We start from the raw sequence: 72,089 nt of genomic DNA on the forward strand, positions 1-72,089 counted from the left end.
GTGCACAACAGGCTGACCTGCAGTCCACCTAATCCAGAGGATAAATTCCAAAGAAGTTGGCCTGCAAAGGCAATAGCCTTGAAGAACGGCTATGTCAAGATGGTTTTTACCACTGAGGAGTTTCTTCCGCATCCTATGTGGCCTGAGTTGCAGCAGCTGTTGTGCCTAGGAAGATGATTCAAACCACTCTGAGCAATCTGGTTGTCAAAGGTGCAGACTTGATCATTCAGGAAACAAAACAAATACTCAGAATGCCCCAGAAGAGCTTGTCTTGCTCTGAGGAGTTCAAAGAATTGAGGGATCTGCCACTGAGTAGAGCCAGAAGCCTGTAGCATTTAGTCAAGACCATGACTACAGGGATTATGGGAAGCCCCAAACCTGCCATGCAGTCTGTATCGGCATCGGCCCTCTTAAAACAACAGAAGCAGGGTGGCACCTGTGGCTCAGTGAATAAGGCACTGGCCCCATATACCGAGGGTGGCTGGTTCAAACCCAGCCCTGGCCAAACTTCAACCAAAAAATAGCCAGGCGTTGTGGTGGGCACCTGTAGTCCTAGCTACTCGGGAGGCTGAGGCAAGAGAATTGCTTAAGCCCAGGAGTTGGAGGTTGCTGTGAGCTGTGTGAGGCCATGGCACTCTACCGAGGGCAATAAAGTGAGACTCTGTCTCTACAAAAAAAAAAAAAAAAAGCAGCAGATGTTGGAGATGAGAGAAAGTAAATCAGAAGATTTTTGGAGACAATTTCTCCAAGGCTCAATTGAAGTCAAGAGCCTGGCTCTGCCATCCTCATCTTAATAGCCCAATGCCCAATCTGCATAGATGGGGACTGAATTCCCCAGGCTGGAAGGAAGCCTGACCAGGTGGATGCCCAAGATTGGGTGTGGCATCTCAAAAGGAGATGACGTTCTCTTTTCTGATGAATCACAACCACCAAAACCAAAACTGAGTGCTTTAGCAGAAACAAAAAAACTTGGCTGCTATCAACAAATTAAGAGCAAAGTCCAGGTTCTTACAGAAACACACCAAAACAGCCTCTAAATGATACAAAAGGATTCCCAGGATACCCTGGGAGTGATGAAATTTGTAGAAAAGAACACCATGTTTTCTTCCCAAGCTGAGGATGAATTGGAGCCTGCCATGAAGAAAAGGAGAGAGCAGTTTGCCTGACTGGAATCTGAGTAATTTCAGGAAATTCTAAAAGTAAAGTCAAAGTGCACAGGTGTCCTGAAAGAGGCTGAGGCTGAGCTGCATAAATGCTATTTTGAGGCACTGGTGAAAAAAGAACAAATGGAAGAAAAGATGAGAAACATCAGAGAAGTGAAGTGTCTGGTCGTGACATGCAAGATGGGCACCTACACCCATCTCCATGTGCTGGAGACCTGTGTCAATGAGCAGCACGACCTCCACTCCAGATTGCCTTTGTTTCTGACTGACACCAGCAAAAACCCATGCTGGTTAAGCCTATAAGCCTTGTCTGCTTATTTCTGCAGTTGTGTGGGCTTGACACCAAATTTAACATTGATGTTTAAGTGGAAAACCAGAATATTGTCTTCCCTGTTCTCACTACAGGATTGTGGCAACATTACAGCTTTCACAGAAATTTTTGGCCCCAAACGGGAAGGTAAACTGAGAGGTGTGTTTCTGTACCTCTTGGTTATACACTCCTTTACCTCAATGAAATTCTAGTGTTACATGGAGATAAAAATATACATTGTATAGTGACATTAACAATAGCATCATTGTGATTTTACCAGATACTCTAAATTATCAGAGGTATAACCTTTATAGTTTAGACAAGGGAAGATTTTGATTATGTACAATAGAAAAATAAATGATTGACAGTTTATTTCAGATAACACTTTTTTGTATTATAAATTTATAAAGCTTGAAAACCACGTTTCTTTGTATCAATAGTGTCATGGACGTGTATTGTGTGCTCCATAAGTATTTGTTGAATACACGAATAAACAGTTGAATAGATAAATTAGTGCTGATGATGAATTTTCTTAGAAAAATTTTTCTTAGAAAAGTTTCTTAGAAAAATAAGTTTTGAACTTGTTGAAAGTAGGTTTCTCTAATTGCCTAGATACAACAATATGAAGGCTTTTAGTTTTTAAAAAATATCTGAGATTTAGAAAATTATATTTATAATTATGGCCATAAATAGAATGATTATGTGGATTTATCTACTATCCTATCATTTAAGAGCAGTTGACAATAAATTTGATTTTCATAACAGGTTATGAAGCTCATGTGTTGGAGCCAAAATTCTGGGGTTTGAATGTGTGGTCTCTACTGACCATATGTATGTGGTGGGCAAATTACTTGGTGTTCTGAGCCTAGTCTCCTCCTTTATAAAACCATACAGGATGATAACATCTCTAAAACAGTAGCTACATCACCGAGCTCTTGTAAGGATTCACATTAATTATATACATGTATAGTGCTATAAGTACTGCATAGTAATTACATAGTAAGTTGTGAAAATAGAGATGAAAAACATTATTATTATTATTGTTCTTTTTTAAAACAGAGTCTCACTTTGTAACACTTGGTAGAATGCTATGGTGTCACAGCTCACAGCAACCTCAAACTATTGGGCTTATGCGATTCTCTTGCCTCAGCTTCCCAAGTAGCTGGGACTACAGGCCCCGACCACAATGCCTGGCTATTTTTAGTGATGGTGTCTCTCTCTCACTCAGGCTAGTCTTGTATTCATGAGTTCAGGCAGTTCACTGCATCTGCTTCCCAGAGTACTGGGATTACAGGTGTGAGCCACTGCTTCTGGCCTTGAATTTAACATTATTAATATTATTACAAAAAGAATTTCCCTCATATAAGTATGTTAGAAAAATAATGCAAATAAGTCTTAGTGCCTGTAAATAACCATATTTATTAAAAAGGAGAGTGACGAACACCTGCTATATTTCTATCAAATAATGCAAGTATGATTGTCCTTTCTCTTTTTCAGAAAGCTTGATCTAAATGTAATTCTTTGTTAGGATGTTATGTAGTAAGTTTTCTTCGTCTCTTAATGTTACTGTTTATACTTCAATCCCTCTTGTAGAAAATGATTGATTTTACATTATGTATTAAAAACCCTAAAAACTCTATAAGTAGGAGAAATAAATGACAAATGCAGATATTTTATTAAACAGCAATAGTTTTAGATTTTGCATTTGTATATTTCCTATTTGCTAAAAGGAATCATTTGGGGTTTTTAGGCCTACAAAGAGAACATCTAAGAAAAAGAACAAGGTATTACTAAAAAATCATGAAACATGTCATTATTTGAAAATATAAAGTAAAAAACAGAGTCTTTTGCTATAAAGACATTTCCTTTAAAAACTAATTAAGGAACCATAGCCATAAGTAAAGGTATCTTCCTTTTAGCACACATCAGTACTTTACAAAATATCTGTGGTTTTGCTCATATAAAAAATAGATCATTTTTTTTTCATTCCTGAGATGCTTTATGAAGAAGAATATTTTCCAGCTCCATCCATGTAAACATAAAAGAGGTAAAGTGGTACAAATAATCAACACATTGAATCCCGAAATGGCATAAATGTGTTTATGATCTATGTACAAATGAATTAATAAAAAAAAAAAGAAAGAAAAGAAAAGAAAAGAAAAGAAAATGGATAACTACCACTTCTGTACATTTAGACTATGCTGTAAACATTTGGGGGACATTTTGAAGCACTGTTCTTTATTTTACAGGTGAAAAAACAAATACACACTATGGATGACCATGATGACTTAACCTGGTCATCTGAGGGAGCCTCAGAGGATTATGAGTTGCCTTCCGTTTATTATAAGAATTTGACATTTCTTACTAAACAACATGGAAAGCACTATAAAGGTAGGACCATTGCATGAATGTAAGGCCTTTTTATGTGTCCTACAGTAGCATATGCATTGCTTAGCACTGCACCATTGAGCACAGATGTGTTATGGTGACATTAATCTCAGAAATGTGCTATATGTTCATATACAATGAGAACTACAGTATGTTGTGAACTCTCAGTCAAAGAGCTCTGACAATCCCACTGTACTTCGCTCAGTGTGAATGGCACCCCCGGTGTGTTGCTGACCCTACTTCTCTCTTACGCTTTCCCAAGATCAGGTTGCCATTATCTCCCACTTGGAATGCTACGGTAACCTTGGAACTGCTTTCCTCACAACCCCATCTCCTGAGGCCGTGCTCTACTCTGCAACCATAATATATATCATCAAGCCTCTGTGAGTTGACCACCCAAGGGACTATAACGAACTGGTCAACACATGGAGATGGCCAACATAAGGAACTAGGCCTACTGTACAGATACACATGTGTGGTGCATGTGTGGTCAACTTGAGGTCAAATTGAGGTGGTCAGTGCAGGGAAGTGGTCAACTATGGAGGGTCTACTGTACTTTTAAAAATGAGGATCCCATCGTGTTAAAAATCCTTGTTGAAAATACATCTACCACTTCTCATAAGATTAGGGATCTCAACTCTAGCATTATCCTGCTAGAGTTGTGTCTGGCTGTTCTTTCTCTGTGTGTTTCGGCCACTATCTTAGGTGTTTGTTCCTGCTTTCAGTGGCTTCAGAGAGGTGTAATTAGTATATGATCAACTGTGCACATTTCTAATGTACAATATCATAAGTTTTCAAATATACAAGTGAAACCATGGGCATAATAAGAGAGTTAACATATTCATCACCCACAGCACTCTCCTCCTGGGGTTTTGCATTCCCTTATTTTAGAACCTGCTAAATTACTTTCCATAGTATTCATAGTATTTGTATCATTTTCCATTCCTGACAGCAGTCCATGACAGTTCCATTCTCTCTGCATCTTCACAGTCAGTATATCATTGTTTTTAATTTTAGACATTCTGATGTGTATGCATTGTGCATACTATTTTGGTTTCAATACACAGCATCTTAATGACTCATAATGTTGAGCATCCTCCCATGTGCATATTTGCCATCTGTACATCTTCAATGAGCTGTCTTTGCAAATTTCTTGCCATTTAGAAAATTAGACTGTTCTTCTCTTTGTTGAGTTTTAAGTGTTCTTTATATATTCTGGATACAGTTTCTTTACTAGCTTTGTTTTTTGCAAGGAATCTTTCCTGGTTTGCATTCCAAGGAATGTTTCCAAACATTCCAAAAACTGTTTCCCAGTTTTCATTTTTTAATAGTATTCCAATGAATTCTGTTTTATCTGTTTGTTTAATTATGGCATCTCCACATCCCTCTCTCTCCAGACACCACTCTCTCTCCGCAGCCCCCTGCTTCCTCAGTAGTCACTGTCCATGACGCCATCCAGAGGTCTACACAATGCCTGGGGCTCTCTGTGAATTCACCAAACACTCTGAGCTCTGCAGGGGGTAGAATTTCAGGCAGCCAGGCTCTGGGCAAAGGGTTAACTGTGCATTCAGAGTTTTAGGGAAAATATTTGATTGCTTTTATGACCAGTAGGATGGCACCTAAGCTCATAGGTGGGACCTCCCTGGAAAAGGAAAACAGGGAGGAAGTACATTAAGGGAAAAGGATCAGGTGGTATGATTCAGGTTGGTCAAATGATACAATTTCTGGAGTGGGTTCATGGGTGGGAAGGGCCTACGTATTATGAGGTGATGCAGTTGAATGGTTCTGGGCGAGTGATTTTGAACAGTCTCTGCCTTGAGCCTCCAAGGTAGCCACTGCTGCTGCCACAAATAGTGGGAGCCCAGAGAGCTGCTGGGTTTGTGCCTGATCAACTTTCTAGCAGGAGAATGATCTTGCAGGTGGTCGCTACCAAAGTGAAAGGTTTTCTTCCAGAGGAGATAATGGACACTGGTATAACTTCAGTTGGTGACCATAGTATTGATGCTGGGGAAGACCCAATTCCCATAGAGACAGAAGTGGAAGAAATTGTCAACATAAATTTTACTGGTGGCTCTACAGCCATGCCTATTTCCACAGAACCAATCACAGTGGACAGTAAGCACACTAACCAAGTTACAGCAAATGCCATAATTCTAAGGCAGATTGTAACACCACAGTGAAACCAGCTTTTCCAAGTGGCGTTCAGAAATTTGGTGCTCAGACTCCTATGACTATATTAGTCCATCATATTATGTTAAACAAAGTATCACAGACAGCTGATGTTAAACTGGTAGTCAGAAACTTAAACCAGATGAACAGAAGTTAATTTTAACCACTTTGGTTAAGTCTCGTTCTAGCACTACCCCATAGAAAACTACCACAGACTCAGAAAGTTACAACTGAGGCCCAATCATGAGATACTAAGTTACCACTGTAGCAAATTAAAATAATTATGGGAAGAAGGCCAGAGGTGAAACCTGTCATTGGAGTCTCAGCACTGACCCCAGGAAGTTAACAGATGACATGTAACACATGTCCTTGGTGTTATAGACCAAACAGTAAAAAACACTACAGATTGCTAAGAAGCCTCAAATACCAACCCCTAGTTTGGTAATCAAGAAGCTGATCTTTGCAAAACCAAGTAATAGGAAAGCAGTTACAGGACAGACAACTCAAGTATCACCTCCAGTCATTGCAGGTAGGGTTCTTTCACAGTCTATTCCCAGAACTCCATCAAAGACCACAACAATATCTGAAAGTGGTTTTATTGGATCACCTTTAAATTACACAACACAGACACTAAAGAAAATAGACATATCTCCTTTGAAATCACCAAATAAGGCAGTGGAATCAACTGTGCAGACCATCACTGTTAGGGTAGTAAGCACATCAAAGTTTAAAGCAATTACACCTCTGGAAACTGCTCTCAATGTCCGGAAGATTCAGTTACCTAGAAGCAAATTTCATTTATGTCTGACTTGTTACTGCCACACAACCAGTTGCTCACCCCAGCCAGAATCCCAATACAAACACTCGACCTTTTCAGCAAGAAAAGCCATTGGTTGTGAATACAACCACATCGCAGATGTCCGTTCCAATTATCTTGGCTTAGGTTGTCAAACAAGTTGCTCCCAAACCAATCAATCCAACTTCACAAATCATAACTACTAGCCAGCCACAGGACCGGCTCATCATGCCTGCAGCAACACTGCCACAGATTCAGCCCAACGTCACCAACGGACCACTAGGCCTTGTCCTGGCAGTGTCTTGGCCCCAACTCTGGGAACAGGGATTGTGGGCTATGCTGTGCTTCCAGCTCAGTACTTTACTCAGCTACAGCAGTCTTCATACGTGTCTGTAGCAAGCTATTCTAACTTCCTTGGAATATTTGGTATCCAGATCCAGTCGAGGCTTCCATTCAAAGGCATAATCCCATCTGTGTCTTCCATTGGGCCTAGAAAGCCCTGTAAGTGTAAAATATCACTGTGTTTGACATTATATTCTGATTGCTTTGCAAATAGTGAATTTTACAACATCCACAATTGTACTAGTTATTATAACAATTGTACTAGTTATAACAATTTTCTATTATTATAACATTTTCATGAAAATGAAAGGCAAAAAGCAATAAAAGCATGCCTTGACAGAAATCCAGAAGTCTTCAAGCCTAAGATAGGGAAAGGAAAGGAGGGAGAATCAGATTGACATCATAGCAAAGGATGTAATTGCAAATGATCAGGCTGTCTTAAAAACTATTGTGAATGCTGTGAGGCAAAAATAATGTGTTCCTCAATATACAAATATAATGGGTGTAAAATTTTGAGAAAGCCCAGAAAGAAAGACATTTATGCACTTGGCAGAGGCAGCTGAAGTAAGAGTACAGCAACAAACGGCAACAAAGACTAAGTTGTCTTCTCCAATTTCAGACTTGTTTACTAGGCCAAACCAACTTTGAATAGTGGATGAGGAAAATTGTTGTTTACAGTCGTGACTAAGGAAGTAGCTGAAGCCATGTGTGACTACCTTCTTGCCCAGACAGAGCAGGCAGACAAGAAGGGAAAATAAAAATCAGCAGCTGAAAGAGTAATAGGAACACATTTATAAGAGGGACTTTGCTTGACAAATGCAATTAGTGTAACCTGGATATTTGTATGCTCAATGAATCCCCAACAATAAAAAAAGAAAAGGATTTGGATGAGGTTTGATGAGCATCGTTAACTTAGCAGGAAAAGCAAAATGTGAACCCTGTGCCGTGAATTGCCAGCTCTTGCACAAAAGACTGATAAATGGAACAGTACAGAAAATTTAAGGTGCAAGGACACTTGATTTTTTTGAAAATTGTTTAACAATTACTGTGTTTTAATTCACTTCTTGTTTTAAGAGACTTCGAGTTATAACATTGAAAGGGAAGAGATTTAAAATGAGGAAATTAGTACATTTTAAATCTTAGTTAAATCTGCTTATGGCCTAAATTTAAGTTTTCTTTCTTGTATTATATAGATTATTCATTGGCTTAGGTTTTTAAACCGTTAGATGGTCTATCCTTCTGATTCTATTGACAAAGAATATTTATAAATTACTATAATTTACAATGTGTGGTGTCACATGATTTTTTTCGGTAGAGAAAGTCAAAGTACCAGTGGTTGTTAACCAGTCATCCTTTGAGTATAGATTTAGAGCGTATTGAGACAGAATGTCTAACATAAAAAATTCTTAAGAAATAATGTAAATGTTTTGGCACAGTAACTGAGATAATGCCGGAAAGACTATGTTAACCACTGTGATAAAAATGTGTCAAATGGTTTATGAAGCGAGTGTATGATACCCCATGATCATATCAATGTATACAGTTATGATTTAATAAAAAAAAAGAAATATTCAGATGGCCTTTTGTGTTTAGAAAAGCACCATATTTTAAAGAAAAATCAAGTTTTCAGGTGGATTCTGGAATAATAATATCTTGTTGTTAATTTGGGAATGTCAGAAGGGAACCCTCAGGCACACTCTTAAAATTAAGAGGAGGAGAGGGATAGGGTGAGTGGAGGGAAGATAGTATAAATGTCTAAACACATAACTAAGAAAATGTGGTGAAGGCTGTATTAACCAGTTTGATGAAAGTATTTCAGATTGTGTACAGAACCAGCACAGTTCTATGTAACCCATAGTTACATTAATGTACACAGCTATGATTCAATAAGAAAAAAAAAGAAAAAATAAACATATAAAATATTAAGGGGGGCAGCACCTGTGCCTCACTGAGTAAGGTGCTGGCCCCATATACCGTGGGTGGCAGGTTCAATCCTGGCTCTGGCCAAACAGCAACAGAAAAATAGCTGGGCATTGTAATGGGCACCTGTAGTCCCAGCTACTCTGAAGGCTGAAGCAATAGGATCACCTAAGCCCAAGAGCTGAAGATTGCTGTGAGCTGTGACACCACTGCACTCTACTGAGGGTGAAAAGTGAGACTATTTCTCTAAAAAAAAAAAAGAAATTAAAAAAGACAGTAAATGGTAAATGATACTTAGAGAATTAACAATGTGTTTCTATGATAAGGAATGGCCAAGAAAAACTCCCATTTTCTCTCAAAGAGTTGGCATGTATTTGAAATAATAAATTGTCAAAGTGATTACTGGGTGCTATACAAATAAGAGGTGTGTATAAGAAGAAGTAAACTTATCATGTAGTGATTATATAGAACCTCACATAATTATCAAGTATAAAATTTGGCCTAGGTGAAGAAATAAAGAATAAGGAAGCTGTAAGAAATGAATTTGGAGAAGGCTTTTTCATCTATACAAATATTTCTCTTTGTAAACTTTTGAACTAAGAAGTTTCAAATCAATACATGACTCTTACTTGATTTACTGAAATGGGCTTCCCAACAAAGCCTTCAAAATTATAATGGGAAAAATTCTTTTTATAACAGTAGTCAGGCATGTTGTCCATTGCTCTATTGGTTTGTTTTTATAATGGAAGTTTAATGTAGCATGACTTACTCAGTTATTTGGGTAAGAGGAAGGTATGAGTATAATTACTAAAATAATCTAAATCACTTTCAGTAGTTCTAAAACTCTGAATTTAGGAGTGTGTTGTAATGGGACTCTTGGTTTATAACAATAAAAAAGACCATGTTGGAATTCAGTAATTTTGTTAGGTACCTTAATCCTCAGTAATTATTCATGTATGATTATTGCAGTTCCTAAAGGGACTCTATAGTGTTTCTGTATGTAGTGAGAATATACGTTCATATGAACAGGCCTGATATAGGCAATATAAATGAAATGATCCAAAAGAGGATTCCATTATTCAATAAAAAGAATCCTTCCTTTTGAAATTTGGATTTATAAAATTATAGGTCATTAACTTTAAGTATAGATAGTGCACACATTCTTAGCACCTCAATCTAGTATGTTTAATTAAAATTTTTATAAATGTAAATTAGCGTAAGATGATAAAATAATGTCTAGACAACTTGTTTTCAACAAATTGGAATATATTTTTGGTCTAGGCCTAAATTTTGTTCATTTTGCAAATATTCTGTATTAATTCCAATTGCACACTTGTGATGTGTATTTCTATACAATATGAAGAAAATGTGAAATTTTGTTTACAATTGTAGATTATATGTGGTGGCATTGTTTAAGAGTGTTTGCTTATAGAAATTTTGAGGTGGAATCAAATGCTACCAGTTTTTCTGATTTTCAAGAAGCTTTGTAAAATACTAAGCCATTTCCTTCCTCTGTAGTACTTAATAAACATTTTGTATTTAGGCATTTGCATCAAATTGCTGAACAAAAGAAATAGCCATATTAATTCAACAGTTTTAAAAAATACTTGAAGAGGGTTGGGCATATAATTTTTAGCTCTAATTCTATCACAAAGTAGACAGATTAAATTTATATTTGTTAGAGCTATTCAAAGAATACCCTTTTCTACACTGTAGAAACAGGACAGCCAATTAATAATACAAAAAAATTAACATTTATACTGTCTTAAAAGAAATCAATATCTTTTTCTTTTTTTAATGTTGAGGATTCATTGAGAGTACATGAAACCAGGTTACACTGATTGCATTTGTTAGGCAAAATCCCTCTTGCAATCCTATCTTGTCCCTAAAAGGTGTGGAACACACCAAGGCTCCACCTCCCCCTCCTCCCCGCTTCTACTATTCTTTTCCCCACACCTCCCTCCTTTCTCTCTCTGCTCTCCACTTTCCCTACCCCTACCATGTCCTTAATTGTCATGAATTGTCCTTAAATTAAAATTGAGTACATAGGACTCAATTTTAATTTCTTAGTGCAAAGTGGGCAGGGCATTACAAAGGTGGCAAGAATATAAAGTGAGCTCCCAGTTTCAAAATGTGTCAGAGACAGAGAGCAAATACCCTCGCTGCTCCCATGTTCCTCACTGTTAGGGAGGCATGAAAGACTGAAGTCTCTGATCATGCAGAGGCGTGTTTCATCTAACACAGAGGAAAGGAAGCATAGGGTCAGGCACAAATGTATACAATGCAGTGTCATATAAACTATTTTACTTTATTGAACAGTAGTATCATATACTTCACAATAAGGAAGCTAGAATGGAGAGAAGAGGGTTAGTTATGAAGATATATTGGAAAGTATAGCCTGATAAAAAGTCCATCAGAAACTCGATGATTTGTGATGCCTTTTCATCTTGGAGTATGTTAGACGGAGGGACTGGTGGTGAGATTCTAAAGGGGAAGCTCGGGTAAGGAAATGTGGACGCAAATCACTGCAGACCAGAGCTTCTCAAACTTTCTGATATCTCCTGGATACCTGGTTAAAAATGCACTTTGTGATTCAGTAGGTCTAGGTATCTTCATTTCTAACACACACAAGTGACGCTGAGGTTGCTGGTCCTTGGATCCCCATGAGTAGCAAGGGTATACACTTGCCTAAAGAGAAATCTGGAAAAAAACCCTGGAAGAACAGTTTCACCATAGCAGGACCAAGAAAAGGCATTATTTTGCTCTTATTTCTGAGCATGAGTTTAGCTGGAGGAGAAGGAGCAAAGAAACAAAGAAATCAAGTTATAAATGTGAGATCGTTTTGCTAAATGAAGAGGGAAGAAATGGCAGAAATAATCCATGAAAACAATGGAGACCACAGGGTTACATAATATTTTTTGAAGGGAAGAGACATTCTGGGTAGGGAAAGAGAGTGGAAAGAAGAAAGTTAACTAGGTAATTTTGTAATTAATGATGAGGAAAGTTGAGAGTACTGACCAAGATGGATTTAGGAAACTGGCAGTCACACAAGGTAGATTGTTGCTGCCCCAGAGATCACTAGAAGCAGGAGAGTGCTGGAATTGGGGTAAAGCAGAGAGATGCATGTCTCCTCTTCACAAATGCCAGGCATCAGAGATGCATGTTGCATTGATATTACATTATCAAATAAGACTCATTTGCATACAAGCAGTGGCTGCTTTTTTAAGACAAATTTTTTGTTCTATAAAATGGCTATTTTCCAAAGATCTTAAAAGATTAATATGATATACCAAAGGAAACTAATTTTATAAAAATGTAATTATCTTCCATGTCTTGGCAATTATGAATTGAGCTGCAATGAACAATCTGGTGCAAATATCTTTATTGCCAAATGACTTTTGGTCCTTTTGATATACACCTAGAAGAGGAATTGCAGGATCAAAAGTCAGGTGTACATTTAGATCCCAGAGTGTTCTCCAAACTTCCTTCCAAAAGGAATGTACTAGCTTGCATTCCCAGGAGCAGTGCAAATTTGTTCCCTTTTCTCCACAACCACGCCAACATCTAGAGTTTGGGGATTTTGTGATGTTAGATGGTATCTCAGAGTAGTTTTTGTTTGCATTTCTCAGATGATTAAAGATGGTGAGCATTTTTGCATGTGTCTGTAAACCATCTGCCTATCTTCTTCAGAGAAGCTTCTGTTCATGTCTCTTGCCCACAATTAAATGGAATCACTTGTTTTTTTTTTTTTCTTAGTCATATGTTTGAGTTCTCTGTGGATTCAGGTTATTAGACCTTTGTCAGAAATATAACTTGCAAAAATCCTCTTCCATTTTGACGCTGTCTATTTGCTTTATTTACTGTTTTCTTGGCAGTGCAGAAACTTTTTAATTTGATCAGATCTCAGTAATGTATTTTTGATGTTGTTTCAATTGCCCAGGGTGTCCTCCTCATCAAATATTCTTTCAGGCCAATTTTTTCAAGCATTTCCCTGCACTCTCTCTATGAATTTTTTTATATTTTCATGTCTTAAGTTTAAGTCCTTTAACCAGTGAGAGTCAATTTTTGTTAGAGGAGAAAGGTGTTGGTCCAGTTTGAGTCTTTTACAGGTTGCCAGCCAGTATACCAGGGAATACTATGCAGCATTAAAAAAAAGAAGTGGAGACATTACCTCTTTTATGTTTACATGGATGGAGCTGTAATATACTCTTCTTAGTAAAGTATCTCAGGAATGGTAAAAAAATCTAATGTACTCAGTGCTACTGTGAAACCAATTTATAATCACTCACACTTGTATATGAAAAATGAAACACAACTTCAGCCTAGAATGAAGGAGGGAAGGGGAGGGAGAATTGAAAGGGGGGAGATGGGTTGATAGAGGGAGGGTTAGTAGGGGGAGTATGTTACACTGAGGGACTGGTGGTGAGATTCTAAAGGGGAAGCTCAGGTAAGGAAATGTGGAAGCAAATCACTATGGAGCATATTTCAAGTACAAGTTGGATCTATCAGATGTAGAACACAAATGTCTTAATGCTGCAATTGGGGAAATGAGGTGAAAACTATGTTGATTAGTAGGATGTGAGCACTCCAATTTGTACAAATAATCTACAATGGAATCCCATTTGGCATAAATGTACTTATGATCTATGTACAAATGACTTAATTAAATATATATGTGTGTATGTATATGTATGTATTCATGTTTTTTCTCAAAACTTTCTCATTTTTAGCAAATATTGCTTTTATTTTGAAATGTAAAAGGTTATTAATTTCATATAATTCTGTGACATCTCAATTTTTTTCTTTTTGGATAAATGTTTTGATATTTGAAATGTATTGTTCATAATTTCTTTGATGTATTTTATATGTCCTTGGGTGAGTGGGTAATGAAACTCTTAGATGGCAAAAGTAGATGGTAGAAGAACTGTAGGTGTATCTGCAGCTTACATGGATATGGAACAAAGAAAATGTTTATATTAACTATTATTCTACAAGTGTACATCCATGCTGCTCTATTAAAAATACTTTCTCTAAGAGAAATATATTATAGATTCAACCCTACTGTCATTAGAAGTGTGTCCTTTATAAATAACAAAACAAAGATCAGATGATTACTTACGTGTATAAAAGATGCTTTTGTGTCGCATTACAGCTATGCTAAAGGCTTCTGCCATCAGTCTTGTCATTTGTTCTCTCAGGGGTATGATTTGCTCCTCCGATTAAAGACACAATTCACATTGCCATATGTTCACTGCCGTGTTTGAGTGGTTTTCCTCTGAAATACTTTAGAAATCTTAAGTGGATGTTGTATTAAATGTATGTTCCCTTACTTTTCTTCGTTTATTTCTGTCATATTGCTGTCCACAATAAAAAAATAAAAAGGAAAACAACTTCAGAGCTAAAATAATCATGTACAAAGTCAAACTTGAGGATTAAGCTCAATATTAACTCTCCATAACTGCACGTTTGGCTTTGTCATATTTACATTTATATTGTCTTTTACATTAATTGTCTGTGTTTTTTGTTTTCTTAGGGTTTTCTGAGAAACATTGCCAGTTGAAGGTAACCACATTTTTTTTCATCTGGAATTATTCACTATGTGTCATACGAAATATACATTACTTATGAAACCCTTTATTTTAAAGTGCACTCAGCATACCATTAAGATGGAACTTTCCCACGGCAAGAAAGCAGTAAGACAGAAAAATGTGCAACTGTCTAGATCAGGTAATTTTTTTTGGGGGGGGAAAGTGGATACATGTTCTTGCTATGTGTAGTGACTATAGCTCACCGTAACTTCAAAATCCTGGGGACAAGGGATCTTTCTTCCTTCTTTAATTTTCAACTTAAAAGTCCTGTTTGTTTTTAGGGAGTGGACAGAGATGAACTATGAAACTACACAATTTTCTAGTGTTTCAAATAATTTATGAAATTCTGACTTTACATAGTGGAATGAATGCTTTATACTAACAAGTTGGTCTTCTTTAAACTTTAGTTATTTTATCCTTTGTTACACTGATGATATTAAGGCAGTTAAATGTCTGACTAGCAGAACCTATGTGCATGTGTGTCATCATTAATTATTAAAAACAAGGAAAATAATAAATTATCCTTCCATGGCTATTTGAAAGACATAGTCTTTTAAAATGGCAGTACTAAATGTTTTGGCTTTAGGGTCCTCTCAAACTATTACAAATAATTGAGTGGAAGTATCCAACACCTAGAATTAGCTGTATGTTATTACCTTGCACTCATACTCTGAAAATGTTTTACTTTATAGGTGACATAGGTGTACAATCATAATTTGTTTCCATGTCCTAAAATTTCGTATGATATATACACTGTGTACAAAATAAGATGATGAAGTTTGTGAACTCATCCTAGAAAAAGCGCTGCATACCTCATTGCTGAATATCACCACAGTCACCTTTGAAGTACTTCCCTTGGAAAGTTGTGCATCAATACCAGTGCCTCATCCATGTTCCAAAGCAATTTTGGAACTTTTTTTCTGGAATAGCCATCAGCATTGACATTGTATTATCTTTGATGTCCTAAATGTTATCAAAATATCTTCCTTTAAAATGTTCCTTCATCTTTGGGTAAAGAAAAAGGTCATTGGGAGCCAGATTATATGAGTAGGGAGGATGTCATAATACAGTTATTTGTTTACAGACTAAAAACTCCCCCAGATGGTGCTGTGTGACTTGGTGCATTGTCACACAGCAAGAGCCATTGTCCCCTTGATGCAAGAGCCAGGATTTGGCAAAAAGTTCAGGTCATTTTTATCTAACTTTTCCATGTAGCCTTTTCAGCACTTTCAAATAGTAAACTTTGTTAACTGTGCAGTTGTTGAAAATTCCTAATGAGCAATCCCTCTGATATAAAGAAGGTTAGCAATATCATTTTAACATTTTGTTAGAACTAAAGGAATGTTTTGATTGTGGAGAAGACTAACTTTCATTGTGCACTTTGTTTTTGGTTTTGTTTTTTTTATAGGTGTACGTTACATTTTATTTTATTATTTTTGGGGGGGGTACAATGTATTGATTTTTTAATACAATTTGGATATGTTGTATTTTCATTTCCATTCAATTCAATGCATTATGCACACAAAACCTATCACCATCTACTGGTTTCAACATTATGCCACTTCAAGGAAAGTATAACATAACTTCTCTTTTAAATCTATTTACACTCCCCTTTTTCTTTTTTTCTTTTTTTTTTTTTATTAAACCATAGCTGTGTACATTAGTATGACCATGAGGCACCCTACACTTGGCACAAAAACAGAGAAGTAGATGTCTGGAACAGAATAGAGAACCAAGAGATGAACCCAGCTACTTACCGGTATTTAATCTTTGACAAGCCAATTAAAAACATTCAGTGGGGAAAAGATTCCCTATTTAACAAATGGTGCTGGGTGAACTGGCTGGCAACCTGTAGAAGACTGAAACTGGACCCACACCTCTCACCATTAACCAAGATAGACTCTCACTGGATTAAAGATTTAAACCTAAGACATGAAACTATAAAAATACTAGAAAAGAGTGTAGGGAAAACCCTTGAAGAAATTGGGTTGGGCGAGTTTTTTATGAGAAAGACCCCCCGGGCAATTGAAGCTGCTTCAAAAATACACTATTGGGACTTGATCAAACTAAAAAGCTTCTGCACAGCCAAGAACACAGTAAGTAAAGCAAGCAAACAGCCTTCAGAATGGGAGAAGATATTTGCAGGTTATGTCTCCGACAAAGGTTTAATAACCAGAATCCACAGAGAACTCAAACGCATTAGCAAGAAAAGAACAAGGGATCCCATCGCAGGCTGGGCAAGGGACTTGAAGAGAAACTTCTCTGAAGAAGACAGGAGCATGGCCTTCAGACATATGAAAAAATGCTCATCATCTTTAATCATCAGAGAAATGCAAATCAAAACTACTTTGAGATATCATCTAACTCCATTGAGACTAGCCTATATCACAAAATCATTGTGCACTTTGATGCTTTTCTTCAGTTCATGCTGGTATGCCTATGTTTCATCACCAGTGATAACATGGCTCAAAACTTCATCTTGCTTCTCTGTAAGGTCTTGTCAAAATTCGACTCTCCTTTCCATTTTTTTACTGGTGATCTACTTTGGGAATCATTTTGTTCAAGTTTTTTCTTGTCAAGATTTTCCATTATGATTTTCCTGATTTTTTTATTAGATCATAACTGTGTACATTACTGCATTTGTGTGGTACAGTGTGCTGATTTTATATATAATTTAGAATGTTTACATCAAACTGGTTAACATAGCATTCAACTCCCACCCCTGCACTCCCCTGTTTGACTTGGGTATTTTAAAAAAATTTTCCCGTGTGATTCCAGTAATCCGTATAACCCAACTATTGATATGACAGACGTATGTGTGTATATTGACCTTTCAAACACACTTTATACTACATTTATCTACTATGCTACATTCTTCTTACATAATTAAAAGTTTCCTAACTAAAAGAAAGAAAAAAATCATAGCATTCACCTCACTTATTTATTTTCTTTTTCTTTCAGTTTTTTGCTGGGACCGGGTTTGAATCCACCCCCTCTGGTCTATGGGGCTGGCTCCCCACTCCTTTGAGCCATAGGCACCACCCACTTATTTAATTGTTGTGTTTAGACATTTATATTCTACTATTAATAAAATATTAAATTTAATATTAATAGCAGAATATACATCTCTACAAATTTTAATACTAGTATTAATATTTAATAGTATTGATATTTAATTAATCCTTAATATTTAATAGTATTAATGCTTAACTAATAGTACATTATAAATGTCTCTACAATACTTAAGAGTAGTGTTAATACTTAATAGTAGAGTATAAATGTCTAAACACAACAATTAAATAAGTGAATTGAATTCTGTGTTAACAAGTTTGATTTAAACATTCCAAATTGTATATAAAATCAGCACATTATACCCCATAAATGGAGTAATGTATGCAGTTATGATCTAATAAAATAAATTAAGAAAAAGACTTTCCTACCTGTTTCTCTATTAATGTTTACTTGATATGCTATGCTTCTCACAGTCAGCTAATAGTTTTGATGCAAAATTCAATGAATTTTTGTAAGGTTTTCATGACTTTCATTATTACTGGGCACCCTTACCTCTCTTCTTCAATGCTGCTTTTTATCCCTTCAGAAAACTATTTAATCTATTTGCAAACTGCTGATTTTTTTGTGGCATTATCTGCAAACTAACATGTCCCTGACTTCCCTTTCATGCTTGCTAAGTTTAACAAGATTAACATTTATTCATCGCTCTAATTCAGGTTCTGAAATTCTCATAACAGCACACAATCATGCAGCAATGATAATGAACTCCATTCTGGAAGACAGTCAACACAAACACAACTATGAGACACTGATACACCAAAGTTATGAAACCATAATGAGGGGCTTGTACAGTACTACCAACGTAAGCACACGGTTGTGAGCTTGTGAACTTAATTGTCAAGGCTTCCTATGTCATTCTGTGACTTTCTTTTATTTGCTCAGTATCGTATTTGTGAGATCAATCCATACTGACACAAGTATATTTGGTTTAATTTATTTTGATTTTTATAATATTCCATCACATAAATGCTGCAACATCAAACTCTTCGAAAGCTTTTTTATATATATTCATATATATATATATTGTATACATATATATATGAATGATAGTCCTAATGGCTTTTGTATTATATATGTGTATCCACAGATATTTATTATATTGTTTATTAATATTGAAAAAATTAAAATACAAAACCAAGATTTATATGTTTATTTATTTTATAAAAACATCCATCCTGTATGGGACACTGATATTTGATATCCAAAATATTTCCATAAACATTCAGTTATTTCAGGCCCACATTGCCTTTATTTTCCAATATTTCCTTGTAATTCATTTTCTGCCATTCACTTGTGTTTTTCTGAAATTCATCTTCCATATAGAGTTTAGAGTGATTTACTTCAGTGAAAATGAGATAATTAATATCTCTTTGAAATATTAACATCCAAGCACCATGAAATTTCATAGAAGTATTTCTGCTATCCCTTCTTGTCTGCATTTTTTTCTGGCATTCCTGAGATTCTAGAATGCCTGGCTCACCAATCCCTCTACTGCAGACAAATACGTATGCATATGTTTCTTCAGGAATTTTTTCCTCTCTCTCCTTCTGCTTTCTGTCCTGCTCTCATTCTTTCTGGCCCCTATGCCCTTTAATTTGGCTCATCTTACATTGTAAATATCAGCTTAGACATGATCTCTGAAAAACTAATTTTTGACAGTTTTATTTATATTCCTTCCAGCCACAGCGTCAATACTTATTGAGTAAAACATATAAAGACTGTTCCAGAAGTTTTGAAATATTGTGCTTATAGTCCAGGGGCAAAGGGTAGAGACATGGCAAGAAATGACTTACAGTTTAGGTAGGAACATTGCAGTGGAGATGACACTAGAGTACTAAGGCAGCCCTGAGGGAGGAGATGCCTACTTATCTGGAGAAACAGCAGGAATCAAATGAAGGCTTCAGGTAGCAGTCTAAGGCCTTAAAAGATAAAAATAAAATTGTTATAATATCACAGTAAATCTTTTCACATGTAACAAATAGGATGTACACTTATGAAAATACAAAAAGTAACAGAAATTTGTGAATTATTGATAAAACAACATGCACAGCATGCTTTTGAAAGGTACTATTATGAAATAGAGAACAATCCACAATGTTATTTCATATGTGTGTATTGTATATATAAATTCTGTTTTTCTTCTGACATTATGTGTGTATACATTAGGTGGATAAATCTGTGATATGTCTGTATTTGTTGAATCTAGTAACATCTAGTGCCCTCTGGGTTGTTTTGCAAAGTTTTGGATAATTAGAAGTATTTTTTTTTTTTTTTTACAGAAGTAAATATTTGGCTAAAGATTAAGCTTAACTTAAATTTACACAGGAATTACTTTTTTACCCCTTTTTATCAAACAATGTCAATTTTGTTGAACTGTGGTCCACTTAACTAAATGTATGGTCTATGAGTAGAGCCAGCCTTGCAAATGTCATCAGATGAAGAGAAAGAAAGTCATGAAGGAAATAAAAATAAACAGTCACAGGTATGAAAATATTTAATTTTATATGTCTGATTTAATATTGCTTTCTTTTGCAATGGTATTTTGAATGGTATTTGCAATGTAGAATAGTCCAAATAAAATTATATTTTGGACTAACATCTTAGACTCAATAGGTCACAATTTAATATTTTCTTTAAAGTATATTCTTAACTAGTTAAAATATTTAAAAATCCTGAAAACTCAGATAGCCTTTGTCTTTGGAGTAGAGGTAAAGAATTTCTGGGCTTGGGATGGAGCAAGTTAGGGAACCAGAAAGATCATTCAGCTGAGTTCTCCTAGAATGACTGGGGAAAAAGAGAGAACCCAGCTATACCTGGCATGAAGACCTTACCCAGAGTCATAGCTAAGGGAGCACAGTGAGGAGGTGGTGAGATGGATATAGCGTATGATCTGGAGGGGTAGAAATCTGATGAATTAGGTAAGTAATTGAGACTGGCTGGGATCAGCTGGCCACCCACAGAGGTTTGTGACAGAAGGAAGCCTTTCTTGAACTTTCAGTTGTTGGGGCAAGCTGTGTGTTGAGTGGAAAGCTTGGAAGAGAAAGCAAACTCAAACAGTATACACCAACCAGATTCAAGTGCTGGTTGGATAGGATGTGCCATGCATTTGTGGCTCGTGAGGCAGCTATAATGAAAAGGGCTTGGTGGTCAGGAGGCTGCTATTGTGGGAAGTCCTGACAAGGTCTTAGCAGGAGCCTAAAGAACGGCTGTCTTAATTTCTCCTGCCAGGATCAGAACTCATCTATTGGGGCAGGCTGAGGGACTCCTGCAACCTACAGGAACTAGAGTCAGGGGGCACTGTGAAACCTGTCCCTGAAGGATTCTAGTGAGCTTTAAGGTCCCAACTCAGCAGCATCTGAATGCTGAGAAAACAATCAGGCGATTGCCCAAGGCAATAATTTTGGAATTAGGACGATAGAGGTTGCTGACTGTGCTCTCTGTCTCCTAAAGAACCCACAGCACCACCTGATGCCCCAGAAACATACTGTCATCATGCAACATACTGTCATCAAGAGCAAGGACTTCTCTTTAAAACAAACGAGGTAGTGATAAGTAAAAAGGAGCATAAGGAGGTAAACAAGAAGAAAGAACACATGAGGAGGAACCAATAGAAAAATTCAGGCAACCTGAAAAATAAGAGCAGAGGATCCCCCGCAATGAACCATGAGGCACCTAGTGCAGAAGACCCCATCTACAAAGAATTAGTTGACTTCTCTCAGAGCTGGACAGATCCTCTAAACAGAAATTAAACAAAGATATAAGAGATTGAAATGAGACCCTAGAAAAACTGTGCTTGATAGATGTATATAGACCACTCCATCCCCAAAATAAGAATATACATTATTGTCATCATACCATAGAACATTCTCCAAAATCATCACATACTGTGACAGAAAATGACACTCAACAAAATCAAAAGAATTGAAATTTTACCGTGCATCTTCTCAGAGTACAAGGCACTAAAAGTCAAACTCAACTTCAACAAAAACATTCAACCTCACAAAAAGGCATGGAAGTTCAGCAACCTTATGCTGAATGACAGTTGGGTGCTGGAAGAAATACAAAAGGAAATTATTAACTTCCTTGAGTATAACAACAATGAAGATAAAAGATAAAAAAAAAACTGTGGGATACAGCAAAAGCAGAAAAAAATACCACTTTAGAAGCCTATATTCAAAAAACAGAAAAAAAAATGGAGACTTTACCTTTTTCATGTTTACATGGATGGAGCTGGAACATATTCTTCTTAGCAAAGTATCTTGAGAATGGAAGAAAAGTATCCAATATACTCAGCCCTACTATGAAACTAATTTATAGCTTTCATATGAAAGCTATAACTCAGTTATAATTTAAGAATATGGGGAAGGGGAGAGGGAGGGGGAGGATGGGCGGACGGAGAGTGATTGGTGGTCTCCTGTTGTGCATCTTACAAGGGTACATGTGAAACTTAGTAAATGTACAATATAAATGCCTTAACACAATAACTAAGAAAATGCCAGAAAGGGTATGTGAACCAGTGTGATGAAGGTGTGTCAAACAGTCTATGAAACCAGTATACGGTGCCCAATGATTGCATTAATGTACACTGCTATGATTTAATAAAAAAAAAATTAATGTTCAAATAATGTACCTTGGTCAAAATTAAATCCAATTTATGTGAGAATTGGTCACTAAATTGCCCTCTAAAGAGACACAGGTTGGTTGACTAAATAGAAAAACTCAGGCCAGACATCTGCTGCATTCAAGAGTCTCATCTTTTGTTAAAAGATAAACATAGACTAAAGGTGAAGGAATGGTCACCTATAATTCAGGCAAATGGAAATCAGAAAGAAGTAGGTGTGGCATTTATATTCACAGATACAATAGGCTTTAAACCAAAGTAAGAAAAGATAATGATGGTCACTTCTTATTTCTTAAGGGCTACACTCCACATGATGAGATTTCAATTATCAACATTTATGCACCCAACCAGAATGCAACTCAATTTATAAGAGAAATTTTAGCTGACATGAACAATTTGATTTCCCCCTGCACCATAATAGAAGGAGACTTTAACACTCCTCTGGCAGTGTTGGATAGATCCTCACACAAAAAAGAAACTAAGCAAAGAAATTTTAGAACTAAACTTAACCATTCAACATTTACATATTATAGACGTCTACAGAACAATTCATCCTAATTAAACTGAATACACATTCTTCTCATCAGCCGATGGATCATCCTCCAAAATTGATTACATCTTGTGTCACAAGTTTAACATCAGCAAATTTTAAAAAATATAATTCATTCCTCATATTTTCTCAGACCATAATGGAATAAAAGTTGAACTCGGTAAAAACAGGAATCTTCACATGCATACAAAAACATTGAAACTAAATAACTTCATGCTGAATGATAGCTGGGTCATAGATGAGATTAAGGAAATTACCAAATTTTTGGAACAAAACAATAATGAAGTCGCAAACTATCAGAACCTCTAGGATACCACAAAGGCAGTCCTAAGAGGAAAATTTATAGTATTGCAAGCCTTCTTCAAGAGAATGGAAAGAGAGGACGTCAATAACTTCATGGGACAATTCAAGCAACTGGAAAAGGAAGAAATTTCCAACCCTAAATCCAGCAGAAGAAAAAAAAAAGATAATTAAAATTAGAACAGAACTAAACGAAATTGAAAACCAAAGAATCATACAACAGATCATCCAATCAAAGAGTTGTTTTTTGAAAAGGGCAATAAAAATAGATAAACCTTTGGCTAACCTAACAAGAAGTAGAAGAGTAGAATCCCCTATTCATCAATCGGAAAAGATAAAGGCCAAATAACAACAGACTCCTCAGAAACCCAACAAATCCTTAATGAAGAGTACATAAAACACTACTCTCAGAAGTATGAAAATCTGAAGGAAATAGATCAACACTTGGAAACATGCCACCCTCCTAGACTTAGCCAGAAAGAAGTGGAAATGTTGAACAAGACAATAACAAGCTCTGAAATAGTATCAAGTATAAGAAATCTCCCCCAAAAGAAAAGCCCAGGACCAGATGGCTTCACATCAGAATTCTACCAAACCTTTAAGGAGGAACTAGTACCTATATTACTTAATCTTTTCCAAAACATACTAAAAGAAGGAATACTTCCCAATATATTCTATGAAGTGAATATCACGCTTATATCTAAACCAGAAAAAGACCCAACAAGAAAAGAAAATTAGAGACCAATATCTCTAATGAATATTGATGCAAAAATATTCAATAAGATCCTAGCAAACAGAATCCAATAACGCATTAAACACACTATACACCACAACCAGGTGTGTTTCATCCCAGGGTCCCAAGGATGGTCCAGTATACATAAATTCATAAATATAATACATCACATAGACAAATTAAAAATCAAAAACCATATGATTCTCTCAATTGATGCAGAAACAGCTTTAGACAATACCCAGCATCCTCTCTTGATCAGAACACTTAATAAAATAGGTATAGAATTCACTGAATTCTTGAGACATTTTTTGGGTTACTGCTTGGAATTCTAATTTGATCAATTGATGCTTACTACTGGCTGCTTGAAGAATTTTTTTCATCTTGACTTCAGACAGGTTCATTACAATGTGTCTTGGAGAGGCTCTGTTAGCATTGAAATTACCCAGGGTTTGATATGCATCTGAAAGGGGTGTGTGGGGGTCTTTAGTGAAATTGGGAAATTTTCCTTTATGATAGTCTTCTGAACGGCTTCCATTCCTTTGGGGCAATCTTCTTCCCCTTTAGAAATCCCTAGTACAACCTTTCTGGAAGGAAGTATGGAGAAACCTCAAAGCACTCAACCTAGACCTCCCATTCGATCCTGCAATCCCATTACTGGGCATCTACCCAGAAGGAAAAAAATCCTTTTATCATAAGGACACTTGTACTAGACTGTTTATGGCAGCTCAATTTACCATTGCCAAAATGTGGAAACAGCCTAAATGCCCACCAACCCAGGAATGGATTAACAAGCTGTGGTATATGTATACCATGGAATACTATTCAGCTATTAAAAAAAATGGAGACTTTACATCCTTCGTATTAACCTGGATGGAAGTGGAAGACATTATTCTTAGTAAAGCATCACAAGAATGGAGAAGCATGAATCCTATGTACTCAATCTTGATATGAGGACAATTAATGACAATTAAGTTTATGGGGGGGGAAGCAGAAAGAGGGATGGAGGGAGGAGGGTGGGGCCTTGGTGTGTGTCACACTTTATGGGGGCAAGACATGATTGCAAGAGGGACTTTGCCTAACAATTGCAATCAGTGTAACTGACTTATTTTACCCTCAATGAATCCCCAACAATATAAAAAAAAAAAAAAAAAAAAAAAAGAAATCCCTATTCATATATTTGAATACTTTATGGAGTATTGTAGTTCTCTAGGCACATGTTATGCTTTCTCTCTCTTCTTTTCTGCTCATCTCTGGGTTAAGTCAAAACTTTATCCTGTAGCTCTGAACTTCTTTTTTCTCCATAGTCTACCCTATTTTTGATACTTTTCACTGCAGCTTTACATTCCCTGATTGTTTCCTTCATTTCCTTAATCTCCACCATATCCATTCTAAGTTCTACATATCAATCATCAGATTTTTGGTCCTTTCTTTCCATGTTCTTGCCCATTCCTTTTAGTGTCTTTATCATCCATATTTTAAATTCCCTTTCTATCAACTCCATTAATTCTTTTATTTTCTCCATACATATAAATGTGTTTATTTGCTTTCCAAGTTTGCCTGCACAAAATTTAAAAACAATGGCATTGATTAAAATAAGCACTAGAAACAAAAATGTCATCAAGAACGAGCAAAGAGAGCAACTCCGGATGCTGAGGCAGGAGGATCACTTAAGTCTACGAGTTTGAGATTGCAGTGAGCTATGTATGATTGGTACGTGGGCACTAGTGTGAGACCCTGTCCTAGGGAAAAAACCTCCAAAAAACAAGTAATAGCAAATGCGTATGTGAAGAAGAAAGTTTATCACATTTTTGGCTGCAGGAACATTGGTTATCGCTAAATAATGGTGTGGTGTATAGCATTTTTCTTATAGCTTTAGATTTCACAATTTCTAGAAGGACCTTATCTCACCATCTATAGTTACCATAAAAAAGATGATGAAAACGAGGCAGCCTTAAGACATCCTCTGGCAGAAGCTGTTTTCCTCAGCTTTGGGTGGTGGCTGCTGCTGGCCTTTGGCTTCCAGTGCGCGGAGGGCGAGGCAGCGTGGACAGCGGCTCCGGCATCTAGCGCCCGGCCGTCAGCAGCCGCGCCTCTGCTCTCTGCGCTCCGAGCCCTCCGCTTCCCGCCTCAGTGTCCGGCCGCCGCCGCCGCGGCCCAGATGCAGGCCATCAAGTGTGTGGTGGTCGGAGACGGAGCTGTGGGTAAAACTTGCCTACTGATCAGTTACACAACCAATGCATTTCCTGGAGAATATATCCCTACTGTCTTTGACAATTATTCTGCCAATGTTATGGTAGATGGAAAACCGGTGAATCTGGGCTTATGGGATACAGCTGGACAAGAAGATTATGACAGATTACGCCCTCTATCCTATCCACAAACAGATGTATTCTTAATTTGTTTTTCCCTTGTGAGTCCTGCATCATTTGAAAATGTCCGTGCAAAGTGGTATCCCGAAGTGCGACATCATTGTCCCAACACTCCCATCATCCTTGTGGGAACTAAACTTGAACTTAGGGATGATAAAGACACGATTGAGAAGCTGAAAGAGAAGAAGCTGACTCCTATCACCTATCCACAGGGTTTAGCTATGGCTAAAGAGATTGGTGCTGTAAAATACCTGGAGTGCTCGGCTCTCACACAGCGAGGCCTCAAGACAGTGTTTGATGAAGCTATCCGAGCAGTTCTCTGCCCACCACCGGTCAAGAAGAGGAAGAGAAAATGCCTGCTGTTGTAAACGTCTGAGCCCCTTGTTCTTGGTCCTGTCCCTTGGAACCTTTGTACGCTTTGCTCAAAAAACGGTGGAGCCTTTGCACTCAATGCCAAGTTTTTGTTACAGATTAATTTTTCCATAAAACCATTTTGAACCAAAAAAAAAAAAAAAGAACGAGCAAAGATAAAAACATTCATAAAAGAAATCAGATAATTGCTGCCAGAAAATATTGAGATATAATAATAAGAATGCAAAAAAAAAGTAACATTGATATTGTTACATAAGAGTATGTATATCATAGAATGCTTTGACTTTGAGGTTCAGTATGGGGTCATCAGTTAACTTCTTTTTCTTTTTTCTTTTTTCCAAAGTCTCAAAAAATAGACAACTATTCTTGCTAATACGTTTGAGTTCCCTGTGGATTCTGGTTATTAAACATTGGTCGAAGGTTTAACCTGCAATTATTTTCTCCCGTTTTGAGGGCTATCTGCTTGCTATACTTAACTATGTTCTTGGCTGTGCAGAAGGTTTTCAGTTTGATCAGGTTCCAGTAGTGTATTTTTGATACTGCTTCAATTGCCTGGGGAGTCCTCCTCATTAAATATTCACCAAGGCCGATTCCTTCAAGAGTTTTCCCTGCTCTTTCTTCTAGTATTTTTATAGTTTCATGTCTTAAGTTTAAAGATTTTACTCAGTGAGAGTCTATCTTAGTTAATGGTGAAAGATGTGGGTCCAATTTCAGTCTACTACAGATCGCCAGCCAGTTTCTCAGGGTGGGCAAAGGAATTGAAGAGAAACTTCTCTAAAGAAGACAGGCTCAGGGACTACAGACACATGAAAAAATGCTCATCATCCTTAATTATCAGAGAAATGCAAATCAAAACTACTTTGAGATATCACCTAACCCCAGTAAGAGTAGCCCACATAACAAAATCCCCAAACCAGAGATGTTGGCATGGATGTGGAGAAAAGTACACACTTCTGCACTGCTAATGCACACTAATATGTTCCTTTTGGAAGGATGTTTGGAAAGTACTTAGAGACCTAAAAATAGAGATGCCATTCAATCCTATAATTCCTTTACTAGGTAAATACCAGAAGACCAAAAGTCACAATATAAAAAAGACATCTATACCAGAATATTTATTTCAGCCCAATTCATAATTGCCAAGCTATGGAAGAAGCCCAAGTGCCCATCGACCCACGAATGGACTAGCAAATTGTGGTACATGTATACCATGGAATATTATGCAGCCTTAAAGAAAGATGGAGACTTTATCTCTTCCATGCTCACATGGATACAGCTGGAACATATTCTTCTTAGCAAAGTATCTCAAGAATGGAAGAAAAAGTATCCAATGTGCTCAGCCCTACTGTGAAGGTAATTTAGAGTTTTCATATGAAGGCTATAACCCAACTATAGCACAAGAATATGGGGAATGGGCCATAGGAGAGTAAGAGAGAGGGGAATTCAGGGTGAGGGAGGTTATTGGGTGGGGCCACACCTACGGTACATATTATAATGGGTACAGGCAAAACCTACTAAATGCAGAATACAAATGTCTACATACAATAACTAAGAAAATGCCATGAAGGCTACGTTGAACAGTTTGATGAAAATATTTTAGATTGTATATGAAACCAGCACATTGTAACCCTTGATTGCACAAATGTACACAGCTATGATTTAACAATGAAAAAAAGAAAGAAAATAAGTATAGAAGTAACATTTCATAACTGATAGAGTCCATCTGCTGCAAAACCACAGCCAGTATCATAGTTAATGGTGTAAAATTGAAATCATTTCCACTCAGATCAGGAACCAGGCAAGGGTGCCTACTGTCTCCACTGCTTTTTAACATTGTAATGGAAGTTTTAGACACCGCATTCAGGCTAGAGAAGACAATCAAGGGATCCCAATAGGACCAGAGGAGATCAAATTGTCACTCTTCACAGACGATATGATTATATATCTGGAAAATCCAAGAAGTGATCAAGGCATATAGTAAGGTCTCAGGATACAAAATTAACACTCATAAATCTGTAGCCTTTATATATACCAACAATAGTCACAGGGAAAAACAATCAAGGACTTCATTCCCTTTATAGTAGTCCCAAAGAAGATGAAATATCTGGGAGTGTATACAACTAAGGACGTGAAATATCTCTATAAAGAAAACTATGAAACTCTGAGAAAAGAAATAGCTGAAGATGTTAACAAATCGAAAAATGTGTCATGCTCATGGCTGGGAAGAATCAATGTTGCTAAAATGTCTATACTACCTAAAGCAAGCTACAGATTTAACGCAATCTCTATTAAAGCACCTCTGTCATATTTTAAAGACCTGGAAAAATTAGTACTTTGTTTTATATGGAAACAGAAAAAAAACTCAAATAGCCAAGACATTACTCAGAAATAAAAACAAATTGGGAGGTATCACGCTTCCAGACTTCAAACTATACTATAAATTGATAGTGATCAAAGCAGCATGGTACTGGTACAAAAATAGAAAGGTAGATGTGTACTCAGCCCTACTATGAAACTAAATTATAAATTTCACATGAAGGCTATAACCCAACTAAAGCACAAGACTATGAGGAAAGGGCCAAGGAAGGGGAAGGGAGTGGGGTGATTATGGTGGAGGCAGGGTACTGGGTGGGGCCACACCTACGGTGCATCTTAGAATGGATACAGGCGAAACTTACTAAAGGTAGAATACAAATGTCTACATACAATAACCATGAAAATGCCATGAAGGCTATGTTGAACAGTTAGATGAGAATATTTCAGATTGTATATGAAACCAGCATATTGTACCCCTTGATTGCACTAATGTACACAGTTATGATTTAACAATAAAAAATAAATAAATAAATAAATAAATGAAAGGTTAAAAAAAAGAGGTAAACCCAGACATTTGTTGTCATTTAATTTTCGATAAGCATATTAAAAATATAAATTTTGGGAAAGATTCCTTACTCAATAAATGGTGCTGGATGAATTGGCTGGCAACCTGTAGAAGACTGAAACTGGATCCACACCTTTCTCCTTTAACAAAAATTGACTCTTACTGGTTAAAAGACTCATAATTAAGACATAAAATTATTAATATTCTTAGAGAAAGTGCAAGGGAAATGCTTGAAAAAATTGGCCTGGGAGAATACTTCATGAGGAAGACACCCCAGGCAATTGAAGCACCATCAAAAATACATTACTGGGATCTGATCAAATCAAATGCTTCTGCACTGCCAAGAACACACTAAGTAAAGCAAATAAACAGCCTTCAGAATGGGAGAGGATTTTTGCAAGTTATACTACTGACAAAGGTCTATGAACCAGAATCCACAGAGAATTCAAACTTCTTACTAAGCAAAAAACAAGTGATCCCATTTCATTGTGGGCAAGAGACATGAACAGAAGCTTCTCTGAAGAAGACAGATGCATGGCCTACAGACACATGAAAAAAATGCTCATCATCTTTAATCATCAGGGAAATGCAAATCAAAACTACTCTGACATACCACCTAACTCCAGTAAGAGTAGCCCACATCAAAAAATCCCAAAACAACAGATGTTGGCATGGATGTGGAGAAAAGGGAAGACTTCTGCACTGCTGGTGGGAATGCAAACTATTATGTTCCTTTTGGAAGGAAGTTTGGAGAACACTCAGGGATCTAAATGTAGACCTACCGTTTGATCCTGCAATTCTTCTTCTAGGTGTATATCCAAAGGACCAAAAATCATTTGGCAATAAAGATATTTGCACCAGATTGTTCATTGCAACTCAATTCATAATTGCCAACTCATGGAAGAAGCCCAGGTGCTCATGGACCCATGAATGGATTAATATATTGTGGTATATGTACACCATGGAGTACTATGCAGCAATAAAAAAAATGGAGACTTTACCTGTTTTATGTCTACATGGATGGAACTGGAAAATATTTTTCTTAGTAAAGTATCTCAGGAATGAAAATAAAAGTATCCAGTATACTCAGTACTACTGTGAAACCAATTTATAATCACTCACACTTGCATATGAAAAATGAAACACAACTTTAGCCTAGGATGAAGGAGTGAAGGAGAGGGAGAGGAGAAGGGAGGCAGTGGGAGGGATAGTAGGGGATAGAAGGAGGACCACACCTATGGAGCACATTGCAAGTACAAGTTGGATCTATCATGTATAGACCACAAATGTCCTTATAATATAATTGGGTAAATGAGGTGAAAGCTATGTTGATTAATATGATGTGTAAGCACTCCCAATTTGTATAAGTAATCAACACATTGAAAATGGCATTAATGTCTTTATGATCTATGTACAAAAGACTTAATAAAAAAATCATACATTATGATCAAAAAAGATTCATCTTATATTAATTTTTTGAGTGGTGAGAAGTATGGATCCTATTTTATTCTTCTGCATATGGCTATACAAATACAATATTACTGGCACCTTTTATTGAAAGGGAGAGATACCCCAACATATGTCGTTGCCTGCTTTGTCAAAGATCAGGTGGCTATATGTGGATGGTTTTGTATATGGGTATTTTGTCTTGTTTAATCAGCCTGTGTCTCCATTTTTGTGTCAAAACCATGTTGTCTTGGTTACTATATACTTGTAGTATAGTTTGAAGTTGGTAATGTGATGCCTCCAAATTTGTAAAAGAAGTCATTTTATCAAAAAATACCCGTACTCAAGTGTTCGTTGCAACACAATTCACAATTACAAAGATGGGGAATCAACCAAAATGCGCATCAATTCATGAGCAGATTAATAAAACATGGTTCATGTATTCCATAGAATACTAAGCCTCAAAGAATGACTTAATGTCTTTTGCAACAATCTGGATATAACTAGGGACCATTAGAACTAGGGACGATTATCCTCAGTGAAGTATCTAAAGAATGAAAACACGAATACCACATGTACTTACTACTAAATTGTAATTAAATTGATGGGCACACATGTGAAGTAAACCTCAATAGAAATGAAGCAGGGGGTGTCAGGGGGAGGGGAAGCAGAAACCTATCTAACAGGTACAGTGAACACTGGGTGAAAGACATACTTCTATCGATGACTGAAACATTACAAAAGCAATCTATGTAACCAAACTATTTGAACCCCCGTCATACTTTTAGATAAATAAATAAGTATATAAATAAATAAATGAAAGGATAGAAGATGGCATCTTTTGTTTGTCTTTTTATTTCTCAATTTCTGACAGTGAAATGGGGTGAAAATTCATTCAATACCAACAGGAAAAGGGAATGACAAAGTTAAGAATGGCCCTTTTTGAAATTTTGAAAAATTCTGTTTTATAGACTAAAGTAGTAACAATTATCCTTTCTATTAAACTTTTCATCAAGGTTAAAAAACAAAGGAAGAAGTGTGAAGGTAATGAGATAGAAGTATCTAAATACCTCTGTGATTTTGCAAATGATGAGAGTGATGATGATGGATTAACGCAAAAAAGAAAGGCTGGAGAAACCTACAATCAGCAGTTTTCTAGGAAGGAGAATGAAAAGTGGGACAGGTGAGCCTGTAGCGGTGTTTCATAGTAGATAATTATTACTGTACAAGAAAACTAATTTTAATTTGGACTAACATTCACAATTAACAAGTTGTATACTTAACCTAAGGATTTTCAGCCTTTGGCTGGTATTAGAACAATGCAAATTTACAAACAATGGGATATCATTGTTTTCAGTCATGCTGATATTTTTGTTTAACAAAAGCAGTGCTGAGAAATGTGTAGAAAATTTATTGTCATGCACTATTTGTTGATAAACTGGTAAACCCATGTTGACAGGTAATTTAGCAATGGGCATCAAATTTCAAATATGTCATTCATTGAATCTAAGAGGTCCAGTTCTGCAGCTAGATCCTACAGGAAAATATGACCCATGTAAACACACAAACGTGTTAAGAACTTTCGTTATCTATGATATATACATAAAATAAACCAATATGTATGTATCTAATATATATATAACCTATGTTAAGATACATAGTATTATGTATGTTAAGGACTTTTATATAACTATGTTATCTATACATGTGTATTACAGAAGTTTATTATAACATTGTCATATCAAAAGTTGGAGATAGTGTAAATGCGTGTCAGTAAGGAAATACTTAAACACCACACCCATAAAGTAATGTTGTATACAATGGTTTTCTAAAATGAGGTGAATCTGTAGTATACTAATCATTTCCCAATGAAAGTATGCTTAAAGTATTTAGTTTAGTGATACATATAACCAAATTTTTGTAGAATTGCTTAAATATCTGATGAGTTGCAAAAGGCAGCTACATGTTGTATTGGCATTCTAGCTTATAACCAAGAAGGTTGGAGGTTATTATATTTTTGGTTATGTTCTCAATACCTGGGTGCTCAACTATTGGAACCTCAAATTAGTCTGAATATCAGCAAATGATTGCACATGGGCACTCATTTTCCATATATACATTAATCTAATAAAATTAGTCTTGGCCAAATTTTCCTTTAAAAAGCCAGAGAGTAAATATGCTTTAGACTTTGTGCTTCATATGGATTTTGTTATAGTCCAAAATCTGTCATAGAAAATGAAGGAACAGGCATGCCTGTGATCCAATAAAACTTTGCTGACAAAAGCGGGCAGTGGGCTGAGCTTGGCTCACATGTGCGAATTTACTGACTCTTGTGGTAAAACCCAGTACTACTAATGCAGCAAGTCTTCTTTTAAAAGATTATGCATTTCAATATGAACCACATCACATTATTCAACATGTTACATTATTTATACAGTAAGATTGTTTTTGCAATTTTTCCCCTTTTATTTCCATTATGGAATTCAAAATTTTAACATAAATATTTACTTTGTATAGTGAATGAGTATAAAATTTCCTAAATTTGGATGATTTTTATCACACAATACATACTTCCCTTGAAATTTTAGTCATTCTTTGGTCTTTATTTATATACATGGGCAAAATGATAATCAGGTCTTTTCTTTTCCAGTTTCTTTTTTTTTTAATTTCATGTTAATGTGAGGGTATAAACAATTAGATTACATTATTTTCATTAGTTAGGTAGAGTCAGTCTTGTAGTTGTGTCCCAGACTCAAGAAGTGTTCCATGTACCCTTACATTCTGCCTATTAAGTGGGAGCACACCAATCTCCCTCCAACCTTCTCTTGCCCCTTCCCTTGTTCCCCTTCCTCTCAACTTGAACTTAAATGAGATTTTGTCTTATCTGGACATGTATTAGATTGTCTACTGGCTTTATATTACTATTGCGTATGTTGGATATTTGTGTTTCTATTTTCTGATGCTTTACTGAAGAATGCATTTCACCTCCATCCAGGTTAATATCAAAGATGTAAACTCTCTGTTTTTAAAATGACTGAGAAGTATGGTGTATACATACCACAGTTTCTTGATCCATTTCTGAGTTGATGGGCATTCAGGTCGTTTCAAAATCTTGGCAAATGTAAACTGAGCTGCAGTAAACAATCTAGTGAAAATGTCTTTATTAAAAAATATTTTTTTCTTCTGAGTAGTTATATGTCTATTAATGTGATTAGAGGATCAAATAAAAGTTCCGATTTGAGTTCTCTGAAGATTCTCCATACTTTTTTCCAAAAAGGTTGCATTAGTTTGCAGTTCCTGCTGGGTGTAAAAGTGTTCCCCATTACCAACATCAGCAACTTTGGGACTTTGTGATGTGGGCTATTCTCACTGGAGTTGGATGATATCTAGGGCAGTTTTGATTTGCATTTCTCTATTGATCAGGGAAGATGAGTATTTTTTCATATGTTTGTTAGCCACACATCTGCTTCCTCAGAGAAGGTTCTGTTCATGTCACTTGACAAGTAGTAGTTGGAATTTTTTTGCTCTATTGATGTTGATTTAATTTGAGTTCTCTGTAGATTCTAATTATCAAACCTTCATCAGATCCATAACATGTGTAAAACAATTCTGAAGGTTGTCTATTTGCTTGACCTGTTGTGTCCTTAGCTGGACAGAAGTTTTTTCAGCTTAATTAAGTCCCATTTGTTCATTTTACTTGTTGCTGTGATTGCTACCGAGGTCATTGTCATAAAATCTTTCCCAAGTCCAACATCATCAAGAACTTTTCCCACACTTTCTTCTAAGATTTTTATCATTTCATGTCTTATATTTAAAACTTTTATCCATCTTATCACCCATTATTTTAAGGGGTGAAACGTATTGGTCGAGTTTCAGTATACTACAAGAAATCATGTCTAGAAATTTGGCAATTTGGAGGAAATGGACCAATAGCTGCAATCGTGCCATCTTCCTAGACTTAACCAGGAAGAAATAGATCTCCTGAAAAGGCAGATATCAAATGTTGAGAGTGCAGAAACAATAACAAACCTTCTAACACCACCAACAACAACAAAAGCCCAGGAACAGATGACTTCACAACAGAATTCTATCACACCTTCACAGATGAGCTTCTATCTATACTGCAGAACCTATTTCAAAACATTGACAAGGCTGGAGCCTTCCCAAACACATTCTATAAAGCAAATATCACTTTTGTTTTGATTCCAAAACCAGGAAGGGACTTAAACAAGGAGAGCTTCAGACCAATTTAACTAACGAATATAGATGGAAAAATACTCCATAAAATCTTAGCTAATAGATTACAGCTACTCATTTCAAAAAAAGTATGCATCACAATCAAGTAGATTGCATCCAAGGGATGCAGGTTGTTTTAACATATGTAAATCCATAAATGTAATACATCCTATCCATAAAAACAAAGTCTAAATGATGCTCTCAATAGAGGCACAAAAAGCATTTGTTAAAATTCAGAATTCTTTACTAACAAGAACATTTAAGAATATAGGCATATTTGGTATATTTCTTAAGATGATTGAAGACATCTGACCACAGCTAACATCATACAGAATGGTGTAATATTGAATGCTTTTCCAAAGAGAATTGGAACTGGACAAGGATGCACTCTCTCACCACTATTATTCAACATAGTTCTAGAAATTCTAGCCAATACAATCAGGTAATAGAAAGAAATAAATGACATCCCAGTGGGAGCAGAGGAGGTCCAACTCTCCCTGTTTCCTGCTGATATACTCTTATATTTAGAAAACCTAGAGACTCAACCAAACACTCCTGGAAGTTATCAGGAAATACAGAAAGTCTCAGGGTATAAAATCAATTTCCAAAGATCAGTAGCCTTGTATATGCCAGTAACAACTAAGCTGTTCAGCTTCTCTTGATTTGAGAAGCAAATCAAGGACATAATTCCCTTCAGAGTATCTTCAAAGAAATTAAATACTTAAGAATATACCTAACAAAAGAGGTGAACTATCTTTTCACAAAGGATTATGAAACCCTAGGAAAAGAAATTGCAGAAGATACTAACAAATTGCAGAACATACCATGCTCTTTGCTGGGAAGAATCAACATTGCCAAAATGCCTATTCTACACAAAGTAATCTACAAATTTGAGGCAATGGGGATTAAAATACTGACATCATATTTTGAAGAACTGGAAAAAATAGTACTTCATTTGTTATGGAACCAGAAAACAAGCAATATAGCTAAGGCTATTCTTAGTAATAAAAACAAAGTCAGAGGCATCACCCTACCAGACTTTGGGCTGTATTACAAATCTGCCATAAACAAAACACCATGGCATTGGCACACAAATAGAGACGTAGACATATGGAACCGAATTTAAAACTAAGAGATCAAACCAATCCCCTCTTCCCATCTGATCTTTGATAAACCAAACAAAAATATACAGTGTGGAAAATAATTAATTTTCAAAAAATGGTGCTGGGAGAACTACATAACCACATGAAAAGACTGAAACTTGCCCCACACATTTCACCCCTTATAAAAATTGGCTCAAGATAGATAAAAGACTTCAATCAAGACACAAAATGATAAAAATCTTGATGATGTTGAGCTAGGGAAAAATTTTATGAAAAAGACTTCAGGGCCCATCATAACAACAACAAAAATTAACAAATGGACTTAATTAAGCTGAAAAGCTTCTGCATCACTAAGGACACAACAAGGAAAGCAAGAAGATAATCTTCAGAATGGTAAAAGATATTTGCCAGGGCATGAATCTGACAAAGGAATGATAACTAGAATCTACAGAGAACTCAAGTTAATCAAAAGAAAAAGAGTAAACAATCCCATCTACCTCTGGGCAAGAGATACAAACAGAACCTTCTCTGACAAAGACAGACAAATGGCTAACAAACATTTGAAAAATACTCATCTTCCCTGATCATCAGAGAAATGTAAATCATAACTACCCTGAGATACCACCTAACCCCAATGAGAATAGCACACATTACAAAGAATGAAATCTGCAGATGCTGGTGTGGATATGGAGAGAAGGGAACACTTTTACACTGCTGGTGGTACTGAAAACCAATACAACCTTGTTGGAAGGAAGTAAGGAGAATCCTCTAAGAACCCAAACTAGCCCTCCCATTTGGTCCTGCATTTCCACAATGAGGCATCTAGCCACATAGAAAAAAAAAAAACGTACTAAACATTTGCAGCTCAATTTACAATTGCCAAACTGTGGAAACAACCTAAATGCCCATCAACCAAGGAATGGATTAACAAGCTATAGTTTATGTATATCATGAAATACCATTGTGTCATTAAAAAAGATGGAGATTTTACATCTTTTTTACTAACCTGTATGGAGGTGGAACACATTCCTCTTCATAAAGCATCAGAAGAGTGGAGAAGAAAGAACGCAGTGTACTCAATTCTAATATGAAGGCTGTAAGTGGTCTAATAGAAGGTGGGGGGTAGGGAAATGAGGGATGGGTAGAGGGGTGGAGGCAGTAGGGTAAGGGGTCACAGTGTATGGCACACCTCTTGGGGGTGGGACACAATTACAAGAGGGAGTTTACCTAACAGCTGCAATCGGTGTAACCTAATTCTTTGTACCCTTAATAAATTTCAAACAATAAAAATAAATAAAATAAATACATAAGTGAACAAATAATAAAATTGAAGATAGAACAAGGTTCTTTTATAGGATTGCTCAATGCTAACCCCGTGAAAAGCAAAGATGGCTCAGAGAAGGTGTCCTTAGCTATGGATCATCCCCAGAATCTCTTAATTATGGGTGAAGCTTTTGATCTTGAAACCTATAAAGCAAAGAAAAAGAATGGAGTACCTCATGCACAGATGGTTAATTTGTGAAACTCTGAATACTTGAGTGTCACATTCACGCTCAGTACTGGAAACTCAGTGCAGAACAGGCTGACCTGCAGTCCACCTTATCCAGAGGATAAATTCCAAAGAATTTGGCCTGCAAAGGCAACAGCTTTGAAGAACGGCTATGTCAAGATGGTTTTTACCACTGAGGAGTTTCTTCCGCATCCTATGTGGCCTGAGTTGCAGCAGCTGTTGTGCCTAGGAAGATGATTCAAACCACTCTGAGCAATCTGGTTGTCAAAGGTGCAGACTTGATCATTCAGGAAACAAAACAAATACTCAGAATGCCCCAGAAGAGCTTGTCTTGCTCTGAGGATTTCAAGTAATTGAGGGATCTGCCACTGAGTAGAGCCAGAAGCCTGTAGCATTTAGTCAAGGCCATGACTACAGGGATCATGGGAAGCCCCAAACCTGCCATGCAGTCTGTATCGGCATCGGCCCTCTTAAAACAACAGAAGCAGCAAATGTTGTAGATGAGGGAAAGGAAATCAGAAGCTTTTTGGAGACAATTTCTCCAAGGCTCAAATGAAGTCAAGAGCCTGGCTCTGCCATCCTCATCTTAATAGCCCAATGCCCAATCTGCATGGATGGGGACTGACTTCCCCAGGATGGAAGGCAGCCTGACCAGGTGGATGCCCAAGATTGGGTGTGGCATCTCAAAAGGAGATGACGTTCTCTTTTCTGATGAGTCACAACAACCAAAACCAAAACTGAGTGCTTTAGCAGAAACAAAACACTTGGCTGCTATCACCAAATTAAGAGCAAAGGCCAGCTTCTTACAGAAACACACCAAAATATCCTCAAAATGATACAAAAGTATTCCCAGGATACCCTGGGAGTGATGAAATTTGTAGAAAAGAACACCATGTTTTCTTCCCAAGCTGAGGATGAATTGGAGCCTGCCATGAAGAAAAGGAGAGAGCAGTTTGCCTGACTGGTATCCTAGTAATTTCAGGAAATTCTAAAAGTAAAGTCAAAGTGCACAGGTGTCCTGAAAGAGGCTGAGGCTGAGCTGCATAAATGCTATTTTGAGGCACTGGTGAAAAAAGAACAAATGGAAGAAAAGATGAGAAACATCAGAGAAGTGAAGTGTCTGGTCGTGACATGCAAGATGGGCACCTACACCCATCTCCATGTGCTGGAGACCTGTGTCAGTGAGCAGCACGACCTCCACTGGCTCCATGGCATGAAAAAGTTTTTCAAGTGTCCCTGTGGGGACAGACTCCCACACAAGCACTGCAGTAATCGTGGCCTCTAAAAAAAGGGAGGGAATGCTAAAAGAAAACTCTGGTCCAAATATCAGAGGAGAAATTTTGTTACCAAGAGGAGAACACGCCAAATTTCTAAATAGCCTCAAATAACCCTAATGTCATTTGCCTCAATCCTTTTTTCTTCATGTGGCTCTGGAAAGGCAGAGGAAGGACTCCAGATTGCCTTTGTTTCTGACTGACACCAGCAAAAACCCATGCACAGATGGTTCAGTCGTGTCGGCTTGACACCAAATTTAACATTGATGTTTAAGTGGAAAACCAGAATATTGTCTTCCCTGTTCTCACTACAGTATTGTGGCAACATTACAGCTTTCACAGAAATTTTTGGCCCCAAACTGGAAGGTAAACTGAGAGGTCTGTTTCTGTACCTCTTGGTTATACACTCCTTTACCTCAATGAAGTTCTAGTGTTACATGGAGATAAAAATATAGATTGTATAATGACATTAACAATAGCATCGTTGTGATTTTATGAGATACTCTAAATTATCAGAGGTTTAGCCTTTATAGTTTAGACAAGGGAAGATTTTGATTATTTACAATAGAAAAACAAAAGATTACTGCTTTCACGGAAATTTTTGGCCCCAAACTGGAAGGTAAACCGAGAGGTGTGTTTCTGTACCTCTTGGTTATACACTCCTTTATCTCAGTGAAGTTCTAGTGTTACATGGAGATAAAAATATACATAGTATAATGACATTAACAATAGCATCATTGTGATTTTATGAGATACTCTAAATTATCAAAGGTATAACCTTTATAGCCTAGAAAAGGGAAGATTTTGATTATGTACAATAGAAAAATAAATGATTGACAGTTCATCGCAGATAACACTTTTTTGTATTATAAATTTATAAAGCTTGAAAACCACGTTTCCTTGTACCAATAGTGTCATGGACATGTATTGTGTGCTCAATAAGTATTTGTTGAATACACGAATAAACAGTTGAATAGATAAATTAATGCTGATGAGGAAATTTCTTTAGAAAAATAAGTTTTGAACTTGTTGAAAGTAGGTTTCTCTAATTGCCTAGATACAACGATATGAAGGCTTTTAGTTTTTAAAAAATCTCTGAGATTTAGAAAATTTTATTTATAATTATGTCCATAAATAGAATGATTATATGGATTTATCTATTATCTTATCATTTAAGAGCAGTTGACAATAAATTTGATTTTCACAACAGGTTATGAAGCTCATGTGTTGGAGCCAGAATTCTGGGGTTTGAATGTGTGGTCTCTACTGATCATCTGTATGTGCTTGGGCAAATTACTTGGTGTTCTGAGCCTAGTCTCCTCCTTTATAAAACCATACAGGATGATAACATCTCTAAAAGGGTAGCTATATCACAGAGCTCTGTAAGGATTCACATTAATTAAATACATATACAGTGCTTTAAATACTACATAGTAATTAATAGTAAGTTGTGAAAATAGAGATGAAAAACATTATTGTTGTTGTTCTTTTTTTAAGACAGAGTCTCACTTTGTAACACTTGGTAGAATGCTATGGTGTCACAGCTCACAGCAACCTCAAACTATTGGGCTTACGCAATTCTCTTGCCTCAGCTTCCCAAGTAGCTGGGACTACAGGCCCCGACCACAATGCCTGGCTATTTTCAGTGACAGTGTCTCACTCTCGCTCAGGCTAGTCTTGTACTCATGAGTTCAGGCAGTTCACTGCCTCTGCTTTCCAGAGTGCTGGGATTACAGGTGTGAGCCACTGCTTCTGGCCTTGAATTTAACATTATTAACATTATTACAAACATTTAACATTATTAAAAAAATAATTTCCCTCATATAAGTATGTTAGAAAGATAATGCAAATAAGTATTAGTGCCTGTAAATGACCATATTAATTAAAAAGGAGAGTGACAAACACCTGGTATATTTCTATCAAATAATGCAAGAAGTATGATTAGCCTTTCTCTTTTTCAGAACACTTGATCTAAATGTAATTCTTTGTTAGGATGTTATGTAGTATGTTTTGTTCGTCTCTTAATGTTACTGTTTATGCTTCAATCACTCTTGTAGAAAATGATTGATTTTACATTATGTATTAAAAACCCTAAAAACTCTATAAGTAGGAGAAATAAATGACAAATGCAGATATTTTATTAAACAACAGTTGTTTTAGATATTTTGCATTTTGTATATTTCCTATTTGCTAAAAGGAATTATTTGTGTTTTTTAGGCCTACAAAGAGAACATCTAAGAACAAGAACAAGGTATTACTAAAAAATCATCAAACATGTCATTATTTGAAAATATAAAGTTAAAGTAAAAACAGAGTCTTTTGCTATAAAGACATTTCCTTTAAAAACTGATTAAGGAACCATAGCCATAGGTAAAAGTGTCATCCTTTTAGCACACATCAGTACTTTACAAAATATTTGTGGTTTTGCTCATATAAAAAATAAATAATTTTTTTCATTCCTGAGATACTTTACTAAGAAGAATATTTTCCAGCTCCATCCATGTAAACATAAAAGAGGTAAAGTTGTACAAATAATCAACACATTGAATCCCAAAATGGCATAAATGTGTTTATGATCTATGTACAAATGAATTAATAAAAAAAAAGAAAGAAAGAAAAGAAAAGAAATGGATAACTACCACTTCTGTACATTTAGACTATGCTGTAAACATTTGGGGGACATTTTGAAGCACTGTTCTTTATTTTATAGGTGAAAAAACAAATATGCACTATGGATGACCATGATGACTTAACCTGGTCATCTGAGGGAGCCTCAGAGGATTATGAATTGCCTTCTGTTAATTATAAGAATTTGACATTTCTTGCTAAACAACATGGAAAGCACTATAAAGGTAGGACCATTGCATGAATGTAAGGCCTTTTTATGTGTCCTACAGTAGCATATGCATTGCTTAGCACTGCACCATTGAGCACAGATGTGTTATGGTGACATTAATCTCAGAAATGTGCTTTATGTTCATGTAGAATGAGAACTACATTATGTTATGAACTCAGTCAAAGAGCTCTGACAATCCCACTGTACTTCTCTCAGTGTGAATGACACCCACGTGTGTTGCTGACCCTACTTCTCTCTTACGCTTTCCCAAGATCAGGTTGCCATTATCTCCCACTTGGAATGCTATGGTAACCTTAGAACTGCTTTCCTCACAACCCCATTTCCTGAGGCCATGCTCTACTCTGCAACGATAATATATCATCAAGCCTCTGTGAGTTGACCACCCAAGGGACTATAACAAACTGGTCAACACATGGAGATGGCCAACATAAGGAACTGGGGCTACTGTACAGATAGGTATGTGTGGTGCATGTGTGGTCAACTTGAGGTCAAATTGAGGTGGTCAGTGTAGGGAGGTGGTCAACTGTGGAGGGTCTACTGTACTTTTAAAAGTGAGGATCCCATCGTGTTAAAAATCCTTGTTGAAAATACATCTACCACTTCTCATTATTATAAGATTAGAGATCTCAACTCTAGCATTATCTTACTAGAGTTGTGTCTGGCTGTTCTTTCTCTGTGTGTCTCGACCACTCTCTTAGGTGTTTGTTCCTGATTTCAGTGGCTTCAGAGAGGCGTTATTAGTATATGAAGAAATGTGCAATATCGTAAGTTTTAAAATATACAAGTGAACCCATGGCCATAATAAGAGAGTTAACATATTCATTACCCACAGCACTCTCCTCCTGGCGTTTTACATTCCCTTATTTTAAAACCTGCTAAATTACTTTCCATGGTATTCATAGTATTTGTACCATTTTCCATTCCTGACAGCAGTCCATGACAGTTCCATTCTCTCTGCATCCTCACACTCAGTATATCATTGTTTTTAATTTTAGACATTCTGATGTGTATGCATTGTGCATACTATTTTGGTTTCAATACACAGCATCTAATGACTCATAATGTTGAGCATCCTTCCATGTGCATATTTGCCATCTGTACATCTTCAATGAGCTGTCTTTGCAAAATTTCTTGCCATTTAAAAAATTAGACTGTTCTTCTCTTTGTTGAGTTTTAAGAGTTCTTTATACATTCTGGATACAGTTTCTTTACTAGCTTTGTTTTTTGCAAGGAATCTTTCTTGGTTTGCATTCCAAGGAATGTTTCCAAACGTTCCAAAAAATGTTTCCCAGTGTTCATTTTTTAATAGTATTCCAATGAATTCTGGTTTATCTGTTTGTTTAATAATGGCTTTTGTTTTGTCCTATTTAAGAATGGTCTACTTAGTGCAAGGTCACAAATAATTTCTCCTATACATCTAAAAGTTTTACAGTTTTTGTTGTTACATTTAAGCTTATAATCCTTCTTGAGTTCCTCTTTGTTCATGGTTTGAGGTATGGATTTCAGTTCAATTTGGGGATGTGGAAATCCAGTTTGTTCATATGCCAAAAAAGCCATTTTTGCTCTGCTGCATTGACATTGCACCTTTGTTGAAGACACGTTGTCTGTACACATGCTGGTATGTTTCTGGATGTTCTATTGTGTTACACTAATCTATAGTTGCTCCTCAAATATACAGCTATGTCCTGATAAAACCATCATAATTAAAAATCCATTTAATGCCCCCAATAAGTCCATCAAAAAGTTGAAAAATTCTAAGTCAAGCCATCTTAAGTTTGGCTGCCATTTTACAAGTTGAGCATCCCTATTCCAAAACGCTGAAATATGAAAGGCTCCTAAATCTGAATTTTTTTTTATTTTTTTATTTATTCCTTTTTTTGAGAGTCTCACTATGTTGTGCTCAGTAGAGTGCCATATCGTTACAACTCACAGCAACCTCAAACTCTTGTGCTTAAGCAATTCTCAGGTGCCTGAGCCTCCCAAGTAGCTGGGACTCCAAGCACCTGCCACAATGCCTGGCTATTTTTTGTTGCTGTTGTCACTGTTATTTACTTGGCCTGGGCCAGGTTGGAACCTGCCACCCTCGGTGTATGTGGCTAGCGCCATAACCACTGTGCTATTGGCACCAAGCTGTACATGTGAAACTTTTGGAGTGTCAACATAATACTACAAGTGGAAGATTCCATACCTGACCTCATGTACACAAACTTTGTTCATGCACAAAGTTATTCAAAAGCCTGTAGAAAATTATTCTCAGACTATTGTAAGATGTATATAAAACCTAGGTGTAATTTCGTGTTTAGATGTAGGTTTCATCCCCAAGATGATCTCATTTTATGTATACGTATGTTTCAAGATCTGAAACACTTTTGCTCTCAAGTATTTTGGATAAGGGACACTCAAGCTGTGCCTGTTTCATGTTGTTCTAGTTACTAAGGGTTCATACAATTCCTAAAAGCACCCCTTCAATTTGGTTATATTTTTCAGTGTTATTTTGGTGCATAAATGTTACAATAGCTTGTCAATTAAAAACAAGTTACTGGGTGGCGCTTGTGGCTCAGTGGGCAGGGCGCCAGCCCCATATACCGATGATGGCGTGTTCAAACCTGGCCCCGGCCAAACTGCAAATAAAAAATAGCCAGGAGTTGTGGCAGGTGCCTGTAGTCCCAGCTACTCAGGAGGCTGAGGCAAGACACTCACCTAAGGTCTGGAGTTGAAGGTTGCTGTGAGCTGTGACATCACAGTACTCTACCAAGGGCAACAATGTGAGACTCTGTCTCTACAAAAATGAACAAATGAACAAAAAGAAGTAAACAAACAAACAAAAAACAACTTACTGGCCTACTAGGAATTAGGTTGTGCTTATGATGCTTCTATAGGTTAATTTGGAGAAAATTGACTTCTTAACAATAATGAATTGTTTCATTCCTGAATAAAGTGCATTACTTTATTTGTGAAGGTCATATTTAATTTTCTCAGCTAACATTTTGTGCTATGGAGTATATATGTCCTCCCTATTTTATTGCATTTATCTGTATTTTATGTTGTTATAAATGACATTTTAAACATTTTTGCTTTTATATTTTAATGCTAATTGTATTTGGACATACAGGTGATTTCTCTATGTTGATTTTGTATTCATCAACTTACTCAACTCATTTATGACTTGTAGTACCTCCTTTGATAGATTCATTGACATTTTCTAAATGGACTGTATGCTGTCAAAGCTTTGCTTTCTCAAACTACTTTCTTCATGGATGTGGAGAAAAGGGAACACTTCTGCACTGCTGGTGGGAATGCAAGCTAATACATTCTTTTTGGAAAGAAGTTTGGAGAACACTTAGGGAACCAAAAGTAGACTTGCTATATGATCCTCCAATTCCTCTCCTATATCCAGATGACCAAAAATCATTATACAACAAAGATATTTGCACCAGAATGTTTATTGCAACCAATGCATAATTGCCCAATCATGGATGAAGCCCAACCGCCCATAAATGGATTAATAAACTGTGGTATATGTATGCATGGAATGTTATGCAGCCTTAAAAAAACATGGAGTCTTTAGCTCTTTTATGTTTACATGGATGGAGCTGGAACATATTCTTCTTAGTAAAGTGTCTCAAGAATGGAAGAAAAAGTATCCAATGTACTCAGTACTTTTGAGAAACCAATATGCAATCACCCCCACTTTCATATGAAAGATAAAACACAACTATCACCCAGAATGAAGGAGGAAAGAGGAGAGTGAGGGGAGGGGAAGGGTCAGGTAATTTGGGGTTTTTCAAGGGTACATGTCACATCTATTAAGAGTAGAGTATAAATATGTCTTAACACAATAAGTAAGTGAGGTGAAGGCTATAGTAAACAGTTTGATGTAAGCATTCCAAATTATATATAAAATCAGCACATTGTACCCCAGAAATGCATTAATGTAAACAGTTATGATTAAATAAAAAATTATTGAGAAATAAAAAAAGATAGTAAATATTTTAAACCTGTTGAAAAACAAACTCTGATGTAGCTCGTTAATTCTGTCATTATTGTATGAGAGTTGTCATAGAGCAGTCAATACAGACATTAATGAACATCTGCGTTATCATAAAACAAAGCTAGCTCACAGGTTGGAGTTCACTCACCCTAGTATGTGATCATGGTTATAAATAAAGATCACGTTTTACTTCTTCCTTCCAATTAGGATGCCTTTGATTCCTGTTTCTGGCTCACAGTACTGGTCAGAATCTTCAGTGCAATGCTGAATGACAGCACTGAAAGCAGCATTCCTGTGTTGTTCCTGGTCTTACAGAGAAAGCATTCAGTTCTCCCCATGACATCTGTTAGCTGAAAGTTTATCACAGGTGCTCCTTGTCATGCTGAAGAAGTTCCTTTATATTCTTAGTTTGCTGAGTGTTTTTAAATTAAGAATGAGTATTAAATTTTTTATCATGCCTCCATCTACTGAGATGGTCCTATAATTCACTTTTGATTTGTAATATGGTGAATAACAGGGATTTTTGAATGTTAAATTAACCCTGTGTTCCTGGGATAAACCTCATTTGTTTATAAGGTGTTATCCTTTTAATATATCTTTGAATTTTATTTGTTAACATTTAGTTTAGATTTTTTTAAAGACTTCATTTCTTTTAGAGCCATCTTATTTTATTTATTATTTCAGATTAATATGAGGGTAGATTCCTAGTAATGGGATTGTGGGATCGTCTGGAAGGTCTGATTTGAGTTCTTTGAGGATTCTCCATACTTGTTTCCAAAGAGGCTGCATTAGTTTTCACTCCCACCAAAAGTGTAAAAGCATTGATAATGAACTCCATTCTGAAAGACAGTAAACATAAACAGAGTTATGAGACACTGATACACCAAGGTTATGAAACCTTAATGAGGGGCTTGTACAGTACTACCAATGTAAGCACACAGTTGTGAGTTTGTAAACTTAATTGTCAGGCTTCATATGTCATTCTGTGACTTTCTTTTATTTGCTCAGTATTTGTGAGATCAATCCATATTGACACAAGTATATTTGGTTTAATTTATTTTGATTTTTATAATATTCCATCACATAAATGCTGCAACATCAAACTCTTCGAAAGCTGTTATGATAGTCCTAATGGCTTTTGTATTACATAGGCATATCCACAGATATTTATTCTGTTTTTTATTAATATTGAAAAAATTAAAATACCAAACCAGGGTTTATATGTTTATTTATTTGATAAAAACATCCATCCTATATGGGGCACTGATATTTGATATCCAAAATATTTCCAAGAAACATTCACTTATTTCAGGCCCACATTGCCTTTATTTTCCAATATTTCCTTGTAATTCATCTTCTGCCATTCACTTGTGTTTTACTGAAATTCATCTTCCATATAGAATTTAGAGTGATTTACTTCGGTGAAAATGGGATAATTAATATCTCTTTGAAATATTAATATCCAAGCACATGAAATTTCATAGAAGTATTTCTGCTATCTTTTCCCTGTCTGCATTTTTTTCTGGCATCCCTGAGCTTCTAGAATGGCTCACCAATCCCTCTACTGTAGACAAATACATATACATATGTTTTTTCAGGAATTTTTCTCTCTCGCTTTCTGCTTCCTCTCCTGCTCTCATCCTTTCCTGGCCCCTACGCCCTTTAATTTGGCTCATCTAAGTATCAACTCAGACATGATCTCTGGAAAACTCATTTTTGACAGTTTTATTTATTTTCCTTCCAGCTACAGCATCAATAATTATTGAGTAAAACAGATAAAGACTGTTCCAGAAGTTTTGAAATATTTTGCTTACAGTCCAGGGGCAAAGGGTAGAGACATGGCAAGGAACGACTTACAGTTGAGGTAGGAAAATTGCAGTAGAGATGACACTAGAGTACTAAGGCAGCCCTGAGGAAGGAGATGCCTATTTATCTGGCGAAACAGCAGGAATCAATGAAGGACGTGTGCACTGAGGAGGTCTCCATCTCAAACTCCTCCTCTAGTCTGTCCTGAAGGGAGGTGGGACAGGAGTTTACCAACTAACAAGGCTTCATGTAGCAGTCTAAGGCCTTAAAAGATGAAAATAAAATTGTTAGAATAGCATGCTGTTGAACGGTACTATTATGAAGTAGAGAACAATCCACAATGTTATTTTATCTTATATGTGTATTGTATATTTAAATTCTGTTTTTCTTCTGTATCTTTACTTTCTCTGACTGACTTCTTCAGTTCCTTGAGCAGTGATGTATCTTTTCAAATTTCATCATGTGTTTTGTTCTTTTCCTGAGTCAATTTTTGTATTTCCTTTTGGTGGTTTTCCACTTTGTCTTCAATTCCCTTCATCATTTTTGCCATCCATAATCCAAATTACCTTTCCGTATATTCCCTAACTTCTTCTTAGATGGGATTTTCTTTGGCAGCTGCCTCAGGATCATTTGGTGGTGGAGACCTGTTGTGACTTTTCATGTTGACAAAATTTTCTTGTTTGTTCCTTCTCATGTGTGTTTTCTTCTTCTTCACTTCCTTCCCCTTCTTTATCTTCTTGCTTCCTTCTTCTCCTAAATTGTCTTTGTCTTTGTGCTTGGATGTCAGAGTGTCTTCCTCGGCCACTGCAGTCCACTGCTATCTCACCATGTCCCCAGAATCAGGCTCCTGGTGACTGGAGGTCTGTTCTTCTCAATCTCCCCAAGAGCAGCTGATGAGGAAATGCCTCTAGGCTACCAACTTTAACATCATCAGCAAAACTTGTTCTCAAGAAGGAAAAATTGCCACTGAGGAGAATGCTCACTACTGTACATTTTGTAACTGATATTATACTTTCAAATGTCATCAATAGTCATGTTCTGTTGGTAACAAATCCAACTAGACATTACCTTAAACAAGAAATTGTTATATTATTTATAATGTACATAGTCAGACTTTCATATCTTAACTGGAAAAAAAAAAAGAAACCATGAAAAACATTTCTATTTCTGACCATGAAAGATAATCCTACCTTCAAAGTGGGTGGGGCCTACATGAAGTTCACACCTAGAACCTCTCCCACCAGAAACTCTGGAGAAGGTGGGAGGACACAGAGGAGCTGTCAGTGTGAGGGTGCTGCTGGAGACTCACCCAGGGAGCTCATGGGTGATGTGCATATGGGCTGGAGTGTGTGTAGGTGTGGGCCGCAACACAGCCTGAGCTGCAGATGGGTCATGCTCTGTGGTGGGGAAGGAAGGCCAAGGATAGGAACAGAAAAGAAATAAAAGACAGAGCCTTGGCTTTCAGTCCATGGCAACCTATTCAAGGTGAAATTGTCATTTTACAAATATGTTGATATGAAAATGCACTTTCTTATTCAAACGTTTGCTCATTTTGAAGCTCATTTTGAAGCTGAGATGGTACACACTTATTTCACATGAAAAAATATAGTATCCCATTTTTAGAATTTTTCTGAAATATGGTAAACTGAATAAACTATATTATTTTTACTTAATGTGTATTTCTTAATAACTGGCATTAAATCATACCTTCATTTGGCTTCTTCTCTGAGCGTGCTCTCTTTGTGGCCACTTTTGGATTTTTGGTCCACTTTCTGGAGGTTCCAGACTTTGTTGTGCCTAGGAGAGAAAGAGTTTTCATAATATATCCCAGTGTCAGGACCCTGGGAAATGTATTACAATAAAGACAGTAATGGACAACTTGCTGGATGAAGACCATAGAGGAACTAGAATAGTTTATCCATAGAAAAGAATTTGCATCCACTTCTCTAGCATCTTCTTAGCTGAGAATCAGAATTCTGCTTTTGGATCAATGTGCAGTGTACGTTTCACTGAAAACCCAACAGACTAGTTCATTAGGCATATGCATCTCCTTAGACCTGACAGTGCAGAACAGCAGCAGAGCAGATGTACCAAGAACATGGGGGCTGGTGCCTAATGGTCTGAGTCCTAATTCTGTTTGGCCTCTGCATGGACTTAGACCCTTCTATTCCTAAGTTCCCTGTTCTGAGATGTGGACATCATAATGTGTGTAAAAATGATCAAAATCATGTAAGGCCTTAAGAAGACAGGTGCTTCATAAAGGGCCTACAGTATTTAGTCATAAAATATGTGAAAACAATAAGCAAGACACTCGAGAGTGTTTGAATACAGGGCAGGAGCTTGGTGGCTTCAGGGCAGGGAAGGTTGTAAGTATACTTTATTGTTTCCGTGGGAGTGATGCTTTATAGCTCTGTTTGTTATATTTTGTGATACCAACACTAGCCCTGAGGGATAAATTAAGCAGGGCTGACAATCCATACTGTGCATTTTAGAGAACTTAATTTGGAGACTTTTAGTGACTTTCCCAGAGACACAAAACTGATAAGTGATGGATCTTGGATAATAATGTAGTTGATTTTCTGGAGATGAAGATCCCTGAACCAAGAGCTCTTATCATGTCCCTTCTCAAGTATCCTGACTCAAGGCGGATGACCCAGAAGAGAGGGTTGAGTCTATAGAAGGGGTCACAACATAACTTTGCCTTCTGCCTCTAGGATTCTATCATCACCTCAAAGGTGACCATTTCCTTCCAGCAAAGCTCCTCTGAAAGGTAACACCAAATGTGCAACCCTTCTACCCTGAGACTCTTCACAATGTCAGTGCTTTGGCATGAGCTTTCCCATCACCAGTTGACCACACAATGTGGTCCATGGTCAGTTTGGCTCCCAAGCTGGCACAGAATCCTGGATGTTTCAAACGAACTACAACGTGGTGTCTATGCCAAGAATTACATCCCCTTCTATTGACCCAGCCTGGGGGAGAAGTTCCTGGGAATTACATGGAAGGTGGCTACCTGGCCTGGGGCCTCAGAGGCTCAGTGAATTAAGTATGAGGTCCCCACTGTCTCCCTGATGAGCAACTGTCTGAGAAACCCTGGCTGAGAGTGGCAGCACCAGCCCAGAGTGTGTAAATTGCTGCTCACATCCTTCCTCTCCAAACTCATTCTGGATGAACTCCCCATGCCTCCCAAGATCTCACAGGGTAAGGGCAGAGATCCATCTCCTCTAAGAGGGACCTGTCCACAGATAGAACTGGGGAACCCACCCCACGACCTTCTTTGGACAACACAGATCCTCCTTATCTTTTACACTAACAGTCCATCCCACTAACTCTCAGGACTGTCCCTTCTCACCACTCTTACTGGCAGCACTTGAACCAGCAATGAACCCATCCTCATCAATCCCATGGATATCCCACCATGAAATCTCATTTTCCTTCCTTTCAAATACCTCTAGCTTTAGACGTCACTATAATTTGTTTTTGGGTGGCCTTTCTTTCCCTTCCCTGTAGTGTCTCTTGCTGTATTTGGTGTCAGGGTTCTCCAAATCTAGTGGAGGTTGTGTGGGTGTGTTCTTTCTGTAGCTATTCTCTGGAAGATTGTACAACATTGCATTGGGAAACAGCACATTTTCCTAAATAGAAACAATTATGACAACCAACTTGATAAAGGTGTCAACTGTATAAACTTAGAAATAAAACAGAACTGTAAAATACATTCATAAATCAGTAGACAAAGTAGAGTGAGCGAATTGAAAATAAATAGGGAGAAGATCCTGAGCAGAAGCTAATGGACACTTTTGAAAAAATAATGATCAGATTGGTATGTGCATGCCGGCCCAGCAGGAATTCAAATTTCCCATGCTGAAGGAGTCTACGAATAAATGAAGGGAAGATATGTGAGACTACTCTGAAATATAAAGTTCCCAACTTAGGGTCACAGTTGAAATGTTAGGCAAGATATACATCAGCACATCATTGTGGTGACAAATAATCACAGAACTTTGAGAGTGAACACAGGCCACCCAATGGGATCCAACTGCCTCTATGTAGACAAGTGAATTTTTACATTTACAAGAGTGTCATTTGAATGAAAAACATTTTTATTTGTCAAAAACTCAATCTTATACTCAGACATAATTATTCTGTTTATGAATCCACATTAAGTGAGAATAATGACCAGCCTCCCAAACATATTTGGGAGTGAATGTTTCAAGGTGAAAAGGGACAAACCTAACATGTTGAGAATAAAAAGAAGTTTTGTCGTGGTTTAAAATACCATTCCCACCCAAGTATAGAGCTATTGAGTTACCAGGCATTCCCTGATCTAATAATTAAAAACTGTTCCTGTAAATTAATAAATAATACTTGAAATTCATTTTGCTCTCTAAGGTACTCAAATGTGAAATGATATAAATCCTTTTTTATCACTTGTATATTTCCTTTGTTCTGCATTCAAGTATGTACATGTACTTAGTTAACAAGGTCTATGTGTTATCAGGTCACAGAGCAGTTTCTCTGTCATTGTGTAAGGAAAGGCTTACTAATGACTCAGCAATGTTTTTTAAGTGATTGTTATATATTCAGCATTTTGTTGGTGGATGGCAGGTAATTAATAATTTTCTTAATGGAGTGTTTCAAATGACTTCACACTCTAGGATTAAACATGTGTTCTGGCTCATATGTGAACAGTATCACCCATTCTTATGATTTGGTCATGAATATTGTTATCAAATCCACAAGAAGGATTCATGTTGCTCACTGCACAGAAAGCCAATAACTGAGCTAACAAGGATTGCCAGGAAGGAAAGGATTTAATGGAAGAGAAGAATCCACTGGGAGGTGGAGGCACAGATTGCCTTAAATTTGCCTCCCTGACCGACAGGGTCAGGGGTTGTCATGGAGGGAAAATGAATGACACATGAGAGGAATGAACATCATTACGTGTTGGGTGGAATGTGCGGCACGCAAGCGCAGTGGTAAATCATGCCAGTACATATAATCCATGAGGGGAATATGGTGGATATTCCCTCCCCAGGACGGGAAGCATAGGATTATAATGAGCTAGTGGTTAATACTGGTCATTTTTTCAGTCTCGGGCACAGGATTACTGGATCCTTGGGCACGATCTTTGGAAATGAGGTGGTGTAAGGCTCCGTAGTTATCTGATGCCTGCAAGGAGTTTGCACCATTCCTCCAGTAAAGAAACTCCAAAGGGAACACATCAGGGCAACAGAAAGTTGCAAAGTTCTTAGCAAATCTTACTGGCCTGGGTATTTGAACCATAAGAGAACTACCAAAAAGTTGTTTAAAAGTTTGATTGTTTATTTATCCAGTTACAATATTGGACATAGAAAGGGAATAGAAAAGCCCCCAATCCAAGGAAAAAAGTGAAATTATTAGAATAAAAGTGAAATGATTACCTTATTTAAAACACAGTTGATGCCTGGCAAGACGTGAGACATTCCAGGACAAATCCCCATCTCTGCGGGTTCTTCCCAAAACTGTGAAGCTAATAAATAAACTATTTAGGAGGGACAGCAGCTGCATTAATATAGAGGGGGCTGTATTACTCTAGGAATTATGTAGTTGAGGGGTGTGGGAAAGAACAGGTGATGTTCTAAACAGAGGATTTTTTTTCCTTTGAGACAAAGTCTGACTCTTTTGCCCTTGGTAGAGTGCTGTGCTGTCAGAGCTCACAGCAACCTCCCACTCTTGGCCTGAAGATTATCTGTCACCTTAGGCTCCCGAGTAGCTGGGATTACAGGTGCCTGCCACAATGCCCAGCTATTTTTAGAGATGGAGTCTCCCTCTAGCTCAGGCTGGTCTCTCACTCCTGATCTCAGGCATTCCTCCCCGCCTCAGCCTCCCATAGTGCTAGGATTACAGGTGTGAGCCACTGTGCCTGGCCTCCTAAATGGAGGAGTCCTTTTAATGGTTCTCAAATGGATAGAAAATGTGTATATATGTCTCAATGTCTTACATATATATATATATACTTGTGTGTATACATGCATACACGTGTACACAGATTGTGCCTGTGTATATGTATGTATATAGTCTTATGTATTTGTATATATTATATATATGTTTAAGAAAGAGATACATCTTTGAATGTCAAAATGGGGTAGAATATGAAAAAGAATTGGGGAATATATTAAAAAATGTGAAACCATCTGGTTAAAGGAATAACATTTGAAAAGCAAGAGCAGTTCAGACTCCCATTTGTAGACAACTGTTAGGCTGAGCAGGGGACTTTCCTTCCTGCTGTCTATTGAGTGCCCATATTAAAGGGACAATTAATAAGTGAACGTAGGCAAAACCTTTAGGAAGCTTTGCAGCAGTGTCAGTGCTATATGACTGCTCATTTAATACATCTGGAAGATATGCAGATTCCAACTGTTGCTACTTCCAGAGGCAGGACCTGGTAGGCTGCAGAAGAGGGAAGGATGGAACCCAGGTTTTAATGTACACCCTTTTGTATCTTTTGTCATTGTTACAAGTGTGTTATTCTTGTGCTCTCCCTATGAAATTTTCTTTTTAAAAAGCCTCCTCCCCCAAGATAGGTGTAAGTGACCCTTTTATTTTGTTCATGGTTCTCAGGTACAGGGACTCAGACAGGAGGCAGTAGAGATGGCCCTCTCCTGCCTACTGATGTGTCCGGAGTCTGCAGAGGAGACTCACTGCCTGGGGTTGAATCAACAGCCAGGGTTGGGATTATCTGGAGGTGACCTCACTCACAGGTCTACACTGGAGTGTGGGTTTGCCTGAAGGACCTACAGGATTCTCATGCGGCCTGAGCTTCCTGACAGCGGAGAAGGCCAAGGGCCTTCAGAGCTCTGATTTGGTGCCCAAGGGCTGCATGGTGAGTGACCTTAGTGAGTCGGGAAGAGGTTCTTGGCCTTTGCAAACATGATCTTGAAGGATACACAGTGTCACCATCTGCCTGGGTTTAAGTCGCAGCCTGGACATTTCCTATGGAGCAATGGAGGTTCCTGTGACTCACTTACTTCTCTGTGAAATGAGGATATAATAGCAGCTACTTTGTGGGGCTTCTATAAAGACTAAGGCTGTTAACGGTTTGAATCAGGTAACAAGGCCTGGCACAGAGTGGGCACTCAGGGCAGGCTGGCTATCATCATCAACAATATTGTACAGGTGAGGAGGGTAAGGTAAAAAGAGGTGACATCACTGATTAATTTCACTTGGCTACATCAGTGGGGAGCCAGGCCATTGAGGAGCCCTGGTCTGACAGAGTCTTAATGACAAGCCTGTCACTCCTGGAAATTCCAGGACTATCTTCCACCACACAGGACTCTGCCTCTGAGGGCCAGAGTCCTTTCCCAAGGTCAAAGGAACTTCCTGTTATGGTGAGGACGTTTTCCATTTGTCCAGTCCAGTAGGGTAGCTACAGGGAGATACTGAGCACTTGAAATATGGCACATTCCACAGAAAAACCACATTTTTAATTCTGCCCTACCTTGCTCTCTGCTTGGCTGCTTAGATTTTGTTGAGACCACAGCACTCCCCTCCACCTCAGGGCCTTTCCATTAGTTTTTCCATCTGCCCATAACACACTTTCCAATTTCACTATCCCCACACAAGTCCTAAATCTTGGGTCCCAATTTTCTGTCCATGAAGAAGGCATCCTCTATCCTGTTTGGAAACTTTGGGTAACAGCGTTGGGCTCGGCCAGTGACACAGTGCCCTTATCAGCTGCCCACACTCCCAGGAGGTTCCCCATGGCGTCCCACGCATGATGCACAAAGGTGAGAATAATGGAATTGTGAGAAGAGCAATGTAATTGCTAGGCATTGCAGCACGGAGTGAGCCCTGTACTGTATTTTGGGGAACGGTAAGGTTTGCGTGGACCAGATACTGTCATCATTTCCCCCATCTGGATCCATCCTCCCATAGAAAGGAAGGCTTTGAGTTTTATGGGTAGAATATCAAAGTCTGCCTCCTCATGGAAAGATGCCCATGGCTGCCATCACTGTAATACACTTCCCAGGATCATCTTCAGAACGTAAAAGTGCTTCCTCAGGGGACAAGAAAATCAACTCCTAGGCCCATGCATGAGAAAAATTCACCTCCGGCCACACTACAGATAACATCCTGCACATCAATCAGGAGAAGGTGCAGTGAAAATTCAAGTATGACTGTACTCAAGTGTAACAATTCAGCATCCCATATTTAAGACAAAATTTTACAGTAGCCACACCATAGTGTTGAGATATTTCAAGTGTGCAAATTGAAAATTAATAAGGCAAGCACTAGTGCTGCAACTACAGATGTAAAGATATTTTGAGAGCTTAGACTAGAGTGTGGTTCAATTTTAATGGTAAAGAACATCTCAATCAAACATTTAGACATTTAGCAGCTTGTTAAACATTAGCTAAAATGGATCTCCTCCTGAGGCAGTATTGCCAGACTTAAAAAGTTGATAGATATGATGCAGAACAGGTCTGAATTAACAGAAATACCAAAGAGCTTGTACCAAAGTTCTCATGTGCCTTCTCCTCAGTTTCCTTTTTAAAATAGCATTTCATGTAAGGGTGCTTCATCTGTTACAATAACTGAGCCTGTATCAACATATAATTGTGAACCCAAGGGCAGAATTTTCATTATAGCTTACCCTGTGTTACACAGTCTATGAATTTGGATGATTTCATGTCATTCATAAATATTACAAAATAGCGTCCCACCCTAAGCATCACCTGTGCTGCTACTGTCAGTCCCTGATACCTCTGGCAATCAGTAATCTTTGCCCTTTCTCTGCAATGTTTCTCTTCCTGAAGGTTAGATGGGTAAAGTCATATCATGGGAAGCTACTTAAGATGACTTGTTTCACTGAGAAATACACACTTAAGGTTTTAAAAAACAACTTTTAGCAGCTAAATATTTCAATTGTTTTGATCACTCAATACACTGTTGGATCAGTGTATCAAAGACTGTTGGGACATGAACCTTGTGAAGGATATCTTGCTTGCTTCCAAGTTGAGCAATTATAAAGCTCCTAATCTTTTTGCACAGTTTTCTTTGGTGTCTAATTTTTCAGGTTAGTTGGGAAAGTTCTTAGGAGTAAGATCTCTTGCTTGTATGGTAAGACTATGTGTTTGTAAGAATTTATGCAATTCAGCAGTGAAACCATCTGAAACTTGTGTGGGAGGTGTTAAAAGTTGTCAATTACTGATTTCATTTCTGAAATATAGATTCAGATTATCTATTTCCGTAGGTGAGTTGTGTAATCAAAATTAGAAAATGGCAGATGGCGGGGAGCGCACCCGGCACTGCAGGCGCAGCCGGTGGGGACAACCGAGGCTGCTGCTCGAGAGTCGTGTTTCCGGGGTTCTGAAGAACCCATCAGGAACCGAAGATGCCGAAACCAATCAATGTCCGGGTTACCACCATGGATGAAGAGCTGGAGTTTGCAATCCAGCCAAATACAACTGGAAAACAACTTTTTGATCAGGTAGTTAAGACTATCGGCGTCTGGGAAGTGTGGTACTTTGGCCTCCAGTATGTGGATAATAAAGGATTTCCTACCTGGCTGAAACGCGATAAGAAGGTGTCTGCCCAGGAGCTCAGGAAGGAGAATCCCCTCCAGTTCAAGTTTCAGGCCAAGTTTTACCCTGAAGACGTGGCTGAGGAGCTTATCCAGGACATCACCCAGAAACTCTTCTTCCTCCAAGTGAAGGAGGGAATCCTCAGTGATGAGATTTACTGCCCCCCTGAGACCACAGTGCTTCTGGGGTCCTACGCAGTGCAGGCCAAATTTGGGGATTATAACAAAGAGGTGCACAAAGCCGGGTACCTCAACTCCGAGCGGCTGACCCCTCAAAGAGTTATGGACCAACAAAAACTTACCCAGGACCAGTGGGAGGACTGGATCCAGGTGTGGCACCCGGAGCACCGTGGGATGCTCAAAGACAGTGCTATGTTGGAGTATCTCAAGATTGGTCAGGACCTGGAAATGTATGGTATCAACTATTTCGAGATCAAAAATAAGAAAGGAATAGACCTCTGGCTTGGAGTTGATGCCCTTGGACTAAACATTTACGAGAAGGATGATAAGTTGACCCCAAAGATTGGCTTCCCTTGGAGTGAAATCAGGAATATCTCTTTCAATGACAAAAACTTTGTCATTAAACTCATCGACAAAAAGGCACCTGACTTTGTGTTCTATGCCCCGCGCCTGAGGATCAACAAGCGCATCCTGAAGCTGTGCATGGGGAACCACGAGCTGTACATGCGCCGGCGGAAGCCCGACACCATCGAGGTGCAGCAGATGAAGGCCCAGGCCCGCGAGGAGAAGCAGCTGGAGCAGCTGGAGTGGCAACAGTAGGAAACTGAGAAGAAAAGGAGAGAAACTGTTGAGAAAGAACAGATGATGCGTGAGAAGGAGGAGCTCATGCTCAGGCTGCAGGACTACAAGGAGAAAACCAGAAAGGCGGAGAGAGAAATCTCTGAGCAGTTTCAGAGAGCCTTGCAGCTGGAGGAAGAGAGGAAGCGGGCGCAGGAGGAGGCCAAGCGCCTGGAGGCTGACCGCATGGCCGCACTGCGGGCCAAGGAGGAGCTGGAGAAACAGGCAGTGGATCAGATAAAGAGCCTGGAGCAGCTGGCTGCGGAGCTTGCAGAGTACGCTGCCAAGATCGCCCTCTGGAGGAGGCCAGGCGGCGCAAGGAAGATGAGGTGGAAGAGTGGCAGCCCAGGGCCAAAGAAGCCCAGGAGGACCTGGTCTTCTGAAGACCAAGGAGGAGCTGCACCTGGCCATGACGGCGCCCCCAGCCCCACCGCCCCTCCTGTACGTGTACGATTATTTCTTCCCTCCTGTCAGTCCGTGCAGCTGGTGGCAGGGCCGTGGCTCGCTCAGCATGGGCACCTACCACATGCCCGAGGGCCTGAAGGAGGAGGGCGCAGAGCCCATGAGCTACAGCGGGGAGCTGCTGTCCAGCGAGGGCATCCTGGACGACCATAACGAGGAGAAGCGCATCACCGAGGCCGAGAAGAACGAGCGTGTGCAGCGTCAGCTGCTGAGCAACGAGCTGTCCCAGGCCAGAGATGAGAACAAGAGGACCCACAACGACATTATCCACGAGAACATGAGGCAGGGCCGGGACAAGTACAAGACGCTGAGGCTGATCCGGCAGGGCAACACCAAGCAGCGGATCGATGAGTTCGAGGCCACGTAATGGCCGGGACTGGGCAGAGGGGCACCCCGAGGGCCCTGCCAGCCTTGTCGTGCCTTTATCTTTAGCACTCCAAATCTAGGCACCCCCTTTCGCACCCTGGTCCCTTTACAAAGAGAGTGTTTATCCTGGCGGAGATATTCTGGGCTGGGAACCAGTGGAATCCTCTCTGGTCTATTTTTTCCAATTGTACTATAGTGCCAACCAGGCCTGATTTTTATGATTACTGTTGAATCACCTCCCATGCTGTGCTTGGCGTAGGACTGAGTGAATTAAGGCAGGCCACCTGTAACTGTGAGCAGCAAGCTCCACGCTGGCATGTGTGACATGAGATTTGGTACCATTAAAGAAACCACATCGTGGCTTAAATCTGTGCCATACTTTTTCTGTATTTGAAATGAGCTCAAATCAACCTGTTTTTTGATTTCTGTGAAGGATCCATCTTTGTATATTCCATGTTTTGAGGGTTGAAAATTAAGATTGCGGCTGAAGCACTCGCATGTGTACGATTATTTCTTCCCTCCTGTCAGTCCGTGCAGCTGGTGGCAGGGCCGTGGCTCGCTCAGCATGGGCACCGTGGGAGGGCACCCTTGGATCAACTTTTTAAGATTTTTTTTTTCCTTTTTGGTTTTCTGCTTATCAGTTAGAAGGACACATTGTTGGACTTACATGCTTAATTAATGATCAGCTATAGAGCATAGTATTTATAAGTGACAATATGGGTTTGTAACATTAGTTTTAAAAAGGGAAAGTTTTGTTATGTATATTTTGTTACCTTTTACAGAATAATAAAGGAATTACATATTACAAACCATGAAAAAAAAATTAGAAAATGGCAATAGTGACAACTTTCATAACAGTGCATGACGGCATCACCTCTAACCCTGGGAGCAGAGTCACTGCTCCTCCAACTCTGTGACCCTCCTGCTCAGGAGACCTTGGCTCTCATAAGCCTAGTCTCTGCCTTCCACTTTACACACCGGGGCTGGTTGAGAGGGTAACTTACCTTTAATATAGAGAAAAGAGACAAACTTGATACTTGGAATATTTGAAATCAAAATCTGACTTTCAGAGCTTCCCCATTTTGTCACATTGTTGGAGGAAATCGTGTAACTGCTCAGCTCGCTCTTCCATCTCATCTCCTCCCCTCTCTCCACTGGACTCCTTTTGCCTCAACCACATCTGGTTTATTCCTGCCTCAGAGACTCTGCACATGCTGTTCCTTTCCCTGAAGTGCTTTTCCATGTACACCCTCACAGTGTCCCCCAGAGCCTTCATTGATTTGGGAAGTGGGATAGAAGGTAGGTATCCTCCAAAGGAATAAGTTGGCTTGTGTAGTTTTGGTTGGTGGCAAACAAAAAAAAATTATTTAATGACATGATCTCTTGCAGGAGGCCCCTTTATCTTAGCCACTGATTTCTATACTCTCAGCAAAGGCACTAAGTCAGTTTGGGCAGGATTTGAAAACAAATACACTATAAATTTAAGTAATTTTTTCATACTTATGGTTCAAAAATCAAAAATCTCCAAAAATGTAAGAATGAAGTAAAAGTATTTGACATGATTTTTACCTCCATTTATTTTGGTCTCACTCCAACTTTCTTAATTAATTTTTTAATTCTTCTTGAAGTTTGTTTGTATTTTCTATACTTGAGATAGATCACTGATATATTCCTGTTCCCTCCCTAATTCACAAAAGTATGGGTAGTACACCATGTATGCTGATGGTGTATATCCTTAAGCCCTGCATTCAGAGACCTTTCTAGACACCTTCACCACTGTTTTACTATTTAGATTTGAAATACACTGACAGTTTTACCAACACCAATTAATGAACGTTAAGCTCTAAAGTGAGTGTTGTGTGGTGTCAAGTATTTTTTTTTTAATTTTACTTCATATACTACATCTAGGAGGTTTCTTAAACATTTAATAAATAACTTTCATGACCATTCTAGACTATATGATATATTGCTGTTTCTAATGTTTATTGATAATAATGCTTTAAGTTTATAAATCTAAAAATGTGGCTGGAAAACCAAGAAGCATAAATGTTATGGCACATAAAATGATTGTATAGAAAACACATGAGATAAAAATAAGAAACACAACATTTTAATACAATGAAACAAATAAAATTTTGGTAATAAATATTAAAGACTAGTCACAATGAGTGTGAGAGTCTGATCTTCCTGGGGAATCAGTGAGGGCTCCTGTGTTATCACAGCCTGAGAGCTGGAGCCTGAAAGAGAAACAGATTCATGTCAGGAGTGAGGAAGGTGGATGGAGGGATCACCTCAAAGTCTGCTTTGAAATCCCCATGAACAGGAGCAAAGTGAGGAGGAGGAAGAGGAATATGTGAAACCAGGCCATGATGTGGTATGACAAGGACACTCTGGCCTACACCTGGTGCTGGCCTCTGTGATGGCCCTTTATCCCACCTCAGCTCTGGAGTTTATAAATCAGAGTTTATTTCTGGGTGGTGCTTCAATCCAGTCTGAGCCCTTTCCCACCCACAGTCATCCGGTCTGAGTCCCCAGCCTCAGGAGCAGCTCCAGTGTCAGGAGGCTATGGTGGGTTGAGCTCCGAGTTTTTCCCTTCCTGGAAGAAAGCAGCTGCTGTGACCTGCACCTCAGGTCAGTGAGCAGGGACCCAGGATCCCCTGAATTTGAACTTGCTTCTGGCCTTGCTCACCCTGAGCAGCTTACAGCACCCTGGTGACACCCTCAGGAGAAGGCTAGTGGTGGGCAGTGCTGTGCAGACTGAGGGGTCACCTTTACCTTCCAGTAAGTGAATGGTATTTCATCTACTTAACGTTTCTACCTTATTTGCCTCATCAAACCAGCTTCATTGTTTTTCTACCCATTGCTAATTCTTATTAATATTTTTATTCTGCAATTGTGTTAAAGAGGGACGGAGGGAGGGGGTGGGGCCTTGGTGTGTGTCACACTTTATGGGGGCAAGACATGATTGCAAGAGGGACTTTACCTAACAATTGCAATCAGAGTAACCTGGCTTATTGTACCCTCAATGAATCCCCAACAAAAAAAAAAAAAAAAGAGTTTCTGATATATCCAAAATAATATTTTTTACCTATCTCTGAGTCCATACTGTGAAGTTTTGCTTCATTTGTCAAAAATTTTAGTCCTCTCATATCTATTTCTTTTTACTTATACTACATTTCTAAAACATTCTCATTTTGGATTTGTTGACAGTGTCTGTTACTGCTCGTCATAGTAATTTTGTGATTTCCTCTTATAGACATCTGTCCACATAATTCCAGTATCCACATCATCTCAATGTTGGTGTCTACTGATGGTCTTTTCTCATTCAAGTTGTGATTTTTCCGGACACTGGTATGACGTGTGATGATTTTTCTTATTCCTTGGGCATGTTGCATATTGTATTATGAGACTCTAATTCTCACTCTGTCTCCCTTTGATCACAGGGGCTCCTGTGAAGTGCAGCTCAGGGCTGGGGTGTTCAGTTTCTCCCTGCAGAGGGGGCCCTGACTCTCAGTGCTGTGTCCTGACTCCTTCCTGGGAGCATGGACAGTGATCCATCCTGACTCCTTGTCTCCAAGTATAGGAGACCCCTAAACCTCCCACCCCAGATCTCCTTGTCACCAATTTCCAACTAGTGCCATGCTTAAACATTTCTACCAACAAATATATGAAAATATGCTCAACAATGTCAATCATCATGGAAATGTAAATCAAAAGCACAACAGGTGTCACCTCACCCAGTAAGAATAGCTATTATTAAAAAGACAAGTAATGTGAAATTCCGGCAAGGATGTGGAAGAAACAAACCCTTATACACAGTGTTTTGGAACGTGAACTAGCAGAGCCTCTATGGAGGTTTCTTCAGAAAGCTGCACGTGACCCAGCAATCCCACTACCGCATATTTATGCAAATGAAAAGAAATGGGAACCTGGTGAAACATCTGCACTATTCATAACCACCATGGAATAGGACAACCTAAGTGTTCATCTCCAAATGAGCACATGGAGACAGTGTGGTTTAGCGCAGGGCAGAGTTCTATGGTGCCCATGGAGGGAGCATTAAGCCAGGCTGCCAGATGGAAATCCTCTTATCTATCCTGAGTCCTGGCTGGTGCAATGTTTGATTGCCAAACTATCCTGGGGCCTGGACTTAATTTGTCAGGCCTTTGGGCCACTAAGGCTGCAGTATTGCTCAGTTCCTGGAGCTAGGCCAGCTTAGAGCCAGTGGAATTTGGGTGTATGTGACCCACTGAGACATCAGCCTCAGTGGCCAAGCCAGTGCCCACGTCACTGCTTCTGCTACTCTGGAAGTGCAGCTCAGAGTCTTCTTCCACTTGGGGAAAGGGAAGAGTTCAGAGGACTTCGTTTTGCAACTTGAGTACCACCTCAGCCACAGTAAAATAAAGTATCAAGAAGTGAGGAAGACCTTGCCTTTCAACCACATGGATGTGTGGCATTTTTGTTAAGGGATGAAAAAGAGATTCAAAAGGATAAACTAGAATCCTGGTGAGAATCCACTATCCCAATCTGATAACACTGTAATTGGGGTGCATGAGCTGTGGAGTCAAATAGTCCTTGGGAGGGGAGTATTAGAAGCCTAATGTTTGGACTGTGTTTGTCTCATAATCACCAAAAAATAAAAGTGTAGAAAATGCTTGTGGCATAGTAACCCTTTTTTGTACTTAAGTTACTCAGATTAACATGCACTTATAATTAAATTATAAACCTTTTTTCGAGTCATTACTGTCACTGTTTACATAGAACAATGCCAATGATGTATGAGACACAAGGAATAAATAAGGATCTGTGTGTGAAGAAAAAAATAAAATATGACTCTTGAAGCCTAAATCTAAGGCTTGAAACTATGAAGCTAATGAAGAAATGATTGAGGAAATGTCTGAGGATATTGAAGTTCTTGAGAAATGCCCTCAAACACAGGCAACCACAGCAGAATTGGACAATGAGATTACATCAAGTTATACGGATTCTGCACAAGCACAAGAAACAATCAACAAAGGGGAGTGACAAGAGAGTGGGATAAAATATTTGCAAACTATTCGTGTGACAAGAGATTAATAATAAGCATATAAGGAACTCCAAAACTTGAAAGGGAAAATAGTTCAATTAAAAAACAGGCATAGGGAGCAAGATGGCAAATCAGGAACACCTTTCAGCTGAGCTCTCCTAGATCAACTGAGAAATGGGACTTAGTCAGGCTGTATTTGGTAAGGAAATTTTGCCTAGAGCTGTGGTTCACAGGGTGCTGCAAGGTGGCATGGTGCTGGTTGCTGTGTATGAGCTACTGGCTGGAGAAATGCATGGAAGCTTCCACCAGGAGTCACCCAAGGTCTGGATCTCGAGGAAGCCTTGTTGCAGGTTTTCATTCTCAGGGGAAGTGCATTGAGTGGATTGCCTAGAAGAGTGGGTGCACCTGAATAGTATACAACAGCCAGATTTTAGGGCTGATTGGAGTGGATTTGCCACCAGTTTGGCAGTGGTAGAGACAGCCATTCTGGGAAGGTCCTGGCAGCAAGGGGTTGGCCATTTTGGAAAGGTCATGAGAAGGTTGTGAGGGTGGGCCTCCTACTGGGACATAGCCATTTTAGTTCTGTCTATTAAGATCAGACTTCCAGTTGTGACAGGCTCAGGGAGTCCCACACCCCATAGGAACTGTTATATGGGGACACAATGAGACCTGCTTCTGAAGGAGTCTGGACAGATCTGAGTTCCCAACCCAGCAGAACCTGAAAGCTGAGGAAATAATCAGGCAATCACCATGGACATTAAGTTGAGGATCAGATCTATGCCTGAGATCTAGAGAGAGGTTATCAGCTCTGTTGTCTGTCCCCTAAAACTACAGTTCCACCTTATATCCTGGCAATATATTGGAACACACCTGTATTCTGACTAAAGTCGGACCCTACCAACAAAGTAAAAAATAAGAAATAAAAAAGTAATTATATATATATATATATACACACACAAATATATACATAAAAACATATATACACAATTAGTATGTATATATATATATAACTAGTATTATGTTTTATGTATATATAATTAGTTTTTATTTTTTCTTTTTCTTGTTGTTATTAGTATTTTTTCTCTTTTTTCTTCGTTTTTTTGTTCCTTCATTTATTTGTTCCTGAGGTTGCTTATTTTTGGTTTTCAGAGCTTTTCATTATGTTGCATTGCTGCTTTTGTTACTTGCTCATTTTTATGGTTGGTTCTTTTCTTAACTTATATTTTTACTTTCATTAAGAGCAAGGGCTTGGCTCAGTGCCCATAACACAATGGTTACAGTGCCAGCCACATACACTGAGGGTAGTGGGTTCAAACCAGGCTGGGGCCAGCTAAACAACTGCAACAACAACAAAAGAAAAAAATAGCCAGACACTGTGGCATGTGCCTGTAATCCCAGATACTTGGGAGGCTGAGGCAAGAGAATCACTTAAGCTCAGGAGTTGGAGGTTGCTGTGAGCTGTGAAGCCATGGCACTCTACCGAGGGTGACATAGTGAGATGGTCAAGAAAAAAAAAAAATCAAGGGCTGTTGTACTTTTTGGTTACAGTATTTTAAACTCATTTATTCTCTCTCCCTATTGCACTCCTGCAAATTCTCTCTTTTGACAGACACTCTTCTACCTCACTCTTCTCTCCCACATTAATCACCTTTGCAACAGCTAAGATATCCTCTCTCTCTTTCTTCTCTTTCTCTTTTCTTTCTTTACTCCACTTCCCTCTCTCTCCACCATTAGATACAACAGTATTTTTAATTTCCTTTATCTATTCTTATCTTATTATTATATCTTTTCTTAATGCTGAGAGCTGGGGGGACACAGCTGTAGTCTGGCAGGTAGTCACAGCAGTGATCTGGCTAAAGCGGGCTAAGAGACATTTCTACATCTGGACCTAGGAAGATAGTATTGGCAAGACCAAACTGAAGAATATTTCTATTTTGTTTTTGTTCTTACTAAATATTCCTTGGTGCTTTTTGCTTTTTGTTTTTTTCCTTCCTTTCCTAGTTTTGGCAGAGGAAGAGACTAGCCCTGCAGAGGCTGATTAACACTGCCTGATTTTAAGTAAACTTCCCAGTCTAGCCCCCTCAAAAACCTTCTATTAAAAATGTGTAGTTAGCAACATGCTGATCAATACCATTTCTTCCATCACATTCAGCCTCTCTTCCTGACATCCTTCTTTCCTATTCTCCAAGATTATTTTTTCTGTTACTTCCCTTCCTTTTTTTATTTGTCCCTTCTTTTTCTCTTTCCTTATTTGTTACTCTTTTGTTATTTTCCCCCTATTTATTCTAGTCTGCTTCTTACCTTTATCCCCACTTTGGCCTCACACCAACAGGTCTCTTCATCACATAAACACTGAGACTAGGTAATTGGAAGCAAAGGAGAAACTGAGAAGAAATGATGTGCACAAAGAGGTGAACAAGAAGAAAGTACACATGCAGAGAACAGAAAAATTCAGATGCAATGAAAAACCAAAATAGAGCATCTCCTCCAAGGAACTATGAAGGAGCTTTGACAGAAGATTCATCCTATAAATAATTAATAGATATGACAGAAAGGGAATTTTGGATGTGCATTATTAAGACAATAAAGAGAATGGATGAGAAAATAGAAAGAACCAAAAATCAGATGAGAGATGTGAAGAATATAGAATAGACATGGATGAGCTTAAGGAGAAGGAGACAATCAGGGAATATAAAGATGTAGGAGAAAGTGTTAAAAATAGATTAGACAATGAAGAAGAAAAAACATTAAAGTTAGAGTATAAAGTCTTTGAGTTAACACAGGTAGTTACAGAACCAAAAAAGAAGAGAAAGAAAGCAAAGCAGGTACTTAGAGAAGTATGAGACTCCATGAGGCATTCAAACATATGGATAATAGGAATCTCTGAAAGGAGAAGAAGATTGTCCCAAAGGTATGGAAGCCCTACTGGAGACCATCATAAATGAAAACCTCCTAATTCTATTAAAGATATTGACACACTCCTTTGAGAATGATATCAAATGTTGGGTCTCCTCAGCTTTAACAGAGAATCTCCAAGACACATTATAATGACCCTGTCCAAAGTCAAGATGAAGGATAAAATCTTCAAGCAGCTAGGAGTAAGTGTAAATTAATGTACAGGTGCAGAGCCATTAGGATGACAGCATATTTTTCAACTGAATTTTTCCAAGCCATAAGAAGGTGGTTATTTACCTTCAACATCCTTAAACAAAATAATTGTTAGCCCAGAATCATGGATTCTTCTAAATTTAGCTTCAAAACTTATGGAGAAATCAAATCTTTTGCAGATATACAAAGCACTAAGTAAATTCACCAAAATCAGACCAGCTCTACAGAAAGTACTAAGACCTATTTTTAATACTGAATACCACAATGGACCACCACCAAAATAAAAACCTAGAAGCCAAAAGCCAGAGCTTAGCTTCCACAAGGGTGCCAAGGATAAAGCTACACAACAGACTATCTCATAATAAGATGAATAAAATCCCCCCATACTTATAGATACTCTCAATAAATGTCAATGTATTGAATTACTCACTGAAAAGGCATAGTCTGGATGACTGGGTAAAAAAAGACAAGCCATCCATATGCCAGGAGATACATCTAGCCCTGAAGGACAAATCAAGGTTCATGGCAAAGGATGAAATACAGTGTATCGAGCAAATGAAAATCAGAAGAAAGGAGGGATTGCAATATATGCTCAGATACAATCAGATTCAAAGCAACTTTAGTTAAGAAAGACAAAGATGGTAACTTCATACTTGATAACAGAACAATGCAACAAGAAGACTTCTAAATTTTAAACATTAATGCACCTAACTTAAATGCACCCAAATTTACAAAACAGACTTTGAGAGGTTTGAGCAATATGATATCCAAAAACATCATAATAGTTGGGGACTTCAACACCCATCTCTATGAACTAGACAGAACCTCTAAAAAGAAACCAAACAAGGATACAAAGGACTTAAACGTAACCTTAGAAAAAATGGGATAAATAGACAAATGCAGAACACACTGTTTCAATGCAAAAGAACATACTTTTTTATCGATAGCTCATGGCACATACTCCAAAATAGATCACATCCTAATATATAAATCAAACTACAAAAAAACTAAAGGAATAGAAATTATAGCATGTTGCTTCCCAGACCACAAGACTATAAAGGTTTAGCTCAACCCCAAAAAAGAAAAAAAAAAAAATCACCTCACACAAAGTTTTGGAAGTTAAACAACCTTATGCTGAATGATAGTTGGATTCAGGAAGACATAAAAGAGGCATTTGTTAATTTCCTCAAACATAACAACAATGAAGACAAAAGTTACCAAAACATGTGGGATACAGCATAAGCAGTCCTGAGAGGAATATTTATTGCTCCATATGCCTACATTCAAAAAACAGGAAGTGAACACATCAGCATACTCACAAACCATCTGATGGAATTTGAAAAAGAAGAACAATCTAACCCTAAACCCAGCAGAATAAAAGAAATGGCCAAAATTAAATGAGACTAAAAATATTGAAAACAAAAGAACATTCAGAAAATAATCTTAAAAAGTTTTTTTTCTTTCTTTCTTTTTTTTTTTTAAGTAAATGAAATATAGGGTGGTGCCTGTGGCTGAAAGGAGTAGGGTGCCGGCCCCATATACTGGAGGTGGCAGGTTCAAACCCAGCCCCAGCCCAAAACTGCAAACAACAGCAACAACAAAAAGTAAATGAAATATATACATCTTTAGCCAGACTAACTAGAAACAGAAAAAGAAAAACTCTAGTAACCTAAATGAAAATCAATGGAGAGGAAATGACAACAGATGTCACAGAGATACAAGAGATTACCTCTGAATACTACAAGAAACTCTATGCCCAGAAATTTCACAATGTGGAAGAAATGGATGAATACATGGATTCTCAACCTCTTCTTAGACTTAGTCAAGAAGAAATAGATCTCCTGAACAGGTCAACTTCAAGTATTGAAATGAAATAAAAAATAAAAAATCTCCCAACAAAACAAATGTCCTGGTCCAGATGGCTTCACACCATACCTTTCTACCATACCTCCAAAGAAAACCTTATATCCATACAACAGAAAATATTCGAAAAATTTGAGAAGAAAGGAATCTTCACCAACACATTCTATGAAGCAAGCACCACCTTGATACCCAAACCAGGAAAAGACCCAACCAAAAAGGAGAACTACAGACCAATTTCTGTAATGAATGTAGATGCAAAAATTCTCAATAAAACCCTAGCCAATAGATTACAGTTTATCATTTAAAAATTCATGCATCAAACAACCCTGAGAATGGGAGAAGATATTTGCAGATTATGTCTCCAACAAACGTTTAATAACCAGAATCCAAAGAGAACTCAAACACATTAGCAAGAATAGAACAAGGGATCCCATCGCAGGCTGGGAAGGGATTTGAAGAGAAACTTCTCTGAAGAAGACAGACACGCAGCCTTCAGACATTTGAAAAAATGCTCATCATCTTTAATCATCAGAGAAATGCAAATCAAAACTATTTTGAGATATCATCTAACTCCAGTGAGACTAGCCTATACCACAAAATCCCAAGACCAGAGATGTTGGCACGGATGTGGAGAAAAGGGACCATTTTTGCACTGCTGGTGGGAATGCAAATTAATACATTCCTTTTGGAAAGAGTTATGGAGAACACTTAAAGATCAAAAAATAGATCTGCCATTCAATCCTGTAATCCCTCTACTGGGCATATACCCAGAAGACCAAAAATCACATCATAACAAAGATATTTGTACCAGAATGTTTATTGCAGCCCAATTCATAATTGCTAAGTCTAGAAAAAGCCCAAGTGCCCATCGATCCACAAATGGATCAATAAATTGTGGTAAATGTACACCATGGAATATTATGCAGCCTTAAAGAAAGATGGAGACTTTACCTCTTTCATGTTTACATGGATGGAGTTGGAACATATTCTTCTTAGTAAAGTATCTCAAGAATGGAAGAAAAAGTACCCAATGTACTCAGCCCTACTATGAAACTAATTTAGGGTTTTCACTTGAAAGCTATAACCCAGTTACAACCTAAGAATACGGGGAAGGGGGAAAGGGAGGGGAGAGAGGGGGGAGGTGGGTAGAGAGAAAGGGATTGGTGGGATTACAGCAGCAGTGCATTTTACAAGGGTACATGTGAAACTTGGTAAATGTGGACTGTAAGTGTCTTGGCACAGTAACTGAGAGAATGCCAGGAAGGCTATGTTAACTAGTGTAATGAAAGAGTGTCAAATGGTCTGTGAATCTAGTGAATGATGCCCCATGATCATATCAATGTACACAGCTATGATTTAATTAAAAAAAAAAAATTGGCAGTGCCTGTGGCTCAAAGGAGTAGGGCACCGGCCCAATATGCTGGAGGTGGCAAGTTCAAACCCAGCCCCGGCAAAAAAAAAAAAAAACTGCAAAAATAAATAAATAAATAAAATAAAATAAAAATTCATGCATCACTATCAAGTAGGTTTCAAACCAGGGATGCAAGGCTGGTTTAACATACACAAGTCCATAAACATAATCCACCATATATCGATAGAAGCAAAATCAAAGAGCATATGATCCTCTCAAGAGATGCAGAAAAAGCATTTCATAAAATTCAACATCCTGGCTCAGCACCTGTAGCTCAGGGTTAGGGCATTGGTCACATACACTGGGGCCAGTGAGTTCGAACCTGGCCCAGGACGGATGAAAAACCGAAAATAGCCAGGCATTGTGGCAGGCACCTGTAATCCCAGCTACTTGGGAGGCTGAGGAAAGAGAATTAGTTGAGCCCAAGAGTTGGAGGTTGCTGTGAGCTATGACACCCTAGCACTCTACTGAGGATGGCATAGTGAGACTCTGTCTCAACAACAAAAACAACAAAATTCAACATCCTTTTCTAATTATAACACTGAAGAATATAGTCATGGATGACACATTTATTAAATGGATTGAAACTATCTATGACAGACCGACAGCTAATATTATACTGAATGGAGTAAAACCGAAAGCTTTTCCACTCAGAACTGAAATGAGACAAGGTTGTTCTCTGTCACCACTCCTATTCAACATACTGCTGGAAGTTCTAGCCAATACGATCAGGCAAGAGAAGGAAATAAAGGGCATCCAAATGGGGGCATAAGAGGTCAAACTCTTCCTCTTTGCCAAAGATATGATCTTATATTTAGAGAACCCCAAAGTATCAACCACAAAGCTCCTGGATGTGATCATAAAATAAGTAACGTCTCAGAATATAAAATCAATGTCCACAAATCAGTAGCTTTGTATATGTCAATAACAGTCAAGATGAAAAGTTAATCAAGGACACAATTACCTTCTCAGTAGCTGAAAGAAAATGATACAGCTAGGACTATACCTAATAAAAGAGGTGATGGAACTCTATAAAGAAAAATATGAAACTCTAAGAATAGAAAATAGCAGAAGATATTAACAAATGGAAGAACATACCATGCTCATGGCTGGGAAGAATCAACATTGTTAAAAATACACATACACAAGTCCATAAGCATAATCCAAATTGATAGAAGCAAAACCAAAGACCATATGATCCTCTCAAGCGATGCACAAAAAGCGTGCAATAAAATGTAGCATCCTGGCTTGGCACCTGGATGGGCAAGTGGTTAGGGCACTGGCCACATACACTGGAAGCCCGGTGGGTTCGAACCCAGCCCAGGATGATGAAAATAAGAAAATGGCCAGGCATTGTGTCATTGTTTACTTCCTAAAGCAATCTACAGATTTAATGTAATTGTCATTAAAATACCAACATCATACTTTCAAGATTTGGAAAATATTATTCTTCATTTTGTATGGAACCGAAAAAATCCTTGTATAGCTAGGCAATTCTTACTAATAAAAACAAGGCTGGGGACATTAGCCTACCAGAGGTTAGGCTGTACTACAGGCAATGGTGATCAAAACAGCATGGTGGTGACACAAAAAATAGAGACATACACATCTGGAACCAAATAGAAAACCAAGAGATGAAACTAATATCTTATAACCACCTGATCTTTGATAAACCAAACAAGAACATTCACTGGGG

The 72,089-nt window shown here is 38.0% G+C and overlaps 1 protein-coding gene and 3 pseudogenes across 2 annotated transcripts; all 4 read left to right on the plus strand.

Annotated features, from left to right (window-relative positions):
- Window positions 1–1,343: 1,343 nt before the first annotated feature.
- Window positions 1,344–8,170, plus strand: LOC128579052 (protein lin-54 homolog; annotated as a pseudogene).
- A 17,760-nt stretch (window positions 8,171–25,930) lies between these two features.
- LOC128579081 (ras-related C3 botulinum toxin substrate 1-like) lies at window positions 25,931–26,820 on the plus strand. The gene has a single exon (XM_053581355.1). The coding sequence runs from the start codon at window positions 26,111–26,113 to the stop codon at window positions 26,687–26,689; it is 579 nt and encodes a 192-aa protein (XP_053437330.1). The 5' UTR covers window positions 25,931–26,110; the 3' UTR covers window positions 26,690–26,820.
- Window positions 26,821–37,446: 10,626 nt separating this feature from the next.
- LOC128579053 (protein MCM10 homolog) lies at window positions 37,447–39,257 on the plus strand (annotated as a pseudogene).
- Window positions 39,258–57,070: 17,813 nt separating this feature from the next.
- LOC128579054 (ezrin-like) lies at window positions 57,071–58,986 on the plus strand (annotated as a pseudogene). Its single transcript, XR_008378034.1, has 2 exons — window positions 57,071–58,604; window positions 58,668–58,986. The product of XR_008378034.1 is annotated as an ezrin-like (transcript).
- Window positions 58,987–72,089: the final 13,103 nt, after the last annotated feature.

This window comes from Nycticebus coucang, chromosome Y (genome assembly GCF_027406575.1).
Source record: "Nycticebus coucang isolate mNycCou1 chromosome Y, mNycCou1.pri, whole genome shotgun sequence".
NCBI lineage: Eukaryota > Metazoa > Chordata > Mammalia > Primates > Lorisidae > Nycticebus > Nycticebus coucang.

Excerpts from the sequence above, each read along its gene's own strand:
- LOC128579081 (XM_053581355.1), top strand. The coding sequence starts at position 26,111 with ATGCAGGCCATCAAGTGTGTGGTGGTCGGAGACGGAGCTGTGGGTAAA.